Consider the following 65,037-nt stretch of genomic DNA (forward strand, 5'->3'; position numbering starts at 1 on the left):
CCGCGGCCAGGGAGGAGAGAAGGGATCGCCACCGGGAGAAAGTTAGTGATCGCTTGGCTAGCGCTGGCCGCCGAAGCCCGACCCCAATCCGGGCGGGTGCTGCCACCTGCCGGCCGGAACGGAGGGTGCCGCCAGGGTTGCGGGACCAGGGCTTGTGGGGGCGGGGGACATGTTCTCGCTTTATCCAAGGGGCTCCGGAGCGACCTAGACACGCAGTGATGCCCCAGAGGAAGCAGGACTCGTGTAAGGTAAGGCCGCCGTGGGCCACCAAGCCTGGGAAGAGGAGGCCGGGATGGCGTTTTCTCCACACCTTCCCGACTGGCCATCCTCTGACATTCTTGCATCCAATTCGGTATACGGGGGCAGGGAAGAAAATAACTCGAGCTTTACGGTTTACAAAGGGTTTCTGTGGTCCTCCATATATTAGATTCCTTGACATAAACATCATGAAGACAGGAGGTCACACAGATAGGAAACAGAGCATAATGGGCCACAGGGATCCCAAGTCTGCTCCCTCCCAGCAGGCCCTGGGACACAGCAGGCAGAGTTCTGAACCTTGGCTCTGACCCAAACCAGCTCATCCCACTGGGCCGAGAATCAGAATAATCACTATGTTACCTCCGGGTGTTACAATGCAGTGGTATCAGCATGTCACAGGTCTTCAAGAGGAGCCATCTTCTCCATGCCTGGGGTAATGGTGCTGGGAGGGGTCCATACGTTCCCTTCTTTTCCCCCTCTTGCCGGGTCTCAAACCGCAGAAGCAGCCACCCTCTGCCGTTCTCATCCAGCCCTGGACCCACTCTGCAGCTTCCTTGACGAGCCTCAGCCCCTTCTGGGTTTGCAGTGAGTTAATGAGCTGGTCTCTAAAGTATGAGCAGCTTGGGGAAAGGAGGCACTGAATGTGGCCACCACAGCAGTCGCATTTGTCACACTCATTTCTGGCTTTAATAGGCTGCTGGCCGCAGGATCAACACATCAGCAGGTCTGCCGGCTCTAGCAAAAGGAAGCTGATGTCCACACTGGTCTAATTGGGTTGGGGAAGGAAGATGGAGTACGTGGATGTGAGGCTGCCCCAGCACCTCCACTCCTCTCAGACAGGTACGTCTGGACCTGGCTGAATCCTCCTGGATGAAGTCAAGAGGGCAACTGTATCTTCTGGGGCTGGGGGAGTGAGGGGCCCAGGTCTTGGTGTGGGAGGAGGCCACGCTTAAGCCCAAATGGTCTGAGCGGAGTCTGGGAACCTCAGTTGGGTCAGTGATGCTGGGGGTACACTGGCAGCATGGGGCATTTCAGATCAACACACTTTATTCAGCACCAGTGGCAACTCAGGCTCTGCACCAGGAACAGAAATGAATAAGACACAGTTTCTGCCCGCAAAGGGCTTACAGTCTAGCAGGAGAGACCAACCAGCTTTTGGTTGATTATACTGTGGATTCAGGTAAAACATGATGGTGGTGGCAGGGTGGTAACCCAGAGCACCTAACCCCACCTGGAGCTTCAGGTGGTGCCTGAGTTGGAAGGTAACCAGTTGTGGGGTGGGGGGGCGGGGCAGAAGGGTTATTTTAGATTGGGGAGCAACAAGGCAAAGGCACAGAGGCAAGAAACATCCAGGTGCACGGGGACCACCAAGAGCTCAGGGAGGTAGAGTGGTGGGGGACAGGGAGCGGGCTGCAGGGAGTGCTGGGCAAATGCCACGGGGGGACGGTGGGTCATCTCAGAAGAGGCCTGGCCTCTGCCCGGATACAGCATCACCCACAAGGGAATCCTTCCTGTATCCTGGCTGAGGGCTTCAGTCTATGGGGGAATCCTGCTTGAAGGTGGCAGCCTTTGGTCCAAACTGATTCCCCGATGTCCACTAGAAGGACATTTTGGCCATGATGGGGCACGTGCTTGGAGATGGTTCAGGCCCAGGGACCCTCCCAGCTTTAAACACTGGTGACGGCCCCTGAGAGTGCTCCTCACCCCCACCCACAAGAAATTAACAATAGTCTCTCACTGTTACTGCCACACCCTCTCATGGACACTGTTCTGTGGGGGGTTCCAGAGGGAGGGGCTCTGGGGGAGGTGGAAAGGATCATCTGCTGACAGAGGGCTGTTTCCCTGCCTCGGACGGAATGTAGTATGTGCCCAGAGGAAAGGTAGGCCCAGGGCAGGGCTCCAGCCCAGATCCAGAGTGCGTGTGTCGAGGGGTTGGGAGGAAACCCGATGCATTTGTTACCTGGTTCCAGCCTCTGAGAAGATGGAGACCCAGCAGTTCCTGCCTTGGAGGGTCCAGCTAGGGGGCAGGCAGGAGGTAGTGGGTCAGCAGGTAGAGCAGACCGACGATGCCGGCCAGCCCCGTGAGGACCCCGAGCCGCAGTGGCAGGTACTCCAGGGAGTGCTCCAGCTCCGCGTGCAGCAGGACCACCTGGCGTTTGGTGACGCTCCACTCGCCCGAGTTGTCTAGAACGTGGCGGGCCATGCGGACCTTGTCCTTCAGGGGCAGCTGGGCCTTGATCCTGGCCTCTGCGTCCTCGCGGCTCAGATTGTTCCGCCGCATCAGCCGGGCCAGCTGTGTGTCGCGGTCACTAAGGACCAGGCAGAAGGGCTGCTCAGGCGCTGCAGGCTCCGGCCTCCCTCATCCCTCGTTATAGGGGTGAGCAGCCCTGGAAGCTCGGGCTCCCTCCACCTTACCCCACTCTTCGTGAGCACCCTACCACCGCTGTGGGCTACCTAAGCCCCTTAGTATAAATGGGGAGGGGAAAGGGGGGCAGCAGCTGTCTTCTGCCATTTGGGGTCTCTCTGCTTGGCTACCAGGCCCGAGATTCCTTGGTTTTTAAGATGGGAGGATTTGGTCACCTGGAGTCAGCGACATCCTGCATCCCTGAATGGATGACCTTTACTGAAAGGCCTGGGTCTGCAAGCTAAATACTTCCTGCAGTTCCCCTGGGGACCAGGGCCTGCGGCATAAAAATCAGCTTCCTGGGCTTCCACAAAGAGCCCTCTCCTGGTCTCCCCACACCCACCCCGGCACATTCAGGGCACAAGGGCTGTGCTGAGACGGTGGCCGCTGGGCTGGATGCCACGGAGGAAGCGAGATGCCCCAACGTGCTTCCAACAGGAGCAAGGACTTGAGAACCGGATCCCCTTGGCTTTGGGACAGGACTGAGCACTGCACAGGAGGCCGAGCAGCACCCAGTCTCCCAGCTCCAGAGGAAATACAAAGAATGCCTCTCTTGCCTGCTCTCATGTTACCGCCTGGGCCTGCCTCAGCAAGCTCCCTGGCCTGCTTTGGCTACACAGGCACTGTCTGGCTGTTCTCTGGAGCAGGAGCATCTCTAGCAGCCCCCTAGCTCTCTGACTGCCTAAGCCCCTAGATGGGAACAAGGTGGGAAAAGGCTGCAGCAGCTGTTTTCTGCCATCTGGGGGTCTCTCTGCTTTGCCACTAGGCCAGTTTTTTTCCAGTTATAAGATGGGAAGATCTGATGACTACAGTTTAGTCCCTTTAGTCTACTTGTGGCCTAGACCTGAGGACCTCCTGGGATGTGAAGACAGAAAGGACAGATATAACCTGAACAGTAGCCAGTTCCAAAGCCACTGAGGACCAAATGCGGCAGAAAGTCATTTCTGGCTGACCAATCAGGGAAGACCTTATATAAAGATGGTGTTTTTGTACTGGCCTTGAAAAGTTGGTAGGACTTCTGACCTCCTTTGTTAGGAGGATAGCATGCTGTCAAGGTCATGGGGCCAGTTCCCACCTGGCTGAGAACAAGGACTATATGCAATCCTTGTCAGGGACTCTGCAGATCTGTGGCTGGGAAAGTCTGGCTGAGAGAATGGAGATGGCTTGGGGCCACCAGTGAGCACTCATCCTTCAGAGGGTGAGGCTGAGACCAGTGGGCCTCCCGGGATGTGAACGCGGAACTTGCCAACGGCCCTTCCTGGAAGCTCAGCAAGAGTCCCATGTGATTAGTTTAAGGACTGATGTTGTTTGGGGTAAGGGAACTTTGGCCCATACATTTATCCCACAATTGGTAAGCTCCTCAAAAAAATGAATAATCACTTTTTGGTATAATCACACTTTGGTAAATCCCCCATATTAGCTCAAATGCCCAAGGGGTAGTTTGCCAGTTAAAGGAGTCCATGTGGGGATGGACTTATTTTTGTTGAGTGTAGATTCCTTTTATGAAAGACAAATAATCCTTATTTCCTGAGTATCTCTCAAGAGTCATACAACTACATGTGATAACAGTGGGGGATGTCTGGTACCCAGGACCCTGGGAAGGCTCTGGCCAGTGAGTGGGGCTGGAGGATCTCCTGGGAAGCTGGCAAATCCACAAAGCCCCATCTATCTGCCAGGAGCCACAGCTGTCTCTGTTCTTGGCAAAAGGAAAGCATGGGAGGAGGAAGGTGGGAAATGTAGGCCTGAGTCACCTGGTGACTGCAGATGCAACCGGGTCTTAATTTGTTTACTCAGGACAAAGAATCTGCCTGCAAAGCAGGAGACCTGGGTTCAATCCCTGAGTCAGGAAGATACCCTGGAGGAGGGAATGGCAACCCACTCCAGTATTCTTGCCTGTAAAACGGAGAGAGGAGCCTGGCAGGCTACAGTCCATGGAGTCACAAAGAGTCAGACACGACTGAGCGACTAACACTTTCACTTAAACATTATATACTCTGAGGTGTTTTTTTTTTTTTCTGATCCCTTGGTACAAAGTTTGGAATTATATTAAAACTCCAAGGCAAAGAGAACTCTGTCTTTATGGAGTCTGCTTGGCCTCAGTTGATAGTCTTTCCCAAACAGGGAACAAAGAACCCAGCGAGGATACAGGTTTACGTGGGTAGACACAGGCCAGCGGGGGAGAGAAGAGGATGCCCGAGTCCCTGCTCCAGGCTCAGCAGATTCAGGCTGCCTTTAAGTGACAGCCCAGGGCTGGGAGCTGGGAGGGCAGGGTGGTGCCGGGGGTGCTGAGCACTCCGGGCCCTGCCTCCGGTGTTCCAGGAGCCTCCCCTGCATCAGTCTCCTGAGAGCCACCCTGTGCCCGAAATGCCCGCAGAGCCAAGGGCCCACCTCTGCCTGCTGAATCTGTGGGTGGCCTCCTGGAAGTTTCTGGAAGGCAGAGACACCCTGAAGCCTCATCTACACTCACACCCCAGTGGGACTATGACTCATTTTCTCTGACAGTTTGATCCTCTTGTTTGCCAAACCTGGATACCGGTCTGCTCCATGTCCCGAGGGATTCTGAGAACAAAGCACCTTCTTTAGCTGAGTTCTGACAGCTCCCTCTCTGAAACTTTCAGTTCATACATATTGCCAGTGGGTGACCCTAGACAAATTCTGTAACTCCTGCCTTGAGTTTCCTATACCCCAGAAATATCAACTCCTGTCCTGACTACCTTATGTTGAGAGGTAAATTGATGTGGGAGCTGTTTGGAAAGTTGAGAAGCCTTACAGGAGGGAAAAGGAAACCACTGAATAAGAACATTGTCTCCCAGGGCAGGGCCCAGCATCTGGACTGAAATGCCTCCAAGAGCCAGCAGGGGGAGCCCTTCCCAAGCACTAAAGAGACACCTGGGGGCCATCACTTCCCACATCCATCCCCAGGCATGTCTGGGCCTGGCTCTATAGAGGTGTTTCTACAGGCTCTGGGCACTGCTACGCAAACCCCCTGGGCCTCCTGGTCATCATGTGGGCAAAGGGTAAAATGCGATGGGCCATCCAGGGGTGCTCCTTTCCAGCCTCAGTCGGGCCAGGCTGTGCCACACACTCACCAGTATACCACCACTGTGTGCTTCATGTACTTGAGCAGTTTCTTGGTCTCAAAAAGCAGGGGGATGTCCAGAATCACGTAGCGGTATCCTGGGGAGAGGCCAGGAAATGCACAAATTCAATTCTGTAAGCACACACAGGACTACGTGCTCAGCGTGGGAACGAGCCAAAAACAACGTCCCCCATCATCAGGAGCTCCCCCGCAGAGCCGGGAGACCTTCTAAGGAAAGGCATAACCTGAATGCTGCTGCTAAGTCGCTTCAGTCGTGTCCGATTCTGTGCGACCCCATAGACGGCAGGCCACACCAGGCTCCCCCGTCCCTGGGATTCTCCAGACAAGAATACTGGAATGGCTTGCCATTTCCTTCTCCAATAACCTGAATGTTAGCTGGTTCCAATGCCACTCAGGACAAAATGTTGCAGAAAGTCATTTTGGGGTGGATGATCCAGGAAGATCTCATAGAAGGGATGGCGTTTGTAGTGGCCTTGAAAAGCAGGTTGGACCTCTGAGACTTGAAAATGAGGTGGGCGGAGGTGAGGGTTCCAGGAATGGGAGCGGCTCTGGCTGAAGTGGGGCCTGGAGCAGAGTGAGGCAAAGCTGACAGAGCAGTCACAAAGGGTTGGGTTCCCCTGATCTGAAACCCAAAGAGTTGCCATTTCTGAACAGGGAGATGACACAGCTGAATTATAGGAGACTGGAGAGAGTTTCTGGGAGTAGCTGGGTCCTTTCTGCCCTATTTCACCCACCTTTCCTCAAAAAAAGAGGAAAAAGGGCTTCCATGGTGGCTCAGTGGTAAAGAACCCGCCTGCCAATGCAGGAGACATGGGTTTGATTCCTGGTCCCGGAAGATCCCACATGCCGAGGGGCAACTAAGCCAGTATGCCACGACTACTGACCGCATGCTCTGGAGCTTAAGAGTTACAACTACTGAGCCCATGTGCTGCAACCACTGAAGCCCGCGCACCCTAGAGGCTGTGCTCTGCAACAAGAGAAGCCACCACAATGGGAAGCCTGAACACCACAACTAGAGAGTAGCCCCCACTTGCCACAACTAGAGAAAGCCCAGCGCAAGCAACAACGAAGACCCAGCACAGCCAAAAATAAATTAAAAATAAAAAAAGAGGTTCTCCCCCCCCAGGAGCCAGGTCCAAGCCTGGCTCCCTGCTGAAGAGTCTGGCAAGGCTATCTATAGATTCTCCCCAAAAAACTCATATGTGGGCAGCGGGAGCTGCCCCAAAGGAAAGAGGCTGCTTCGTGGCATCAGAGGTAGAGCTCCAGCCAGGGAGAACACATACTGGTTTGGAGGTGGTGGGTGGTTATGACTGATACTACAGAACCAACTCCCTCGGGGTAAAAGATGCTGTCTAGCCTGCCTACCATTGTGTTGGCCAAAAGGTTCATTCGGGTTTTCCTGCAACATCCTATGAAAAAACCTGAATGAACTTTCTGGCCAACCCAATACAAGCCAAGGCCAGTCAAGGGGGCGGCGCCCTCACCCACTGTGAGCAGACACGTCCCTGAGCTACTCACCCAGAAACACTCTGGGCTCCTAGTTCTCGACACCAGTGACCACTGTGTAAGTGTCAACAAGCTGGCATGGGTCCAGGAGCAGTGAGAAAGGGCTGGGCGCTGGCTCTGGCCCAGAGACGCCTGCCTGGCTTGGAAGATGCCCCACTGCGAACACTTCCAACCATATGTGGTACCATCTTGGGGGGTCATAGTGAAGCTGCACCCCAGGTGGTATAGGGGACACAGTGACCCAAGCCTCTGGGTTTCCTGTTCCTCAGGGCTCGAGGCTCAGGAAACCCAAGAGACACCTTCAGGTGAAGCCACGCTTGAGGGAACGGGCTCTGGGATGCACCTTGGTGTGTGGCCCCCGCTGTTTCACTTCGGCCCCCTTACCATGTCGGCAGGTGAAAAGATGACCCGCCTCACAGGAAGATGGTAAGGACTACGAGAACGAAAGTTTGTACCACTCAGCTCCCCCTCACCGAGACCCTCGCTTGAGGCTCCACAGATGATAGTTGCTATTACTTCCATTACCAGTGTTCCTGGAGGAAGGAGGCTGGCAGTGCAAGGCTCCCCACTCCTCTCCAGCCCAGAGCAGGAGCCGAGTCCAGATCCTCCCTGGGCCTTTTATCTCCCTTTTCTGCTCCGCTCCTGTCCCTTTCTCTCCTGTCACTGTCCTTTCTCCTCGGCCCCTCTCGGGAGCTCGCGGCCAGCTCTTTGGTTCGCTGGCAAAGGGCTATTCAGCTGTCACATCGTTCCTGCTTGATAAGCTCTGCAAACCATCCTGACTCTATTAAGACATCCGTCTGCCTACGCGGAGACCTCCCAACAGCTGGTGATCTTATCTGATGTTTGATTATACCAACTCTGACAGTTGTATTTGTTATACTCATCAGGGGAAAACTGGGACTGAGGAAGCCACAGCTGTCGTCTCCATTTTTCACCTTATCGAGCTGAAAAGAGCTTTCTGGCTTTTATTTAAGTGGTGGTGGCTGGGGAGAGGGGAGGCTGGGTAGATGACACAGCAGGAGAACTTTGGAGCAGGTGACATTATCCGATGCGTAATTTCATGAGGGGAGAGTCGCTGCCTCCCTGAAGCCCTGCAGACGTATGTACTCATGCCTGGCCTGGGAGAGATCTCGAAAGGGCAGGAATGAAAGGCAGAAGGCCCCACTCCCGGTTGGGGGATGGGGTGGGGGAGGACAGGAGGGGTCCTGGCATAAACACAAGAGGCAGGACAAAGGCAGCAAGAGTCCGGAGACTCTCCTTGAGGGAGGCGGTGGGGAAGGAGGCCTGCGACAAGGAGATGGGGAGCAAAGGCTGGTCTGGCAGGGAGGACACCCAGATCCGCTCCTGCCTGGCCAGGGCTCAGGGTCAGGGAAGGGAGTGTCAATGTCAAGGCTGTCTGTCAATTCATTCCTTCCCTTCGGCAAGGAGGTACTGGCCGGGGCGGTGGGGTCTGGGGGGTAAGGTACCCACTCTGTACATGAGAACCTGATGCATGAGAGAATTTGGCCATGATCACAGTGCAAAAGTCTGGAAAAAAGCATGAAGGCTCCTCATAGCCTCCGGGAAGCAAAGTCTCAGCCTCGTGACTGGTGACTGACGGCAGACAAGCAGGCAGGCCTTCAACGCAGAGCCTGGGCTGGAGGCCCCACGTCCCAGAGGCTGGCAGGCAGCTCTGCAGGGCCCCGGGCCAGCCTATCGTCTGATCCCAAGCCACTGCTCTGGGCTCTCCCCCTTCTTCTGGGGGCTCACCCCATCCTGGACAGTAATGATCAGGCCACCCCTACCCCATGCCACTCTGAAGAACTGTGCCTGGACTGTGGCGTACGGCTTGGGAAAAAGGCTGCCAAATACGCTCCCCTCCTCCAGACTTGCCCCATCACTTGGCTGGCCCTGCACATGTCCGGCTTGCTCTCTCCACTGAGGCCCAGCCCTGAAGGATTATCCTCCACTGGAATCCACCCCTGCCAGCCCTGGCCATTCTGGAGCCTCCCTACCTCCCACCCTGCAAACTTACTCTCCCAGGCAGCTCAACCAGCACCAACTCTGACCACGGTTTACATTTGCTTGGTGACCCACAGTCACGGTGTGGACTCTTAGTCCCTAAGAACTTTCGAGATGGTATTATTAGCCTCACTTTGTGGAGGAAACAGGCAGAGGGGTGGGCTCACCCTGACAGTCATGCAGCTGGAAACCATGAGGGCTGGGACTTAAACTCTGGTCTTATGACTCCATTATTCGTCAGCTATTATTATTCCCTGAAGCTTCCCAGGTGGCTCAGCAGTAAGGAATCCGCGTGCAGTGTAGGAGATGCTGGTTTGATCCCTCTGTCGGGAAGATCCCCTGGAGAAGGGAATGGCAACCCACTCCAGTATTCTTGCCTGCAGAATTCCATGGACAGAGGAGCCTAGCGGGCTACAGTCCATGGGGTCACAAGAGTCATACAAGACTTAGTGACTAAACCACAACAACATCATTATTACTCCCACCCCTATGAGAAAAATCAGCTTCCTGGAGTTCAGTGCTCAAAAGCCTCAAGCGCCTCTTCTCGTTAAACTGTCCACTCCCTTAAGAGTTGAGGGACATCACTTCATCTTTCTGAGGCTGGTACCCGGCTGCACAGGGGATGCCAATGAGCAGAGTGAATTCAACAGCCTGCATGAAAACTGGTTCCTCCCTCCATGGACAATCTCTCTGCACAGAAGGGTTCGTGCCTGGAGGAACTGGCTCTGCCCTGCCTGGTCCCAGGTCCGGGACTTACCCCGGAGGAAGTACTTGAAGGTCTCTTTCATCATTTCCTTGCAGATCTCAGGGTGGGTGATGCTGTTGAGCAGGTGCCGCCGGTCGGGCTGGTTAAAGATCAAGTCGCCCAGGACCTTGCGATCGATGTCACCGTTCTCCAGCAGGACCTCGGTGCCGAAGGCCTCCACGATGCGCCGGTGGGCAGGGTATCCCGGCTGGACAACTGGGGCAGGAAGAGGAACCTGCGTCATTCTCTGGAGCCTCCAGGCCAACAAGGGGACTCCCAGGGGCTACAGGCAAAATGATGGGGCAACCCAGGGGTGCTTCTTTCAGCTGGAGCAAAAACAAAATCAGGGAGACTTCCTTGATGGTCCAGTGGTTAAGAATCCACCTGCCAATGCAGGAGTGCAGGGAGCCGGCCTGAATGTACAGGCCCCTTACGGCCCTAAGAGAGATCAAAAGGTCTCTCTTTGTCCTGCCACCCCTTCTTGTTAAAGTATAGACTGGCATTTGTCTCCTTCAGGGAAAAAACACACCGGTGACCTTTTTGCCTGTTTTTCTGGTGCTGATAAGCTCATCATGCCTGAAACCTGTTTTCATCTAATGTTCTATTGATGAAGCCTGTTTTCTATCTAATGTTCTAATGATCTTAATCATGTTGGGCGCTAGGGTAATTAATGCTTTACTGATCTTAAGTGTGGGAATTTAAAACATCTGTAGCTCTGCACGTATGCAAACCCTCAATCTATTCTTAGTAACTCCTGTTAGCGTATATATAGGCGTGGTATTCTTCAATAAAGTTGGCGGAGTCAGACTCCGTCCCTCTCAACCCCATCTTTCTCTTTCTGAGTCTTCTTTTTCCTAGGTACTCTGGTGATTGCGTTCTTGACCAGTTCGTTTGCCGGCAGGCTCCGGCACAGGAGACCTGGGTTCGATCCCTGGATCGGGAAGATCCCGTATGCTGAGGGGGCCACTAAGCCCACATGCCGAAACTACCGAGCCCGTGTGTCTAGAGCCCGTGCTCCACAACAAGAGAAGTGCCGCAATGAGAAGCCTGTGCACCACAACCAGAGAGCAACCTTCTCTCGCTGCAACTAGAGAAAAGCCTGTGCAGCAATGAAGACCGAGTGTAGCCAGAAATAAGCAAATAATGTTTTAAAAATCAGAGGAGGGAAAGCAGTTAGGGAGGGGACCAGAGCACCCAGAAGCCTTCGTGTTGGTCATGGGGTGAGGGGAGGGGGAAGGACGAGTGAGCAGAAGAGAGGGGGCCACAGGGGGTGGCAGCAGGAGACCAGGCTGATGGGAAAGGCCTGCAAAAAGGTGAGGCCTGACGGAAGGAAGGAAGCAGAGAGGAGCTGCAGGGTACAGCTGTGCCCACAACTCACCGTGCCGGGCAATGACGTCCACATCGATCACCGCACAACCCAGCTGCTGGAACACCTGGATCACTGAGCTCTTGCCCGAAGCGATGCCCCCTGTCAGGCCCACCAGGAACATCTTCCCAGGAAGGAGGGAGGTCGGTGAGACGGAGAACCAGGAGCCCGGAGTCACTAGGGGCCAAGCTCCGCAGTGGTAAGGGTCCTCCACAGGAGCGCTGGAAGGACCTTCCTATGGGACAGAGCAGCCCCAGTCAGTGTGGGGCCAAGAGGCTGGGGAAGGTGAGGCAAAGGCAGGCAAAGCCAGGGAGTGCCGCGGCCTGAGCCTCAGGGGCTCCAGATCCACCTGAGACAGAAAACTCTTTAACAGAGGCCTCTGGTATTCTTTTAAAAACAGTCACAGAGAAGGCAAATTCTAACACTATGCAAATTTAGCCATCAAAATGCTGAGCAGGCAGAGCAAGGTCAAGTGCTGTTAGGCAGAGAACTTTCTGGAGGCGGTGTACCCCACTAAGGGCAAACTTCCCACAGGAAAGGGACAGCTGTCCCTCTGGGATGAACCCAAGGCACTCTCCAGATGCCCCCAGCATGCCGCCAGCCCCCACTTCCTCGTCTGGACCAGAGGCTCACGGAGGAAACGGCCTGCCCCGTGTGCCCCAGCGCTAGCACTGGGACAGCCTGGGCAGCTGGTCGGGACTGAGAGGAATAATCCCTCCTCCTCATCGAAGAAGTGACCCAGGTGGGGAGCCCAGCGGCAGGCAGGCTGGGTGGCCACTTAGACCAAGGTTTGGAGAAGGATGGAGGATGCCAAGAATAATGAGGAAAGGATGACAGGCTTGATGGGTAGACAGCCTTAAACCTGGCATCGTGACTTGTGGCTCTCAGACGAAGCTGCAATACACCCAGAGGCTAGAAGCATGGATCCCTTCAAACTCAGCTCTTCCATTTACATGCCATGCAATCCAGGGGAAGTCACTTGCCTCTGGGAGCCTCAGTTTTCTCATCCGTAAAATGGGGATGACAGAACCTGCCTCCTAAAGCCGTGGTGCAAAAACTCTGCAGATTGAGAAAATGCATCTACAGCCCTTAGCACACTACCACTCCCATGGTAAATGCCCAGGAAAAGAGGTGAGGGTGCTGGTGCAGGGTGGACGCTGGGGGTTATGCTCATGTGGCAAGGCATGGAAAGGAAAAGACTTTCATGAAATTAGGTCTCCATTCCTGCAACTGAAGACTCTCGCCGTGGATTTTAAGCTATGTTGCTTTTTCAGTAAACATGGTTACCATGCCCTGGACTTTGTTCCCAAGCTGGGAGAAATTATATCCAAGGCCAGGTCGCTCTCATCCTTTCTTCAAAAGTGTCAAAGGAAGGGTTTCCAGGACCTTGAAATCTGTCACAGGACTTTTTTTTTTTTTTGGTTAAACAGCAGATTTACTGTCCTGATTACACTTAGCTTGAGCTTATATTTCAGTAGTCATGTACAGATGTGAGAGTTGGACCATAAAGAAGGCTGAGTGCGAAAGAATTGATGCTTTCAAATTGTGGTGCTAGAGAAGACTCTTGTGAGTCCCTTGGATAGCAAGGAGATCAAACCAGTCAATCCTAAAGGAAATCAACCCTAAATACTCATTGGAAGGACTGAAGCTGCTGAAGTTGAAGCTCTAATACTTAGGCCACCTGACACAAACAGCTAACTCACTGGAAAAGACCCTGATGTTGGGAAAGACTGAGGGCAAAAGGAGAAGAGGGAGGCAGAGGATGAGATGGTTGGGTGGCATCACTGATTCAATAGACTTGAACTTGGGCAAACTCCAGAATGGTGAGGGACAGGGAGGCCTGGTGTGCTGCAGTCCATGGGGTCACAAACAGTCAGACGTGACTTAGCGACTGAACAACAATACTGAAATGAGCCTGCCTCCCCTGAGGACACACCAATGATGGGGAGGCGGCCGCTCGGACGTGAGCTGGCTGGCTGGGTGCCTCGAGGTGACACCAACCTAGAAGTTGAAATCTGCCCAGGCTCATTCTCATTCAGGGGAGCCTGGGATGGAGAAAGGAAAATATCCACCAGTCACCACCCAAACAGAGTTCTGACTAAATTATTAAACCGTTTACAAAGTCTGCTCCTCAATCTCTGAGACTGGAGTTGCCCTCAGGTAGGTCTCCCCACAGCTTACAAAAGAGGAGTTAAGGATCGGATTCAGCTGATGCTTTGAAATGGAATGCCGAACAGCGGCATTCTTCATCCCAACTGTCTCCTGTTGTCCCTAAAGCCCTGGGTCTTCTCTTCTGCTGAAGACCTGCCTGGAGGCACGTAGTGGGGCCGGAGAACTGGCCGCAGCTGAGGGAAAGGACCGGGCCTGCTTCTCCACAGGGGCCTGACACCTCATCAATGAGAACAAGCTATTGCCACCTGGTCGCCCGAGTTTGCTGGGTTGGGTAAAGGGGCCGGGAAGACCACGTGGCCGAGCTGACCTCACCTCCTGCCTATATACAGGACGGGACCCTTCTGGAGACCTCCTGCACCAGACCTCAGGGGAGAGGGGTGGAGGCACCCAGGTGGTTCTATCGCGTCACAGGGCTTGGGACGGGCTCTTTGTTTATGATGGTATAGACTGAGGACCAGAGAAGACGGGACTTGCCCAGGACCACAGCTAAAAGCAGAGCCTGGATGGAAATCGGGGCTCCTAACTCTGTCCAGACCTCTGCCTTCATGTACTCAGGGAATGGGAAATTAATTTACATTTAGATTAAGACGAAATAAGGAGAGTGGGTCTGTCTGCAGGGGCCAAAGAAAAATGATTTCTTGACAATCACAGTGGTTTTCCCTCTGCAGAACAGGGGGCCGAGTCTAACAGATGACCACTAGGGCACAGGCTCAGGGTCTGCCCCTGGCTCCTGGGGTAACCTAGTGAGATTCTCCCTTTCTTGGGGCCCTGACTGACCGATTGTATAAACAGGCTCACAGCGGCTTGGCCTCCACTGGGAAGGGCGAAGGGATGGAGGCGTGCATGCCCCAGGAGGCTGTGAGCCCCTGGCTTGAAGGGGCCAAATACCAGCTGTTCCAGTCCCATAAGCCCCTCCATAGCTCGCGCCCTCACAAACTGCTGACTGAGCCCCTGTGGGCTTTGCAGCAACCAAAGCAAAACACAGGTCTTGCCCCTCAGGAAAGCTTGGCGAGACAGACAGTAACAAATGAAACCAGCCAAGAAGGGAACACTGACAGGTGACCGAGAGCTGTCACATGGTACTCACCCTGGGGCTGGGGAGCGCTGGTCTGCCCCTAGGAGCCGCCCTGACCCAAGGGCCCACTGGACCCTCAAGGCTCAGCAAGGGGGAAAGGTTTAGGTACCAAGCTGCCTGGAAGTCAGGCCCCTGGTCCCACCCAGACCTGCCCCATAGCTCCGCCCCAGGCACCTACTGGAGCGGCGACCACCTCCAACATCCTCTTCCTGGTGTGGCTCAAAAATCATCACTTCGTAGAATCCACCTCAGTTCCCCTCACTGCACTGCCATCCTAAAGCTGGCTGTGATCTGAATCCCCTGTGAAACTTTAGAAAAAGTGCAGAAGAAACCCAGCCTTCACCCTGGCCCCCTGCCTCTGAATCTAGGGAGGAAACTCGCGTCCCAGCCAATCAGACACCAGAACCCCGGTGAAAATGGAAGGCTGTGGACTGGAGTTGAGAGGTCTGGTCCCAGCCTCTGCACTCTGCCCGAAAACTAGTTGTGACTTTGGGAAGCCTCCTCAGCAGCCTGGCCCAAGGTGGGAAGCGCCTCGAAGAGAGAAACAGCGGAGCCCCAAATGCCTGATCTCCATTGATCCTCCGTCTGATCCTCCATCTCCACACCTGTAAATGTGGGGCTGGACTTCCAGCAGGAAGAACAGCAGCGGCCCCGGGGTAGGCTGTGAGCCACGCTGCACGTCCTTCCTCCCCTCCTGTGGTCCAGAGCTCTTCCCAGGGTGACCAGATGGCACGCCGACTGGTGGCCGGCCGTCGTCTTCCCTCCTCAGCACCCAAAGCTGTTCAGAGCGTTGGCTTAGCTGGAGAAGAAGGGACAACACCAGGGCCCACAGTGACAAAGAGAAGCCAGTGAGTGGGAGCTGGATTCCAGAGCTGATCCTGGGGGGGAGGAGCCACATCCAATCTTTCTCCTCCCTCTGTCTCCACATCGATAGGAGGCAGCAGGGAGTAAAGAAAGGGTAAGAACTGGGGTCAGAGAGGGGGGTCTTCAGCCCTGCGAGGTGACGATGGAATTCTGTTGTGCGCTACTACCTCTGGGCCCTTTGGTTTTGACTTCTGGGGCCCCCATGGTCCGGAGACAACAAAGAAAATACATTTGGGGAAGGTTGATCTCTCTTGGAATCTCCCCTGGCAGCGTTTCTTAGAGAAAAATGAGAATGGACTGCTTCACGGGCCTCCAGACAACCCCCTGCTGTTTGGGGAATTCTCAGTCCACCATGCCCACCCTGCATGTGGGCCCACTAAGCCACCCGCACCCAGAGCCTAGACCCCTGCAGGAGCCCGTGACCTGGCACCCCCTCCCCCCCAGTCCCTGCCTTGCTTCTCTCAAGGCGGCCAAGATCATGGCTTAATGTGAACATCTGCTCCTGTCATTCCCATCTAAAACCTTCGCTGTGTTTCTCCTTCTCCTCCTCGACTTCAGAGGCCTCTGGGTCCTGTGATACCGCACCGTCCACCCCGCTCCCATCCCCTCCGTCACCCCTCGTCCACGCCTGTGCTTGTCACATGTGCCTGCTGCCTGACCCCGAACACCAGGCTCTTTCCTACCTCGGAGCCTCCACGTCTGCGGTTCCCCTGTCCACCGCCCTCACCTGGCGGACTCCTCGAGTCATCCCTTTGCCAATCAGGCAGCAGGCACTGTTCAGAACAAGGGCGCCTGCCCCCACGGAGCTCACACTCACTGAAGGAGGCAGTAGGGGAGGTATAGAAAGAGAAGGCTCACGATATGTGAAGCAGTGCTAAGCAGGGGAGGGGATCAAGGATGGGGGTCCTCGCTTTGAGGGACCAGAGTGGTCACTCTGAGTCAGGACCTAACAGCGGGAGGGAGCAGGTCACCTCTCTCAGTGCAGCCTGTCCCCCGCAACCCAAATTGGGCTCCTCACACCTCTCACCACTTCATTTCCTCTCCTTCCCTTGTGCCCACCCGGCTGTGTGCTTCTGTCTGCATGAGGATGTGTTAGATAAAATAAGCTCCACAAGGCCACAAGCCGTGTCCAGCGCTTGGACCCTTTTGTCCCTAGCATCTAGCCCAGGGTCCAGGGTCTGTCACTCACCAGGTGAGTGATATTGGTCACCTTATTTAACCTTCCTTTGAGTTATTTAACCTTCATCTGTAAAATGGAGCTAAGGAGCCCTACTCTGGTTGCCATGAAAAGTAAATGAATTAATATATGTAAAGTACTTAGAACAGTACTTAGCACACATGGAGCTCTCAACCAAAGCTCCCTTTTCATGCTGATAGTGTTTGATGAGCATCGTAGAATGAATGACTGACCAACTCCATGAGCAGGGAAGGTGACCGGAAATACGTGGGGTCACATTCTCCCTTCATCGGCACAGAGGAGGCTCCCAGCGTGCTCCTCTATCCATGAGAACACACTGCTCACTGCTAGTAAATCCCCCCTAGAGAAAAGTGGAGACAAACAGAACACCCAGCGGCTTCAAGCAGAGGAAGAACTGATAAGTGAATGGACACTCTCTGCTCCCTCAGGAGAGCTCGGGGCTTGGTTGGGAGGGACTTCTATTGTTCTGCATCTCCCAACCAATAGCCCCACACCTGCCGGCTGGGGCCAGAAGTCTGCTCCCTCATTAACTTCCAGCCTCCTCCCTCCTCTGCAGCCTTTCATGATTTCACCCTGGGCCGGCCTGACCGGCCACGAGCCTTTCCTTTGAATTACTTTCCAAAGCGGGTGTATCCACTTCGCTCCAATGATCAATATAATCATTCATGAAAACGAGTTGTTCCCTACCTTGGGACCCAATTATTTTCTTGTGGAACCAGAGGTTGCAAAAATATACTGTTTTCCAGTTAACTAGTAAGTGCTATTTTTATCTACGCTTTCCCCATTCCTGATCTTTCATTATTGGTGAGAGGCTGCTCTTTAAACCTGAGTCCAAGTTCTCCTCGTCCGCTGGACCTATATTAAGTCAGCACCTCCTCCTCCAGGATGCCAGGAGCTGGAGGGAGTCCCCAGAGCAGGTGTGGCGCTCAGCCTGCCTCTCCCTCGGCCCTGCCAACAACAAGGGAAGGCAGGTCCCTCTCCTAGAGCCCTCTCCAGGCACACATCACTGCTCCAGGGAGGTTTTACGGGTGGACAGGGAGGTTGTTTGGACTGGACAACTATGCTAGTGTTCACAAAGAAAAATGATCACAGGGAAAGCCAAACCTCAGGCGCTGTGAAGTCACAGGGCCTGGGCTGGGCAGTCATGTGGCCTCGGGCAATATACTTCAGCACTGTGGGCTTCTGTTTCCTTACGTATAAAATGGGATTAATAATGACTACTTGGGACTTTCCTGGTGGTCCAGCGGTTAGGACTCCAAGCTCCCAATGCAGGGGACCTGGGTTCAATCCCTGAGGGGGAGCTAGGATTCTGAATGCTGCATGGCACAGTCAATAATAATAATAATAATAACTACGCACAGGGGTTTCATCAGGACTGAATGAGGTACCATATGCCACCATCACCTCATCTTTCCTAACTCAACGTGTGACATGTTGGTGACTGTGGTCTACTCCCTTTCCCTGAAGGGCACCTCCGTCCTTTCAGTTGCCCAACCCCAAACCCTCAGCATCCTTCTGGTTCTTCTCTCACAATCTTCATCCAACCCACCTGCCCCCTGTCAGCTCTACCTCCCAGACATGCCTGGTCCCCCCCACCCCGCCCCCGAGCCCCGCATCTGGCTCCCGGTCACTGCAGTGACTTCTGGGTGATTTGCTGCCACCTTTGCTCCCTGACAGTCTGCTGGTCACACAGCAGCTAGTGTGATCCTAAGTCAGATCACTCACCTCTCCGTCTCTGAGTTCCTATGTGTCTCTGGACAGACTCAGCTCCAGCCTCTCTGGGTCCCTCCTCCCACTCTCCCCATCAAATGAGACCCTCCAGTCACCCTGGCCCCTTGCTGCCCCTTGACTGTGTTGGGCACCTCCCACCTCAGGCCTGTGGACATGCTGGCTGTTCCCGCCACATGCAGGACCCTTTTCCCAAAGGTCACAAGGCCCCTTTCCCCTTCTCTGTCCCACTGCTACCCAATCAGACTGTCCTGAATATATAAAGTAGCACCCCTCCGTTTCCCTCATGTTCCACTTTTCTTCACTGTGCTTATTATCACCCCTCAAATATATCTACGTGATTATTTGATGTAATCTGCCTCTCCCCCTAGAATCTGAGCACTATTGTATTTAAGGTGCTTAAAACAGGGCCCAATAAGTAGAAGGGCCTCAAAAAACATCTATTGAATACACAAAATATAAGTGTTAGTCGTTCAGTTTGCGACCGTATAGACTGTAGCCCTCCAGGCTCCTCTGGCCACGGAATTCTCCAGGCAAGAATATTGAAGTGGGTAGCCATTCCCTTCTCCAGAGGATTTTCTCGACCCAGGGATCGAACTTGGGTCTCCCGCATTTTGGGCATTCTTTACCATCTGAGCCACCAGGGAAGCCTCTGAATACACGAAGCACACAGCTAAATGTCCAGCTCATGGGTAAGCAGGGTTAGGGTTAGTTGCTCATTCTGAGGCAGGAGGCAGATGCCCCCACCCCCACCCCCCAGGGTAAAAAAATTGGAGATTCATTCTCTATTGACCAAAAAACTCCAAGATGTTATTAGCGGGACAATTAAGGGAGGAGGCCGGACCCTGCAGAAACCACATATTTCTCATTCCTGAAGTCAGGAGATCTCCCTGAACACACATGGGCAGAAAAGGCTCCTAGGAGGCCAAAGAGGAATCATGTCAAGGGATGATCTACCCAGATGCCTTTTCGGTAGGATCCATCTTGGCTAAAAGATGCATATGCCCACATGGAAGGATCCTAAGATATAACGAATATGGCCTGTGAACCAGGCAAATCATAATGACTGGCCAAAGGAAACGGGGAAGAAATACCCCATAAAAGTAACTCAAACTACCACGAGGGCAAGACTCAGCAACTCTGGGACTCTCCCTTTGAGTCTGCCCGTGTGTCTAGCCACATGTACTGTACTCTTTTTCCTCCTAATAAATACTTCACTTGCTTCACTACTTTTGGTCTTTGCGGAAATTCTTTTCTGCAGAGCCCAAGGGCCAGGGCCCTTGTCACTGACCACTGGTCTAGTGGCTAGGATCCAGTGCTTTCACTGCCGTGACCCAGCCTCAACCTCTGGCTGGGAACCCAAGCCCCACTCCAAGCCATTGCAAGCTGAGGTCACATGAGATCAACTCTAGCAAATATACAGGGATACATATATGAATTAAAAGAAAATGTTCCACTCAGCTTATTAAGAGAAGCATTTCAAATAAGACTTAGGGTTAACAATGATCAAAACTAGTTGTTTTGGTCAGTTGTGTATTTTCAATTTTGGAACTCAATCTAAAAGAAAATATTTAATAGTATGACAATACAATTTTCAAAAATGTTTTAGTTTTTATACGTATTTTGGTAGCAGAGCAGAACAACAAACCAAAGACTTTCGAGTATAAAACTGATTTGACTAGAAAAAGAAATTCTGTGAAGGAAATTAAGTGGAAATAGGAGTTCAAGGAGGAAAAAGAAACATGTAAAATTTCAATTGTTCAATAAAAGCTGGTTCATGTAATCTCTTCCAAGGATGAGGGAAAATCAAATCTTTATGGTATTTAGATTCCTTTGCAGACTTAAGTGTCTTGACAGTTTCATTTTTAAGATGTCAGTATTTACAGTTAACCAGAAATCACAGCCTTTGCAACTATTGAAACTTTCAGAGAAAAATTTTAGCAACCTAAAAATGTGAAGAGTGGGTAGTTTCCAAAAGGAAGCTGAGCTCAATCAATGGCTACTGTTGGCCTGCCTTCAGTCGTAAAGGCACAGGCACCGAGGTTCTGAACCCTTTGAACAGGCTTCCCATGAGAACAGATTCAGACCTTGCTCAAGAGACAGAAGAGGATTTGGTGGGAATTTAAGGCCCTCATAAGGAAAAACTACCCCAGCCGGCCTGTCCACTTCCTATAGCCGGATCTCTATTATGTCACCGTGTCCCCAGGCTTGTCTGCACCGTCAAATCCATTTGACTTATTCAGGCAAACCTGCACCCCCGGCCGCAAAGAAAACACATTTCAAAGCCTTCCATTTCCTCAACTTTAAAACTAGGACTTAATGTCAAGGTTCATTCGGGTGAAAATTTCCCCATAACTAAGAGAGGGAAAAATTTTTGCAAACTTCGTAAACAAACTCAGCGCCAGAGGCGCCAACGCCTCTATTTGGGAAGCGGGGAATGGGGAGAGAAGTAGGCTGCCCTTTTCATAAACGCCAAGAGTTGGGAACTCCACGCCACCAATGTTTCATGTGAGCAAACAAGAGCCGGAGCGGTACCCACGGTCACACAACTGGAAATGGCAGAGGCTGAATTCAAAAATCAAACTTCGATCTGACCACAAAGGTCTGAAGTGCAGCGGGTGGTGGTTTAGTCGCTAAGTCGGGTCGACTCTTGCGGCTCCATTGACTGTAGCTGCCAAGCTCCTCTGTCCACGGAATTCTTCAAGCAAGAACCCTGGAGTGGGTTGCCATTTCCTTATTCAGGGGATCTTCCCGACCCAGGGATCGAACCCGGGTCTCCTGCACTCTGCAGGCAGATTCTTTACCGAGTGAGCTACCAGAGAAGCGGCTTTAGCCTGAACCTTGGTTTAAATTCACTATTTCCACTGCTTTCAGAAAGTTGTAAACCTTTCTCAATTTCCACAGCTCTAAAATTGGTAAAACATCACCTTACTTAGTAGGGTTGTTGTCAAGGCAATGAGCCACGGAGGTAAAAGCGTTTGACCAATAGCTGCTACATAGTATGTGCTCAATAAACTGTAATCGAGACTCAAAAGAAAGGCGCGTATTCTACGCCAGCCCAACACGACTACTGCGCCGAGAATACGGTGCCTGGACACAATGCCTTCAGGCTGGACGAAGCCCTACAGGCGCGGTGGCCTGAATGCCAGAGTAGACAAAGCGGCCCCAGGGACCGCAACCCGGCCAGCCCCCTCCCCCGGGTCCGGCCGCTCCCACTTGCCCATGCGGCGCGCTACGTACCCTGGGAGCCGGCTTGGGCCGCCGCCGCTCGCCCAATCTCAGAGGCGCTTACTGGGTGGCTCTCTGAAGACAGGCGGGGCCTCGGGAGCGCGCGCACGTGGACCGGACGTCCGGCCTGCTGAAGGGGGCGGGGCCGGCGACTGGGGGCGGGACCCGGAAGGCGCGCCTCCCTAGAGTGCTGGATTACTCCGCCCTGGGCGCTAAAACATTTCCAAGCTGGAAGAAACCCGGGGCGGGGGAGCCTAACTTCCAGTTCAGGACTGGCCACCACTAGCTGTGCAGCCTCTGGCAATGGCAACAATTGCCATGGTAGTGGCTACGGCCAAGTCTTTAACAGCACTCTGTAGGCAGTCTCATTGAATCTTCACAGTCCTTGAGGTAGATACCATTACCATCCCCTTTTTTTTTTTTTAATTCTTCTACACCATGTTTTATTTAATTTATTTATTTATTTTTTGGCCACGCTGTGCAGCATGTGGGATCTTAGCTCCCTGATCGAGGATCGAACCTGGGCCCCCTGCATTGGAAGCTCAGAGTCTTAACCACTGGACCACCAGGGAAGTCCCTACCATCCCCTTTTTATATTTATTTTAGCCTGGCTGGGCAGCTTGTGGGATCTTAGTTCCCTGACCAGCCGCCCTCATCAGTGAAAGTGCAGAATCCTAACCACTGGACTTGTTGCAGGAAGGGAAACCCCTTCCAGGGCCTGAAATTGGGCTCTTGTCTAACACTTGGAAATGAATTGTCCAAGGAGACACATGTGCTGACAAAACAAGAGATTGTACTGGGAAAGGGCTCCCAGCCGGAGAGTAGCAGGGTAAAGGAACCCAGGAGAACTGCTCTGCCACGTGGTTCGCAGTCTCTGGTTTCATGGTGATGGGATTGTGTTGTCTTTAGCCAATCATTCTGACTCAGGAGTCCTTCCTGGTGGTGGACGCCTTGTTCAGCCAAGATGGATGCCAGTGAGAAGGCTTCTGGGAGGTGGTCAGACATGTGGTGTCTCCTTTGGACCTTTCCTGAACTTTTCTGGTTGATGATGGCTTATTATTTCCGTGTTCCTTACCTGGACCTCCTATCATAAAACAACTCAGGCAAATGGTTACTATGGTGCGTGGCCAGGGTGGGCCATTTATGTCAGTGTGCTTCCCCTAACAGACTGCCAGGGAATTCCCAGAAACTGACATTTTAAAATATATATATTTATTTATTTGGCTGTGTAGGGTCTTAGTTGTGGCACGTATTATCCTTTGTTGTGGCACATGGCATAGATTCTCTAGTTGTGGTATGCAGGCTCAGTAGTTGTGGAAGCTGACATATAAAGGTTAATCCATTTACCATGTACATTGGCTGTGGAGCTCATTCTATGCTTAAAACCCTAGCCAAGTCACTTAGCCCCTCTGCTCTTTCAAAGTGCAAATATTGGCTACCGTGCTGCTTATTGAAAGAATTGAAAAAACATAAAAACACCTAAGGGTGCTTCACATATAGTTCAGTTCAGTCGCTCAGTTGTGTCCGACTCTTTGTGACCCCATGGGTTGCAGCACACCAGGCTTCCCTGTCCATCACCAACTCCCAAAGCCTACTCAAACTCATGTCCATTGAGTTGGTGATGCCATCCAACCATCTCATTCTTTGTCATCCCCTTCTCCTCCCGCCTTCAATTTCCCCCAGCATCAGGGTCTTTTCAAATGAGTAGGTGGTCCTTGACTCCTACCCTGCCTCCTTCTCCCTCTTTCTAAACTGTATCTCTGCTTTCAGCTTCAAGGCAGGAATCTTGTCTGTCTTCACCACTAGTGTCCTCAGTGCCTGGCCCAGTGTCCAGCTTACTCAGGATCCAATACATTGAAGGATGAAGTAAGCCAACATCTTTCTCTGATCACTCCAGTCCCTGAAACCTTTCTTCTTGAGGTCAGAAGCACAGACTGACATCACCCAAGCAGGATTGCATCTCATGATCAAAGGGGCCATTTGGTCCAAACACCTCTTCAGTGTCTGAATCTCCTCCACATCATCTCTGCTTACTTTACTTGGACAAGTCCAGTGTCAGTGAATGTACTGTCTTTCCAGACAGCTTCATGATATCTCTGAAATTCAATCTTGGCCATTTTTCCTTAGGTAACATCTCTTCTAATTCACAGGGTCATAGTAAAACAAGTCTAATTCCTATTCTGTAGAGCTAATGGTCCAGTCCTCTTCCTGGACTAAACAACTTTCAGATAACCTCACTTTGTGGTTCTCAACCTCTGGCCTACTTCTGTCCCATCAGAAGGATAGCCAGAGCACACCGCCCCTACCCCATCCCCATCAGTAACAATGACTGACCACGGCAGTGATAGAAATAAGATGCCTTCGCCTCCCCCAGGGTATCAAGCTCTTCCTAGGGGCATATTGTTAGGCAATCCCTTCAGGATAATCCTTCCCCCGCCCCCCCCCCCCCATTCTGCCTTACAGTATTGTGAGCTAGATGTACAAGTGGGGGCTCTAATTAGGCATTTTGTGGTCCAATCTGCCAACAGCAGCTGCATCTCTGCTCTGGGATGAACCTGGAGGAAGGGCTGAAGGGCAGCTTCAGGGGCTTCAACCCAGGAACTTCCTCTGAACTGAAGCTCTGTCTTTGCAGTTTTGAGGTGATGTCATCAAGGACTTTTTCAGCTCAAACACATATGCTCTGTAATTTTGGATGGTGGTAATAAACTTTGAGCAGGCTTGGACTGCTTACACAATCTCACTTCATCCTGATAATGACCTGTATCTCAGTACCCCCATGTCCTTAGCATCTAGCATGACGCCCGGACCACAGAGCTACTTCAAGTTGTTTGGTGCCCTCCGAGTCCAGTAGAGATGACTCCTTTGACTCCTGGGCCTTTGACTCAGTTCTTAAAATTAAACTTACTTTCTGTATATTTATTTTAAATAAATATTAATATGCAATTAACTTCATACCATCCCTCACAAATATCATTAATATTTATTCTTTATTAAATAGCTTAAAAGAAAAAAAAAAAAAAAAAAGACTTCCCAGCTGGGAGATAAAGTCCAAACTCTGAAGATGAGCCTGAAACTCAAGGCTTTCTGTGACCTGGCCCCTAATCATTCCTTCAAACATATGTTCTACCATATGTCTTACCGTATGTTCCCCCTTGGGAAAGGCAAAGGAAGAAGGCAATTTAGTTACTGCACTAGACTTTGCATGAAAACAACAGGTTCAAGTCCAAGCTCATCCTAAGTAGCAGTGAAACTTTGGACAAATCATTGAACTTCTGTTTTTCTCATCATAAAACAGGAATTATAGCAGCCCGGTTTACTGCACAGGGTCAAACAAAACAACTGATGGTAAGGATCAAACGAGACAGTACTGTGTGAGCTCATTTTGTGAGTAATAAAGTGCTTTAGGCATGCGTGGTCACCATACCATGTGTTTCTGCCTCTGCCCCTTGTTTGCAACATTTCCACATCCTGAAGCCCTTGTCCCTTCTTTCTCCTATTCACTCATTTACCCAGTCATACATTAATTAATCCAACAAATATTAATTGAGGGCTTGGACTTCCCTGTGGGTCGATAGTAAAGAATCCCCCTGTAATGCAGGGGACATGGGTTGGATCCCTGGGTTGGGAAAGATCCCCTGGAGTAGGAAATGGCAACCCACTCCAGTATTCTTGCCTGGGAAATCCCACGGACAGAGGAGTCTGGGGGACGACAGTCCATGGAGTTACAAAAGAATCGGACATGACTTGTTAAACAACAACAAAAAACAACAACAAAAAACATTTGTGTGCTGGCCCAAATGATAAAGTGAGGAAAATCCAACCTGTTCTGCCTTCATAGAACACAGGGTCTTGCGGGGGAAAAATGGTTGCAAATTCAACAACCACACAAACAAAAGTAAAACTGCAGGGAGACTTCTCTGGTGATTCAGGGGCTAAGACTCGGTGCTTTCAATGCAGGGGGCCTGGTTCAATCCCTGGTCAGGGAACTAGATCCCTTGTGCCACAACTAAGAGTTTGCATGCAGCACTAAAACTTGGTGCAGCCAAATAAGTAATTTTAAAAATTAATAAACTTAAAAAAGTAAAACTACAGCTGTGGCTCCAGCTCAGGAATGGGTCCACAGGGCCCCCCAAAATGATCATGATGGGGGAATCCAGGGCTTAAGTTGCCTCCAAGGCCCAGTTTGAGTCCTGCTTTCTCCAGGAAGCCTTTTCTAACCACCCTGGCCCAGAGGTCTGCAGTGCCTGCCCCATCCCCATCTTCAGTTAACTTATCTATCCAGTTCATTTAATCACACCCAGTCAGGCCTTGTTATTTTGGTTTCAAGTGTGCCTGGTTTTCCGGATTTCACTGGAAGTGCCTTCTGGGCAGGGAATGCTTGGCACTCTCTTAAATCCCAAAGCACCAAGCAGAAGGCTGGGCCCACTGTGGTCCAGGGACCTGGTATTTCAGGGACTGTCACAAGGAGAAAGGATGCCCTTTCTGAGCGTGAGCTCTAGGGGGGACAGGGGGCTGCCAAAGACCATCTCTCCAGTCCCTATTTCACAATCGAGCCCACTAGCCCTGTTTTTCAGAGGAGAAAAGCTCTCTTCCCTAGGAGAGCCAGGATGTTGCCCAGTATGATATTTCTCCAACAAAAATTGCATCATCTTTCTCCCCAGTCAAAATCCTTCTGTGGTTCCCAGTCTTCAGGGTAAAGTCCAAACTGCTCAGCATGGCAGCTGCATCCTTTCCCGGTCTGACTTCTGGCTGCCTCTCTGGTCTCAACTTCCAAAATGCTCCTCACACTCCAAGCTGGCCACATCATTCTCCTTTGTGACACCTCCAAACTTTCTCTTTTGTTATACCTCCACTTTCATACCTTCTGCCTAGGATGTCCACCCAGGCTGTCTGCTTCTGCTACCAAAACTCAGCTCAGCCGTCTTCTCCAGAACCCCTTTCCCCAGGTTAAGGATTCCACCTCTAGGCTCCTGCTACATCCTGTGGCCACCCCTCACCTCTTCTGCACTGTGTTCTACCAGACCAGACACCTACCAACTGATGGAGGGGACCCAAGGAGGGGACTGTGGTGGTCCATCCCTAATTGTCTACCTTCTGCCACAGAGACCGACATGTCAGGACATGAGTGCTCCAAACCACTGGCTAAATGAATCATGAAGGTGACCTGGCTCATGCCTTCCCAGGCCCATCTGAAGAAAGGGATCTCTGATCTGCTGGGAGCACAGCAACGGCCTTGATCTGTGATGGACATCACCAGAAAGTTTTTTTTTTGATCACCAGGAGTGATGCTGACTTTCTGGGAGGGGAAAACACTTTACTGCTATGTGTGCACTGTCTCAGATTAGGACACTGAGGCTCAGAAAGGGTAAGTGACTTGCCTAAGTGACTTGGTGGGTCACAGGCAGAGCCAGGACTTAGAAGCCAGGGAGTTAGAGTCTGGAACCTACTCTTAATGACTATATTCTATTGTCTCCAGTAATAACCCAGAAGGATTAATGGAGGTGTGCACCCTAGGAGTAAATTCCAGAATCTGCAGAGGTTTACAGGGATATCCTTCAGCCATTCTTTGGGGCCTGCTATACCTCACTTACTTGTATGAGGCTCTTGCCAGAATGGGTGGATAGGAAGAGCCAGAAGTGCTAGATGGGAAAATTGTGCCATTTTAGTGTGTTGAGGAGCTCAGAAAGCTGGGGATGTTTACCTCAGAGAAACAGGACCAAGATTTAATTGAAAAATATGTAAAAACTATCTAGAGGATCTCAAGTGCATTCCAGCTTGCATTCTATGTAAGACGCAGATCTGAGCAACCGAAGCCACAAGCAAGATGCTGGTGGCCATGGGTCCCTATGGACAGTCCCAGCCAAGCTGCTTCAACTGCATGAAGATGGGCTTCGTGATGGGCTGCTCTGTGGGCATGGCGGCAGGGGCACTCTTCGGGACCTTTTCCTGTCTCAGGATGGGAATGTGGGGTCGGGAGCTGATGGGCAGCATCAGAAAAACCATGATGCAGAGTGACAGCACCTTTGGCACATTCATGGCCATCGGGATGGGCATCTGATGCTAATCAGGGCAGTGGTTGCCCACAACATCCACCCCCTCCCATCAGTTCCATCCCATGTGTACTATAATAAAGCAAGTCTTTGAGTATTCGGAAAAAAAAAAAACTATCCAGAATTACACAGGATTATATGCTTTTTTTTTTTCATTTTTATTTTTTTTCTTTTTTTTTTTCATTTTTAAAATTAATTATTTCTTTTTGGCTGTCCTAGGTCTTTGTTGCAGAGCTCAGGCTTCTCACTGCAGTGGCTTCTCTTGTTGCAGAGCACAGGTTCTAGACTGCTCAGGCTTCAGTAGTTGTGGCACGCAGGCTTAGTTGCTTAGACATTCAAGTAAGCTCAGGCATTGAAGTCACATGTGGCAAAATTCAGTCATTAAATGGACATTAAAAAAAAAGGTGATGGGGACTTCTCTGGTGGTCCAGTGGCTAAGACTCAGCACTCCCAATGCAGGGGGACTGGGTTTGATCCCTGGTCAGGGAACTAGATCCCACATGCTGCAACTAAGAGCCAGTACAACCAAATAAATATAAATTTTTAAAACAAAAGATATTTCTTAAAAAAAATAAAGTTTTTAAAAAGGTGTTGGGAATTCCCTGGTGGTCCAGAGGTTAGGACCTGGTGCTTTCACTGCCAGGGTCAGGTTCAGTCCCTGGTTGGGGAACTAAGAATCTATAAGCCATGTGGTATGGCCAAAAAAAGAAAAAACAAACCAAGTGTCACATATACTCAATTTCTATGTTTTTAAATTTCTTTTTAAAAACATAAAAATTAAAATTTTTACTACAGAGAAGTCATGAATCCTACAAAATCTAAGAATTTAGAAGATTCTAACTTGGATTCCAGAAACTTGGACTCATACTTGCATTCTGAGCTTGGCCACCTCAGTCACATTGCTTGCCTATCTCCCAGAAAAGCTCTCCACTGAGCCAAAATTGCTTGGTTTGCAGTAAAATACCATGCAGAGTGTCTTACTTAAGCTTCAGATTGCAAGAATGACAAGAGGCCACAAACACCAGCACCATCATCCTCCATAATCACTCTTCATGAGTCCCATTTCATTAGCCTTAATTCAGCCTCTGAAAATCTGTAGGAAAAGAAAATATAGGGCTGGGAATCAGAATACCAGAAATGAGTTCTGGTTCAAGGTCTGCAACTAGGTATTGCTATTTTTTTAAATTTTTCCAAGCACAGTTTTCTTCAAGCCTCCTTCACAAAGTCACATGAGCTATTATAACTGAAATACTTAGAAAATTTAAATCCATCTAACACATATAAGGCTTTATTATTATCTCTGACCGCCTCCTTTTGCCTGCATTGCATATAAGGCATCATGCTGACCACAGTCTTGGCCCCAGAGAGACAAGAAAGGGTAACAGTTCTCAGCCTGAGCAAGAGTCTGCGTTCCAAAGTCAAATATAAATGATTGCGGGTTACCTGCTGCTTTGGATCATATTAGTAACACTTCTGCTCTTGCCACTGGTATAAGATCAAGCATTGACTATATTTAGCTCTCTTTTGTTTTGCTTTCCTGAATCAGAAGGGAAATACTTCTTCCCGCTCTATTCCTCTTCCCACGCTGAGAGTATCCCAAAGGCAAGATCATTTCCCTTCTTGGCTAGATCATTTCATGCAGCTCTCTGATGATAAGAACTTGTCCTTCCCTCAACATCCACATAACCCAAGCTGAACGGAAAATCTCTAGGAATGGTAACCATGTCTTTGGGCTCTGCCTCAACACTCCGGTGAGATTACTCAACCACAGGGGTGAGACCCAAAGGACTGGAGCATTCAGTCAAGGCTAAAAATAGCTTAAGATGTCAAAATTACCTTCTAATAACTGATTTCCTTGGGTAGATGTATGAGACAATGGGACTTTAGTGGTAAAGAACTTAAGAGAGTTTAAGTCATATCCATATATGTATACTTCTCGCCTCCCCCCGCCCGCCACTCATTAGCTATTAGACTGTCGAATTTACCCACCAACTTTGGGGCCAAGTTTCTTGTCTGTGAAAAAAGGGAACAGTGCCCACCTTCTAGACTTGTTGAGAAGATGGCAGTGAGTAATTGTGGAGGGCTGCTGCGGAGAATGAAAGGGACTCTGTGTGGGTAAGAGCTTCAGGCCAAGAAGGGCTAAGGCCTGACAGAGCAGTCAGATGTCACTGGTCAGGATCAGTGCTCTGCACATCACAATCCACCGCCTTTCATGAGGCCTCGAGCTACCAACGACCAAGGGCCGCCCAGAATCCCGAGCGAGGAAAGGCGGCCAGGAGCAGACCTGGCTTCTTGCAGAAAGGCTCTCCAAGAAACTCCTATGCATTTGGGCTTCCAGTGGGTCGCAGCCGCAGTCCTCAAGGCCTCTTACTTACCTGAGAATGGTAACGGTCCTTAACGGCAGCCAATAACGGCTCAGGGCCGGCTGAGGTCAAACCTAGGATTTTGGAGCCCACGCCCAAAACCCTAAACTGCATCGAACTACAACTCCCAGCATGCGATGCGACCGCCCGGGTGGCGAAGCGTGGGCCTCGCCAACCTCGGGCCCTTCTTTCCTCCCGCGCGACAGAACTCCCAGAACTTCCGGGTAGGGCTGGCTCCCCACCCACGACCGCCTCCTCTCTTGATTTCTGGGTATTGTAGTCCATCTTGTTCCGGTTTCCCGGGAATAACCTGCTCCTAGCTACAGCTACTTTCGCCACGAAAACTACAAAACCCAGAATATCGCGCAAGTTCCCCTTGTCCAATAGGAACCCCCCATGTAGCGAGGCGCGGAGGCCGGCTCTCGCAACTCAAGATGGCGGACGAGAGTGATACAGCAGTGAAGCCGCCGGCACCTCCGCTGCCGCAGATGATGGAAGGGAATGGAAACGGCCATGAGCACTGCAGCGATTGCGAGAACGAGGAGGACAACAGCTACAACCGGGGGTAACGAGATCCTCGGAGTCCAATTCCCATCCAGTCCGCCACAACCTGGGTCTCTGGGGTGCGGGGAAGTCACCAGGAGCTTAGTGTAGCCCTACCCCCACATTCCTATTGGCTGAGACATTGGAATCCTGTCTGGCGATTGGTTGCTCTCTTTGTCATTTATCAGGGGTGGGTGCTCAGTATGTTAAGGCCCAGAGACATTCAATACTTTTATTATATAAAAGTTCTTCTGTGTAATGTTCCCGTCATGTGGCTCATGCGCGTCCGGGGAAAAGAGCATGTTGGACGATGGCCTTCGATGGCACAACACAGGTCCATCTAACAGTACAGTTCAAAAGGAATGTTACTTACAGTGGTGGTGTGTGAACAACGTGTTTAGCAGTAAACGAATAATAAAACGTTTCACTGCAGTTCAGTTCACCTTCAAGGAGGAAATTCATCAGGCTATACCAACCATAATTATGTTGTAAAAATATCACTACTAGAGAATCCCAAGATATAAACTCACCTTATAAACCCTATGTAATTACTGTATGATATTTTGATGTATATGGTGCCCGCTGCTCCAAATGATCCATAAGTTTCCCGAGCAATATACAATTAGTTCTTTCAGTATCTTTGCTCTATTAACTTTGCGAAGTAGCTTCGAGCTTCAAGAAATTGGGTGATGGTGCTTCCTTGGACAGTTTGGAAGTGGTTTAATACTGCGTCTCCTGTACTTTAGGGTCTTGCTTCCGGGTATTCCTCGGGTAGAAGGAACGCATCAAACGTTTGAGTGTTGAGCTTCCAAATTTCAGCCACACCCGATCATTTCTCTTTCCTCACATTGTTACAGTGGCTGGCGCAGAGGCTCACTCTCCTTATCTATATATGTTTCCTAACGGAAAGTCATGAGAGACTCTTGGATGTATAACTTTGGCTGAGTCTTTGATGGTCTGATTTTCGTAGCCATCTTGTCCTTTGCTGAATCAATCGGTTGGTGGTAGCCCTGGAGGTAAAAGGGTAAGGTTAAGGTCTTTGGATAAACTTTAAAGAGAGATTCTGTTACCTTGAGGTGATGGGAGAACAAAGGATTATTTAAATGGCTTATAAGTGGCTTGTGATGAATGCTTAGGTCAAAAGATCTAGCTTTCTGTTCTTCAGTCGGGTTTAAAACCACAAGAAGGTGCAGGGGAAAAGGAAGCTTGTTAGATTTGGTTTTTATAGGACTGTGTCCTTTTGCACACAGATCTAATGTAATAAAAAACCTCTAGATTCCTGAGAAAGGAAGAGCTGAAAAAGAGGAACTAGGAACAGGAAGGAGGGAAAGTGGCCCTTCTGAGTAGAGACCCCAGTCACATGTGAGAGTTGTTGAATTCGAGATTCGTTTCAGAAGTGAAAGTACCACATCATCTTTGCTGTGTGTGTAGTTGCTTTTGTTTTCAATGCCAAACTGTTGCCCTGACCAGTGTCTGTAGCTTGTTAGTTGGTTTTATTGCCTATAATCTATGAATCACTTTGCAGGACTGTTTGGCAAAAAGTTCTGTGTTTTATTTAGAGTACAACAAAGTGGTAGCCTTAAAAAACTCTTTGGAAGTGCATGCTTATGGGCTGGATGGACAAATTAAGTTTATTGGTATCCCAAATCTAGAGATCTGTATGAGTAAGCTTGGAGGTCGCAGGTGAAAAACAGAGGACCCAGCCTGAAGGGCAGAGTCTAGTTCTGGCACTTGGAATCTGGAATAGACTTGACATTTTTTCCATTAATTGTCAGAGGAAATGGTTTTGGGAAAAAGCTGTGTAGTACAATGGGAAAAGCATAGACTTCGGAATCATTCAAACATGTGTTCAAAGCCTGGTTTGACACTTAATAGTCCTGTGTCCTTGGGAAAGTTACTTAACCTCCACTTGTCCAGATTACATGAGATAACCTCTGAAGCAGCCTTCCCCCTTCTATTTCTTCAGATCTTTCCTGTCCTCCCCCCAACCCCCTCCCCCTTACACTATCACATACTATATTTTTTTGTAGCTTTTCTCCTGAGAGGAGTTAAGTAACATTTGTATCCAATACTTGTCTTACCTGACCATGAGGAGTTTCAGAACAGGATCCTGTCTTTGAGATGGCTGGCAGTTAGTGGGTATTCATGAGTATTTGCTGGATGAATGAATGACATGTTAAGTCTGTAGCCCAGTGTTAGTGCAGGTTCCTTTCTCCTCACTGAGGAGAAGGATATCAGATTTTTCTCACATGTACACTTAATTTTCCCCAAATAAGTCTCATAAGCCTTACTATAGTTACTGCGAAATACCCACAGAAATCAAGAATCCTTCAGTTTTGTCATGGAAGTTTTCCACTGTTTTTTGGCTTTTTGAAATGTTGCTTGTCTTTACTTAATATTATTTTAAATGTGTTCAAAGTGATAGAAGAATCAAAATATCTCCTTTTGATGCTAACAGTTCTAACAGACAATATGCAATAAAAGTTAATGATAGTTCAAACCAACCCTTGTTCTCTTGGACCTTTCAGGATAGGCTCAGTGCTTTACACTGATGAAATGAACTGCGTTCATGCACTGGAATAATAGGGAGTGCATTGGTGCTGGGTCTTATGTCCCTTCTTTATGTATGTTAGTTCTTGATTTTTCTAGTCGTGAGTTTTTTTCTTCCATAATTAAACATTTGGCGGGTATAAATTTCATGTATACATAAAAGCACACACATGTTCACAAGCATACATCTTTAGTATAGATGTGTGCATGTGAGTGTGTGTGTATCTCTTTATAGTTTTTCTATTTTTTAAAAAATCCACTCAACTGAGGAAAGAAAGGAGGGTAGCATTACCCCCAGCCCAACCCCACCCCCCCCACCCCCAGTTACCTGGCATAAGTTTCCTTGAGCAGTTAATTGAGCGGAGAGTCAGGCTAAAATAATCTTTATACTACATCCCCTGCGGGTCATGATTCATCTATAGGATTTAATTTGCTTGCTTGTTTTTAGTAAGAGATTTATCACTGAAGAATAAACCTTATCAGCTGGCAGTAGATTTTAGTTGTGAGATAAAGTTTATTTGGATGCTTTGGAATGGGAAAGAATTTTTACACTGTTTTGCTGTTAGGATTCTGTTGGAATTTATTTTGCAATGTTGTTAATACCACTGAGATGCTGGGAAGTCATTGGTCAAGAACACTTTGATCAGGGATGTCTGTTTCCCATTCTGTTTTCTTACTCCATGGGGACAGGTTAAAATGGGTTCTTATGAGTTTTTCTTAACTTCCTGATGATGCGATATTATTCCTTATGAAGAAACTTAAGAGAAAAGAAAGGTCGTTTTGAATGGAATTCCATAAAGCTATCGTTACTTGCTTCTGTTTTATTCTTCAGCTTCTCCAAGAGTGGCTCTTTCCATGTTTATTTGATGGCTTATAGCTGTATCTGGTCCTTAGAAGGAAGAAATCTTTTTAGTTCCTTTTTCTTAATTTCTCCCTTCAGCTTTTGGTTCTTCAAAACTAGATCAAAGCAGAAATGAAAAGAGAAGCCTCATCACTGATATCAAATAAGTGTTCTAATTTTATTTCCCAATTAAGTGGCAATTAAAAAGAAACTAATCAAGAGCTGCTTCAAAGAGAAAAGACTGGAAAGCAGAAGAAATGAAAAGTAAATGAGAGCCTATTTCTGGGAGACTGCTGCTCATGGCAAAGCAGTTTTGCTGATTTTTCACATTGTTTGACTAATGTGCTCACTCTAAAATGTCCCAGCTTTACTAAGTCTGCCCTTAACCCTTTCCCTGCAGAATCCGTAAGTTTGGGGACCACAGATTCAGTAACTTTAGGAGGTGGCTGCTTCAGCTCTTCCTCTTTAACCTTTTGTCTGAAATCTCTGCCCTACAAGCCTCTCTTCCAGCTCCCCAAGGACGAGGCACTCTTGTGACCGTTGCATGTAACGCCCACAAAATACGGTGTTGTCTGTTAAAAGCACCAAAGCAAAAACAAAACTAATATTCTTCAACAGGGTCAGTACTTGCTGCAGACATTTTTCCTCTGCTGCTGTCTTTGAGAGAGCGCTAAGGAGGCTTCACTATTGTTAAGTGGTCAGTAAATGTTATATATTGCTGACGTGACTGTGCGCTGAACCCTGTGCTAGAGCCCTTTACGTGGATTATCTCGTGTGGACTTCACTAATGAAGACTGATTTAGCTTTTGTAATGAGGCTTGGGATTTGCCAATCCACCTCTCCCTTTGACACCCAGGAGGATCCATTCTGAACTTGCTGGATTTCTTGTCCTTACTTGCATTGACTCCTTCCTCCGGACTCTGCAGCAGTGTGCGTTCTGTCTTTGAATGTGTTCAGTAACCCATGGACTTCCCCAAACTAGGGAATCAGTGAGTGATGGAGGTGGCTGGCTCCTTTAAATTGTCCTTGATAGACTGGTATCTTTTTCGGAGTTCATTCCGATGTGTGAAATTGCTGCCAGCATTGAGTCCCTACCCAGAAAATTACTGAAATGGTCTCTGAACTGCATCTTATTTGACCTTGGAGTTGCCAGGTTACAGTCTAGCTCACCAAACCAACCCACAGAGTATGTAGAATTTACATTTCCATCTCATTCCCATTTCGAACTATTTAGTGTATCAGAACTCTTGTGACCCCTGAAAATACCAGCTTTCCTTCACGGCAGGATTGGCTGGTTCACCCTCAAAACTCTGGCTAACCCAGGGAGGGCAGAGGATGTCAGTAAAAACAATCTTTGATAATCCTTTCCCATCCTGCTGTTCTTTTCACAGGCCTCCTGGGCACCTTGATGGCAGTAGTAAAGAGTTTTTATTTTTACGATCATTTAGGACTCAAAGGCAGTTTTTTGTGAGTGACTGACGGTGGGAGCTTGCAAAGTCTGGGGGATGGCATTAGGTGATTCTGCAGCCTCAGCAGTTCAGAGGATCGGCAGCAGTACTGATCCACACCATGTGATTTCCACCTGTGCCCCTTGTAAATGCCACCACGTTCACCTGGGTTTGGGTCTTCTGAATACGCTACCAATCGGCTTGCTGGTGAATCACACCTCAGGAGTAAATGGATTTGCAGAAGGGGAGTTTACTGGGAGTCCAGTAGTTAGGACTCAGCGCTTTCACTGCTGTGGCCCTGGATACAACCCCTGGTTGGGGTACTCAGGTCCTGCAAGCTGCTCTGTGGCCAAAAAATAGAAAAAAATTGATTTGCAGAAGAATTTCCTACAAGTGGCATCAAAAGGATGTTAGAGGCTAGTTATTTATTTAGTAAGTTTCTCTGGAAATTTTTAATTTGAGCCTAAAAAATTAACTTCTAGCTTAATTCTACTTCTAGGAGGTAGAAAACAGGTAACTGAAAGTTGTGAATTTCCTTTTCTGAACTCTTTTTTTTGTTCTTTAGATCTCATAATCAAACCTAAACCCATGGTCTGTGTTTCAGACATTGGAACCACTGGAAATGGTTAAAATGGAGCTTTTTTGTTTTAACTCTTGTAGGAATAGAACAGGTCCTAAGGAGGGAGGAGACAATAAGAGAGTTGAAAATTGAATGAGAAATTTGATCATTTAAAATCTCAAACAGTGGCTCAAAAGAGCCCCGCATCGCTACCACTCTCTTGCAACATTAGCGCAGCTGTCCTCTGAAAATATTGCTGAAGATGTTTTGTTGCCCCTCTTTTGGGCTCTAGCTTCTCAGGGTTTTATTTTAGTCTATTACGCCTGGAAAGCATCAGTCAAGCATGTATTTGGTGAACTCTCAGTTGTGTGCTCAGCATAACTAGGGAGGCTGTGAGAAACAGCTGTGTAACATGGGGTCCCTAGATTCAGGAAAAATTTTTTTATCTCATTGGGAAGCCAGGCAACAACCCATTATTATATGTGAAACATTAAATTGTACGGGAGATCGTAACCTTAAAAGAGACAGACCTCAAGGAGCATTGGAGCTGGAGTAGTCGGAGGAGGCTTCCTGGATAAAACGTGGCTCACTCTCCTTCTTGCCTTTAGTATCTGCTCATCTGTCACACAGAAATTTATTTTAGGGCTTTTGAAGATTCTCAGATAAATTCTCACAGGGAACGAGACTTTAGTGTTTGGGAGTAGAGTGGGCCAGGTGCTTAGATTGGTGATTTGTCCCTGGGTTCCAGTCAGTTCATTGATGCATCACGTCCCTGGGCCTTGGTTTCCTCTTCTGTAAACAACAGATTAAGCCCGATGGCCCTGAGAGCTCCTTCCAGCCCCAGTGGTTTAGCTTCCATGATAACAGCTTTCTGTCCCACAGCCCCGCACCTTTGCGTGGACTTTGGCATCAGCAGGATTAAGAGGAGGCCCAAGTCGTGGACCCACCCTGCTCCTGTTGTTTAGAGCTTCACTGCTGTTCTTCTTGTCAGCTTGCCCTTCCCTCCCACCTCGCTCACACTCTGATGCTGTGTTCTGCTTCTAGAAATAAGTACTGAGGTTCCTTTTCCATCTCCTCCCCCGCCCTGACTTTCTTCCAGAGCATCCATAGGATTTCTTACTTGTTTGAACTTAGAATATTTTGACCTTCCTTTAAAAATGACATTTCATGATTGCTTTTCTTCCTTGTTCCTGGTTTTGTCATTCTGTTCATTCATCCTATACTTGCTAGCTTGGTCGTTAATGACTTGAGTTGATCAGCTTTACTTTCGAATGTACATTCCAAAATTTTTATGTGAACTGCTGTCTCCTTTTCCATTGCAGGCAAACAGCCCCTTCTCCAAAAAAAAAAAAAAAAAAAAAAAGAGCTGGCAAGTTTCACTAATTCTCTGCTCATTCTTTTGGAACCAAATGAACCAAAGGTAGACTTTGATTTGCCGTATTCCAAGGTGCTAGCCCATCCCTTTGAAGTATGTTCGGATGACTGACAGGTTTAGTAAGATCTTTGAGAGATTTTTTGTTTTCATTTGCAGAGTGCCAGCATGCCCAGGGATACCCACCCAGTGGGGATGGACTCCAGGTCCCTTTAAAAATGAAGCCAAATTCTTTTGCGGAGGACCAGCCTTGCTTCCATGGGGTCCTTTGGTTTCGTTCTTCCTAAATCCGACTTGAACCCATCCTTCTGTGAAATGGTGTTGGCTTCCTAAGATGCTTCCTAAGAAGCTACCCCTAATACTTCCTAAGACCTACTCTCAAAACCTCTGAGCTTGTTTGGTTTCTTATGGATAATTAAAGTTACTGTAATCACCTAGAAAGCTCACCCTCCTGGGCTCCTTGGAAGTCTCTTCTCTGAGTCACTTGTCTTCCTGTTTGGCTTGTTAACTGAGAGACGGTGATGAGCTCATGATATTCTTATGAAGGTGGCTCAGTACCTGGTCGCTCAGTGACTGACTTTTCTTTTAAACTTCCCTTTGTTCTTCAAGTGTCTCCTCTCTGTGTTCTTCATGTACAGGTTGAGACAGGATTGTTGCTCAGTAACTGCATGTGCAGATTCAAGCCAATACAAGGAAAATGAAATTAGCTCTCTGGTTTTAGTTTAGGTCTTGGAGTTTGCCAGGCACTTGTATTAGTAATGCGTAAAACAGAACAAGAGTTCAGCCCAAGGTCCTTCCCCAGAAATGGGGTCTGTGAAGAGATGGCTGCTTCCACTGGACAGCAAGAACAAAAGCAGGAAGGGAACTTTTTAGGGGTTTCGCCCACGTGAAAAGATGTCTACAGTTGGAGGAAGTAATTTCTTCTATTTTCCTTATGTGAAATTGTGTTTAGTAAGTGTCCAGCTGGTTAATATGCAGCAGTTCTTCACTTTAACCTTTTTGATGCTTTTTTTTCCATAAAAAACAATTCTTACGGTAATTCACTTACAGGGACCAGAGAATTCATTCCATAAGCTGAAATGAGTAAGGACTTATATCAGCAATGTATATTGGTATCAGCAATGGAACCCTGCTTTGTCTCCTACCATCAACCAGCTTTTAAACCTTAGAATCCTGAGACTGAAGTGAGAATGTCTCTGGAATCAGAAAACCACAGTAGAGTTGTCACAGACTGCAAACAGGCCTGTGCAAGATATCAAAATTGAGATAATAAGAGGAAAACTTTTATCTTCAGTTTGTAAATGGCTTCAGAGTTCCTGTTCTTTGCCATGGCCTTGGGCGTTTGGTTGAGCTGCTAGTTTTAAGGAGCTCGGCTTATCCCCCCCTCAGTGGTATCAGCTTTTCTTCTGTGGTGTGCCTTCTGGGTCCCATGATACGATACCTGGGAAGTGCATTTGCCTCTGCACCTCATGACCTTACGCTGGGAGTACGGTGACCTCCAGCCTTGATGTGATCTCTCTGACTTCAGTCCTTCTGCACCAGGGGCCTGATGAGAGGCCTGGCCCCACGGTGCAGGCACACTCATTCCAGAGCAGGGGTGGTGAGGGTGGAAGAGCTAGATGGGAACTGAATGTGAGGGGCCACAGGGAAAGCTGGGTCGGATACCTTCTAGAGTAAGAAGCCACTGTTACCGTAGACTTTCAAGCATGGGAGGGACTGGTGGAAAGCCATTTTCACAGAGACGAGTCCCTCTGCTGAGTTTAGGATAAGGCAGAGCAGATGTGAGGTCAGGGAGATCCAGGAAAGGCTGGGGATTACTTTAGTCCAAGTGTAAGGTTGTGAAGTGTGGATGCGAGTGCTTCCAGCCAGGACTAGGAAGACAGAAATCTGAAGACCTTCTACAACAGGAAATGGCAGCACGTTGCCTGCTCCCTGCACCACATACTAGGAGATGAGAGTTAATATTCGTAATAACCCCCAGGCACTTTAAGACCATGAAGCCTTTCTGAATTATAAAATAAAGCTTAAATAGTACTTACCACAGTGGTATATAAAATGTATTTTGTACTATTTTAATTCTTTGAAAATTGGTTATCTAGCCTACACAGCTAAAACAATACCTGCACTTAGCTGATCTGCAGAGTAGGGTTTACGGTACCTTTTGATTGGACTCCTAATTTTGACTTTCTTAAAAAAAATTTTTTTTGGCTGTGCTGGGTCCTCGTTGCCGTTCAGACTTTTCTCTGGCAAGCAGGGCTTGCTCTGTAGTGGCGGTGTGCCGGCTTCCCATTGCAGTGACCTCTCGTTGCAGAGCACGGGCTCTAGAGTCCCGGGGCTTCGTTGTTTGCAGCGGGCGGGCTCAATAGTTGCGGCCCCTGGGGCTCCAGAGCACAGGCTGAATAGTGGTGGTGCACGGTCTTAGCTACTCCGAGGCGTGTGGGATCTTCCTGGACCAGGGATTGAATCTGTCTGTCTTGCATTGGCAGGTGGACTCATTACCACTGAGCCACCAGAGAAGCCGTTTATTTTAACTTATTTAATGGAAAATTTCCAGAGAGAATGGCTGCGTGATAGCCCGGCATTACTCCTAGTCTGACAGTGCCAAAATCACTGAAAACATGGCAGGAACTTAATTTTGACAGTGATTAGGAAAGCAGGCTTCAAAGTGAACCTTAAAATTCATCAATAAAATGAAGGAAACCCAGTATCAAAGCTAATATCCAAAACTCAACAAGAATTGGGAGAAAGCATTTGGGAGCAAATAAATGAAAAAAGATGTTAGCAAAACACAGTGTAATATGTGATTTGTGTCTCAGTAGAAATGTTGAAAGATGATACAGAGAACAATTTTTTAAAAGCCTGTAGAAAACGGTTAAATGTGGCTAAGAAATTGTTTTTGCTTCCTTCGTTGGGTGAGTCATGCAGAAGGAAAGCAGCAGGAGGAAATCCCCGTTGCTGTGGTTCACACGCACACACATGTTGCATGTGTAAATCTCTTCTGAGCAGGGCTGGCTGGGTGTTCATTGTTGTTGTTTTCCCAGGATTCCTAGTGCTGGGTTTTGCCGGTGGGGGTCACCCAGTCAAGCCAGCTGACAGTTGTCCTCTATCCTACAGGCCTGATTTAGGCATTTCTCATGATGGCTTGACTGTTTTGGACACAGATCACAGCAACATTAAGCTGCCCTTTTCCTTGCTCCTTCCTCCCTTCCAGAGCTGCCTTGTGTCTTAGGTTCAGCTGGTGCAGCTCAGAGAACCCAATGCAGCAGGATGGGGGAAGTGGAAGTGAGGAAGAGTTTCCAAAAGATCGCTTTGGGCTGCCATCCCTTTAAATTCTGGACTCTAAGGAAGAGTTGGTAACATGAATGCCCTGTTAACAATTACATTTACCTTTGATGCGAGCAACCTGGCAATCTAAAGGAAATGAACCAGTGGAATTCCCTGGTGGTCCAGGGTTAGGACTCCAACAGTTTCGCTGCTGAGGGCCCAGGTTCCATTCTTGGTCATGGAGATAGGATCCTTCAAGTCAACAGCGCAGCCAAAAAAATAAAGAAAATAAACCACATAAAATAAAAGCAAGAACAGAAGAGGTCCTTTCAAACAAATAGGCTGTTCTTTGCACATGGCTCCCTCCCTGGTGGGAGTGGAGAGGAGAGCTGTGTCCGCTGGCATTCTCCAAATGCCCCTTCTGGGGCCTGGATTCTCTGGTCTGCTTCTGAAGCCCACAGGCTTGATTAAGAAAGGTCTGGTTCCACAGAAAGCTTCTTTGTCAGTGCAGCTCAAAACAGATGATTTTTTTAAAAGCCTGCATCAGTATTTACTTTGTCTTACAGTGGTTTGAGTCCAGCCAATGACACTGGAGCCAAAAAGAAGAAAAAGAAACAAAAAAAGAAGAAAGAGAAAGGCAGCGAGACAGATTCAGCCCAGGATCAGCCTGTGAAGGTAACAAGGAGGCTCTGTTTTCTTGGGCCTGAGAGTTGCTTTTTCAGAAGAGAGCACTTTGGGATAGATGCATGGGAACAATGTAATAGATTGCCAGTCTCCACTGGTATTACTTCAAGATGGAGGGGTAGGCTCCCCCTGCTGCCCTAGACCTAGGTGATGAAACTGCTTGGTCTACCTTGAAAGGCACAGCAGGTTAGACGTTGACCCCCAAGCACAGTGCCCCCTCAGAATTTAGGTGTGTAACTGCATGTGGTACTGTGCTAGTGCTGGAGAGGATTCCCTCACGACAGCCCCGTGTGGCCCAGAGTAGTGGCTCTTGGCCTTGCCTTTCTCCGGTCCCCACCACTATGAAAATGAAGGTCTGTTCCTTTTAAGGCAGACCTTTATGTTTCTCAAGCATTCTCTTGATGCCATCGTCACAGTACTGAGACCCCCACAGAGCCCATTTCTGAGTTCCATAGGTGAGAACCACGGGCCTAAAGCTTACGTCTAAGACTGACACACAGACACGAAACACAGAAGTGTGGGTAAGGATTGTTTTGTTTCGTAAATAAAACAAAATTAAGAAAAGAAAACCTTTTAGGTTTTCCCTGGTGGTCCAGTGGGTAAGACTCTGAGCTCCTAATGCAGGAGGCATGGGTTTGATCCCTGGTCAGGAACTAAGATCCCATATGCCACACACGGTCTGGTCTTAAGACATTAAATAAAGAAATAAAGATTAACGTTTCTTTAAAAAAAAAAGAAAACCTTTTATTTCAGATAAGTGCTATCCTCTTCAAAGCAGGTCCTGGAGGAAGCTCAAAACAGATCCATAGTTCCTCTTTTAGAATTACTTAAGTTTACAAGCCTCACAAAAAATCTAGTCTCATCAGTATACCCACACTTTGCTTTATGTCTCAAAAGTTATACTCTACCTCATATCTCCCACCTTATTGAGATGTGACTTCAAGCAGTTTTTTTTAATATTTTCAATACCAAACCCACTATGAAAAAAAAAAAGTCACCATTGTTGACCACCATGTTGGCTAGCTCGGTTCTTGCCAGGCACATCGTTTAAATTAACGAGGTGCCTTCAACTTCTCTACATGGTAGGTGGGAGTCTTCTCATGTTAAAGATGAGAGGAAGTGGTTTACCCAGGTCTTTCAGTCAGGAATCCAAGCCCAAGCCCTACTTCCGCTTCAGGGATTCTTGTTTGTTTCTTTCTCTGGGGGTGGGTGTTTGGATGACTCTGGTGGGGGTTTGAACTCAAACCTTTATCAAAATGGTTCACTTCGAAATTAGAAAATAGCAGCAAAACACCATTTGCATAGCCCTTCTGTTTTTCTCTTTATGAGAATGATGCCATACATTATAGGGAATGTAGGAAAAAACCTAGCAACAAGAACAAAATGAAAATCACTTAAGACTTCTGCCTTCCAGGAATGAGCAATATAAATATGTTGGTTTGTAGTCTCCCATTCCTTTACAATTTAAATGAAAAAAAGAAGTAGTAAAGTATTAGAGGAACCTAAAGGTATTTATTTGTAGAATCTGAAACCAGACATAAGATCCAGAAGCCATAAAAGAAAAAGTGACAACTATCAAACTTCTCTGAAAAAGTCAAAAGATAACAAAGTGGGCAGTTATTTACACTACATAAGTCAGTCAGTTTAAAATAAATAAGCAGGCCATTCACAAAGAAATAGGTTTTTATATGAAAAGATGGTTCAACTTACAATGAAAATTAAAGCAACTATTTCCCCCGCCAGATTGGCAGAATTTAAGATTTGGTAAATCTAATGATACGAGTCTTGAGAAACATACTCTCATACACTGTTCGTTGTTTTATTAATTGATATTCTCTTCTTAAAGAGTAAGTTGATAATACATGTAATCTCAAACATACATCCCCTTTGACCCAGCAGTCTTCCTTTCTTAAACTTTATCCTGCAGAAGGACCTATTCGGTGAGCAAAAATAGATGCAGAAGAAAGTTCATTACAACACTGTCTGTAAAACTGAAGACCAAAATCACCAAATGCCCAGTGGTAGGAGGTTGGCCAGATACATTGAGGTCTGTGCTCATAGGGGAATCAGTTGTTGAATGGGCAGGTCCACGTGACCCCCTGGAATGGTCTGTAAGATACAGTGTTTAAAGAAGGTCAGTCAGTAAAATAATACTGTGCCATTCAGTTTGAGTTTTTGAAAATAGTGTGTGTGTTTGGAACTTGCATGCAGAAAAGTCTGAGATTATATTTACCTTTTCCCACCCTACGTCCCAAATTTAAGACTGTTGATGACAAGGGTTATATTTGAGGGACAGGACTGTTGGGTTTTTTACCTTCTGTGTATATTTACATCGCCACATTGTTTGAAATTTTACACTAAGCCAGGTTTTGCCGTCAAACATCATAAGACTAAGAAGAGGAGAAACCCTGTGGGAAGCACCCACCCACCACACGGCTCATCATCAACCACTCTCTCCAGTTGTCCTACAGCAGTTGACCTCTGAGACGCCACACCCCTTCTTTGAATTGTACCCCCTTAACTCCTGAACTTGAATGAATCAAAAATGCTTATTAACATAATGGGCCTTTTCTCTCCCCAACTTTGTCTTGTTCAGATGAACTCTTTGCCAGCAGAGAGGATCCAGGAAATACAGAAGGCTATTGAACTTTTTTCAGTGGGTCAGGGACCTGCAAAAACCATGGAGGAGGCTAGCAAACGAAGCTACCAGTTCTGGGACACGCAACCCGTCCCCAAACTGGGTATGTATGTGCCTTCTTCCCGAGGAGAGGGCATGGGATGCGCCTGAACCATGCTGAGAGTTCCACGCGGGATTTGGGAGGGAGGACGAGAGAGTCCTGTTGTTCCTTGGTGGCCATTTTTAGAGCGTAATCTTGCAATGCCGTTCAGAAAAGACTGTTGTTCAGGGACTTTATCATTTCACAGTAGCCCATATGGAGAACAAACAATGGTCCTTTTAGCCCGTCATCATCCAGAATAAATCTGCAAAGAAAGACAGTGTCTAGGCACATGATGAGTGGGGACGTGTGCCCATGTATGTATTGTTTCACACTGAGTTTATAGAGAAACTGTCTTGTACATCTGGACAAGTGTTTAATCCGGAATGGGCCAGTCCCCCACCTCTTCCCTTTGTCCCTCAGACAGTGTGTGCTGTGCTGACTGCAAAGTGACTTGACATTTTGATTAACGGTTATGGTTTAACACCTGGACTACCGTATACAGGTTTGGTTGGCACCTCTTCAAAAAGCTATGATGAACTCTCAGAGGGGTGGGACGGGCAGAAAATGAGAGCATTCCAGAAGGGACTGGTCGTAGCAGGTTAGAGATGCCTGCTGACACCCAGCCACAGCTCGCCTCCATGGTGACTGCAGAGGGCCTTATTGCCAGGAAGTTTCTGTAGTGGTTGCGTCATGATTTTGGACCCATCGGTAGCCCAATTTCTGTTTTCTGTGTGACTGGGAAAGTACGTGTGTTTAAAAAAAAAAGAAAAGTAAGTATGAACCACAAACGTAGGTGACCTTCAGGCGGTCCGTGTTACCACTCCCCTCCAGAGACACGGTGAAAGCTGACTGTGTGTGGTGGGGAGGGGCCGAGGGCAGAGCGGAAGGCTGGTGAGGGGAGGGGGCATCTGTGCCCTAGGAGAGTCGTCTACTCCAGAGCGTGCCCCTCGGAACAGCAGGGTGGGCGGGCATTGCTGAAGAGCCGGTAGACACGCAGACACTCAGGCCCTAGGCCTGCAGAATCAGAACCTGCAGGGGGTTTGCATCCACTTTGAGAGTTTGGGAAGTTCCGCTCTGGAGCACATGGTTCGTGGGCAGCTTAGTCACAGTCCAGAAACAGGCTGAAATGTGCCCCTACGGGGTGGAGAGCAAAGCCGTGCCCGGGTGGTTATGGGTGGTGAACGGGCAGCAGGCACTGTTGTATTGAAGTCTATCAACTAGAACGCTGCCCTGACCCATCCCCTGGGTCTGTCGGGCTGCCCAGGCCATCCAGGTTCCAGGCCACTGGCTAAGCCCTCCAGCAAGGCGTCGGGTCACATGGACATGAATCTGAGCAAACTCTGGGAGATAGTGAAGAGCAGGGAAGCCTGGCATGTTACAGTCTATGAGGTCACAAAGAGTCAGACACAACTGAGTGACTGAACAACAAATGCTGTTACTCCGGCATTACTAGTAACGGGTCCCAGTGACCACTCCCCCAGGAAGAATCAAGAGCTACATGCTCTGCCTCTGAGTGGATTACACAGAGAGACATTCAGAGGGAGCTGACATGTGTCTTTACTGTTTTTTTTTTTTTTTTTTTAATATTTATCATTTATCTGTTTGACTGGTCTGGGTCTTAATTGCGGCATGTGGAATCTTTAGTTGCAGCGTTTGAACTCTCTTGAGTTGCCTCATGTGGGATCTTAATTCCCCAACCAAGGATCAAACCGGGGACCCCTGCATTGGGAGCGTGGAGTCTTAGCCACTGGACTAACAGGGAAACCTCCATCTTTGCTGTTTTCAGATGGAGTTTTGGTTTGATTTTATTTTTCGTTAAGAATTTGCAAATGGGTGACTTCACTCCATTCTTCATAGACATGGCACCTGGTCAAGAGGCAGGTTAGGATAATGGAGTTCACTTCTCTTCTGCTTCAGCTCATTTGCTCTTTGTTGTTTGCCAAAGATTCTCCACCCGTAAATTAGAGGGTGCTCCAGTTTTATTCTCAGAAAGCTTATGAAAAAGGCACAGTACTCCTCACTGGGACCTGGATGATCTCAGAAAGGGGGAATGAGGCTCAGTTTTTTGGGGTTTTTTTTACTATTTATTTGGCTGCATTGGGTCTTGGCTGAGGCATGCATGATTGCTGACCTTCGTGGTCGGATATGGGATCCAGCTCCCTAACCAGGGACTGAAGGCCGGCCCCCTACACGGGGAGTGTGAGTCCTAGCCATTGGACCGCCAGGGAGGTCCTGGCTCAGTTTTGTTTCCTCACCCCTGCCTGTGGCAGCGTGCAGTGTGGGACTCGTTGGAAGAGGGATCACTGCGAGTGTCTGGCCAGTCTGCCTTTCAGGTCAGTCAAGTCCAAATAAAGGATTCCTCCTCTGTGTCTGAGTTAGCTGATAGAAAGTACCACATCACAGGCATTAGTCGGTCCTCATGGCTGAGGTGTCAGCCTAGTTCTGCTTCTGGGTGTCCTTTGGGTGATGTCGTTTATAGCTTCTTGCTTTCGTTTTTTCCACTTAAATGAGGGCTAGTAATTGTGAATCTCAAGCATATCAAGTGTCCTGTGTTTGCTGCACTCCCCGACTTGTGGGGAGAGTTAGAATTAGATTGTATTCCACTCAAGAGACCTAGGGGCTTCCCTGATGGCTCAGATGGTAATGAATCTGGCTGTAATGCAGGAGACCCGGGTTTGATCCCTGGGTTGGAAAGATCCCCTGGAGAAGGGTATGGCTATGCACTCCTGTCTTCTTTCCTGGAGAATTCCATGGACAGAGAAGCTTGGCAGGCCCCAGCCCATGGGGTCACAGAGGACTCGGACACGACTGAGCAACTAACACTTTCAAGAGACCCAGAATTCTTTAAAATCATCCTCCTAATTTCAAGTTTACAATCATCCTAAGTTCACCATTGAAAGGCTTCTAAACAGCCAGTGTTTTCAGCTGTATAACAGTTCTCTTGTGTGCCCAAATCAACTTCTCATCCCCTTTTTCAGACCGTGTCATTCTCCTTTTTAAAAGTCACCCCTTTTCCCACACTAATGGAAGGATGAGGAATCCTTTTTCTTGGCCTGACTTTAGTGGGTTGGAATCTGGCCACAGTTAGATTAGTTTAGAAAGTAACTCTACCAAAGAAAGGGAGAACGAGGACTTGGATTTGGTTGCCCTGGGCCCTGAAAGAGAGGTTTCCTCACTCAGTCCTTCCCTTGTCCTGCTTGTTTGGCTTAAGGTCTCCCAGATCTCGCATTCTTTTCTCCCAAGTCCTTCAGAGTTGCCCTGTGGTGCTTACTTTTGGATCTTGAGTACTAGAGGGCAGAGAGAGAGTTTAGGGGTAGAGTGTACAGAAAGGAAACGTTGAATGCCCAGGTTTGTCTTCCAAAGTTCCCAGTGTCCTCCACAGCCGGTTCATGGGGGCCCAGAGATAATTGGCTGCATTTCTGCCCCCTGAGAAGCAGCCCCCCACCTTCTTGGCCAGAGGTGCTCGTGAGCCAGTAGAAGGTGGCGGGTAGGACCCCTGGGCCGCTCTCAGCATTGCCGGCACCCCAGACTGTGAGTCTGTTCTGAGTGGCTTCTGCTTTCTCAGTGTTTCCTCTCACTCTGCTTTGTCAGCTGTGTCTTGCAGATGGTAAATAGCCTTGAGATAACCTATGAGAACCAGTTTGTCAACACACAGATCAAGACTCACCAGCTGAATATTTTGTATACAAGTTTACTCAGAGGACAAGCACTTATTGAGTGGTCTTTGCACAGTTCAGACCTCAGGATGTCACTGCTCCCTCCCATCCCCCTTAAAGACCCATTCAGGATGTCCCACAGCCCTCAGGATAAAGTCCAGCCTCTCGCAGCTTGCAGGGCCCTCCCCGATTGGCCCCTGCTCTTTTCAGCCTTGTCTCCTAGTTTCTCTCCCCTCCTTTCATCTCCAGGTCTTGACTCTGTTCTTCCCGCAGTGTACCCACCACCCTCCCTGCCCCACCCAGTCTACCCCTGCCTAATTCCTAATTATCCTTGAAGTCACATCTTTTTTTTCTTTTTATGCAGGATCTTAGTTCCCTGACCAGGGATCGAACCTGTGCCCACTGCAGTGGAAGCACGGAATCTTAACCACTGGACCACCAGGAACATCCCTGAGGTCACATCTTTAGATGTTTCTTCCGAGAGGTCTTTCCTCCATCTCCTCCTCATCCCCCCATACTTCACTATTGCAGACTTTCATGATGCTGAGTGGCAAATGCCGGCTTGCTTTGTTTCTTTGGACCCCATGATGACAAGGACCTGCATCCATGTCATTCACCAACTCCCCCCGAGCAGGCACTGTCTAGGATTCCGAGAACAGATGGTGAAGGCGCACATGGCGGCACCTGGTGCAGGCAGGACCTGGTAGCCAGCCTGAACGAAATGATCTGGCCTTGAGACTATTGTCAGCTGGTGGGGAGGACCACCTGTATCTTCTCAGTGAGATCATCTTGGGGAAAAATGATAAAAGGGTTCTGAAGTTAAAAAAAAGGGGCGGTATAAACTCAAAACAAGATAGGGAAAATTGATTAGCACCTACTCAAGACTAGAGTAGGGATCTGTGGTATTTCCCAGGGGTCTGGCCCTTGGCTTGTTAGCCTCAAAAAATTATTCATGGCAAGGAAGTGAAAGTGGATTGACTTCTAGTTAATTAATTCACAAGGGCTACTTTATGGATTAACCAAAAAGCCAGTTTCTAAACTAGGGGGAAAAAATACAGCCTTTCTCCCAAGGAAACCTTCTCTTGAGAGCAGCTTATAAATAGGAGTCAACCAGATTCTTCCCTGCTGTGACCCCATTGTTGCCTGTTGTTTGCAGTCTTTGACCCTTAGCACATTGGTTACAGCTTGTTTCTTGACTATTTCCCCAGAAGATGGTATGTCTTGTGAGGCCAGGGACCTTTTCCCAGCCCTGTCCTAGAGCATGATGTCCAACCGGTGTTCAGTGAATGTGCCAGGCGAGAGGTAGATGGTCAGTTGTAATGGTGGTGTCCTTGGCTCACAGCCAGATGCAGCCGTTTCCACCACACCTGCCCCACGGATCCATCCCTGGAAGGGTCCACAATTGCCTGTTACATGTTAGAGTGGTGTGTTTGGGTCAGGAGTCTGACCATCAGTAAAAGCTTGAGCTGAATGACAAGAATGTTCAGAGCCCTGTGCTGGGAGCCATGGACTCAGTGGGTCCTCTGTAAAGGCTCCTTTTTTTTTTTTTAATTTTTGTTTTCTCTTTTTTTGTTGTTTTTAATTGGAGAATAATCGCTTTACAATGTTGTGTTGGTTTCTGCCATACAACAGCACGAACCAGCCATTAGAGCTGTATATATCCCCTCCCTCTTAAGCCTCCCTCCCCCACCCCCATGCCACCTCTGCAGGTTGTTACAGAGCTCCGAGCAGGGCTCCCCGTGTTACACAGCGGCCTCCCGCTAGCTAGCTGTCTGTTTTACACGTGGTAGTGTACATACGTCAGTGCTGCTCGCTCTCTTCAAAGACCCCATTTTTTTTCAAAATTTTATTTGTTTATTGCTGTGCTGAGTCTTCATCGCTGCACGAGGGCTTTCTCTAGCTGCAGCGAGCCAGGGCTAGTCTCTAGGTGTGGTGCGCAGGTTCTCATCGCAGCGGCTTCTCTTGTTGCAGAGCACGGGCTCTAGAGTGTGGGCTCAGTAGTTGTGGCGCACAGGCTTAATTGCTCCACAGCGTGTGACATCTTCCCGGACCAGCGATGGGACACATGTTCCCTGCGTTGGCAGGTGAACTCTTAACCACTGGACCACCAGGGACGTCCTGAAGACTCCATTTTTAAAGTGTATTAAACATTGCCTTCTTCTGAGTTGTGAACATGAATGAATACGCTCTGAACTGTAGAAACTACCAGGGCCAAGTAATTCCAGGCTGAAATGATGTGGCTGATGTGTCCGAGTTCTGTCAGATAGGCTTGGTTTGGCTGGGGTTAGGAATTGGGGCTCTGTCTTCTCAGCATCCCCTGCACCCCATGTCTATCCTGGGTGGGGAATGTCGTGTCAGGGGGTGACTTCCCAGCAGTGTGGTGTAGACTCAGTGATTCAGCCCAGAGGCGCTCACAGGGCTCTGTAAACACCATGGGCCCGAGTTGGCAGCTGCAGTTAACTGGCCTCTGTCGGTGAAGGCCCAGGCTGGCAGGGCCCAGAGAGAGCCCAGCGCCTGGACACCCTTGTCCAGCTCAGGAATGGGCCGGGTACATTGTCACTACTGTTGATACAAAAGCTGCCTTGTTGCAACTCCTTATAAATCCATCCAGGTCTATGGGCCTGGGCCAGAGCCATGACAACACTCTATACCAGCTGGGAGGCAGGAAGCCAAGTTAGTCAAGATACATGTTTGTCATTTAGTAACCGAAGGGAGATTTAAAAGAAGGTCCAAGACACCCACCACCTTGGCTCCCAGGATTATTCTGAAGTTTGGCCACGAATTGGCCCTCAGTTAGGGGCCAAGGGTAGCCAGAGAGACAGTCTGCCATTGCCAAGAAGAGAGTGTTCTCCGGATGGAGGGCTCCTGGGGACAGTAGGAATTTGCTGAGGTCAGTTTTTGAGCTGAGTCCCTTCCCTCCCCAAGAAAGCCAAGGGTGAAGCTCATGGCTGTGCTCTACTTGCAGGAGAAGTTGTGAACACGCACGGACCCGTGGAGCCTGACAAAGACAACATCCGCCAGGAGCCCTACACGCTACCCCAGGGCTTCACCTGGGACGCCTTGGACCTGGGGGACCGTGGTGTGGTGAGTAGGCCTGGGCTGACCACCAGCGTGGACAGGGCGCCACGTTCACTGAGAGCCCAGCTAAGATGGCTTCTCCTCGGGCCTTCCTCGAGGCCTCTTCTAAGAAGAGCCGAGCCAAGCAGGGCTAGCAGATCCCTCCCATCTGTTGTCTCTGGGATCTGCCCACGACTCTGCCTGAATAGCACACAGAGTCTCTGGCGCACTGAGAGTTAACCCCTGCAGCTAGCTCCCCAAGACGGATACCTTTTCTTCATGCTTTCATTTTCCTTGATCATCCGCTCATTCAGTCCCTTGTCTTACCAATGGAGTGGTCTCTTACTTGGATGACATTCTTGGCCTGCCACACTTCCTGTGTTTAAGTCTGCCCCTCTACTCCTGGTGACTCAGTTTCCTCTTAAGCACTAAATTGCTTGTTCCAGGAGTCCCTGCTGTGCCCGGATGAAAAGGATTTGTGGGATTAAATAGAGTTTTCGGTAGTTTGCCTTGTCCCAAACAGCTTGGAGCCCCAGGGTATTGGCGTTGGTCCCCCCCTCTGGCAGAATACTTCTAAGGCGGCCCCTCTTCTCTCTGCAGCTGAAAGAACTCTACACTCTCTTGAATGAGAACTATGTGGAAGATGATGACAACATGTTCCGATTTGATTATTCTCCAGAATTTCTTTTGTGGTGAGTTGTAAGGACTTTCCTACGGTTCTGAGGCCACAGAGCAGAAAAACAAGGCACCAGATTGCTCATCCCTCCTAAGTGCCAACCTTTTAATGGCAAATCGGTGTGTGATTTTTGAGACTTGTTTCCAGTGGAGCTCAGAATTGAAACCTTATTTAAGGCACAGTGACTGGGTGAGAAATTCCTTTATGGAATTGGTACCCAGAAGAAAAAATCATCTGTTGTATGATGACTTTAGGTAAGAAGGGAGGGAGGGATGAGACCTGCTAAGATTTAAAAGAATAGAGGGTCATTTTCATCCTATTTCCTGAGCATGCTCGGTTGTATGAAAATGGCCTTGCCTGGCTGAGCAAGGTCCCCTTCCCGGCCTCATTTAATATCCAGGGAGGTAGGGCATGAGGCTGGCAAAGAGGGGACCTGCCTGAAGGGGGAGGGAAAGGAAGACCGCCCGAGTGCAAGGCGGGGAGGAGATGGAGCCCAGAGCTCCAGAGGCTCCACAGCCGGCTCCTGACCACGGGACCCACTGGATTTGGAGCCAAGGAGGCCGGGGCTCCGGCTCAGGCTGTCAGAGTGAGTGAGCACCAAGAAACTGGATCAGCATGAAGTCTTCAGTGTGACAGCCCTGGCTTGGGTAAATAGGCCAAATGGCCTGAGCAGCGAAAAAGGGCTGTGACTTGGTCCCACTGGTGTTCAGGAGGGTCTGGCCTGAAAGCGGATTTCAGAGAATTGAGCCATTCCCTCCCCAGGGAGGTGGTAGCATGAGGTTAGAGCCAGACTCGGTAGTGGGGCCAGACAGTCTGCCCAGCCCGCTGGCAGGCAGCCCCGTGCCCACAGCCCCTGTCTCTCTTCCAGGGCTCTCCGGCCGCCTGGCTGGCTCCCCCAGTGGCACTGTGGGGTTCGAGTGGTCTCGAGTCGGAAACTGGTTGGGTTCATCAGCGCCATCCCGGCAAACATCCACATCTACGACGCGTAAGCACCAGCGCCACCCCCACCCCGTGTCCCCACTGTCTGCTCGGCCTCGGAAGGTGGGGGAAAAACATACACATACCTTCCATAGAAGCAGGAGGGCAGTTCCCCTGAAGGGAGGGAACTTGGGTCCTGGGAATAGAAATTCATAATAGGAACTGCCTGTCTTGCTCTGAATTGTTGCTGGGGCTCTCGTCTGTGACCTGGGCTGGAAGGGGTCCACCCTGAGGGCCGACCCACTCCCTGACCAGCTCCGTGTTGGCTCTTGTGCCAGTCATGCATTGCCATGCTCGAGCCACTGAGAAGTGGGCTGGTGTGACTCACATCCACATCGCGGGGCCTTCCGGCTCTGCTCTTCGTGTCTTTGGAAATGTCAAAACCATCTGTCTACCACAGCCTTCTGGGCTTGGGGGAGTCAAAACCCCTGAAATCATAGAATAGCCCTTGACTTCTGTGGGGTTCCTAATGGCTGAAGATGGGGCTCCCTCAGCCTGCTCTGCAGGCTTCACCAGGAAGATGCTGGTGGTGCCTTAAATAAAGGCGTTTGCTTGAGTCCCACTTACCTTTGGAAGTGGAGTCTATGATGAGGAGAGAGCGGGCTCCTTGCCTGGTGCAGCAGAGCAGGGCGGCGGGAGGGCGTTCCAGTCCTGGCTGCTGAGCACAGGTGGGGCCAGAACACGAACCTGTGCTGAGGGCCCCGCTCCCTACATGGGGCTCCTGTGCTTGAAGGCATGGCCTCGCCTGTTAAAAGCCTCAGCCCTGGGTTTTCTCCTGACTCTGCAGAGAGAAGAAGATGGTAGAGATCAACTTCCTGTGTGTCCACAAGAAGCTGCGCTCCAAGAGAGTGGCTCCAGTCCTGATCCGTGAGATAACCCGGCGGGTTCACCTGGAGGGCATCTTCCAAGCTGTTTACACTGCCGGGGTGGTGTTACCAAAGCCTGTCGGCACCTGCAGGTAAAAACCTCTTCTTGGAAAGGTTCTCGAAATGGTGGCGTGCCCACTTTAGTTGGGGAGCTTGTGTCACCGTGAGTCACAGCTCAGCCTCTCAGCTCAGTGCATGGCCGAGAGCACCCGCTGCTCTGGTGTCTGAAAAGGTGGGTGGTGGTGCCCACAGGAGCCAGGTGGGGCACACGGGGAGTGAAGGGGAGCCTAGGAATGACGGCCTGCACAGTGCATGCCCTGTCCAAAGGGGTCAGGCTTTCTTAGCTCCTTCTGATTCCTGCCACGTGGAAATGGCAGGGGGTCAGTCTGCTGGGGTTTTGTTTTAAAGGATGAGCCCAAATCTGGTTCTTTATGGTAAATGGCCTATAGTTTTAAATGATTGGCTCAGTTCTGAATATTATGTGGGCCAAAGAGAGCATGTCTCATCTCTGTGTGAACCAAGCAAAACCTCTGCCTTCGAAAGTTCTTTGGAACAATTGAGTACGCTCTGCCTTAAGAACTTCTAAAGTGAAAACATCAGTTAGGTGCCAAAGAAGAGGGAGGCAGAGGCTGGATGTTCAGAGAACCTCAGGTCTTTTCCACTGACTTGATTCCCCGAGTGAAGACTACTGTCTCAAGACAACTGCTGGTACGGAGGAGGGACTTGTGAACTTGAGAAAGAAATTATGGGAAGAGCTGCGACCGCTCTGCACTCACTGTGGCGGGGTGGTAGAGCTCCGGGGTGAGGCCGGCTCAAGTGGGGCCTGGCGGCTCTCTCACGCCACCTGCCGGCCGTCTGGAGAGGTCCTCTTAGTGTGACTTGCCACGGCCCTCTGAGGACAGGAGGTCTGTGTCCCCGCAGGTACTGGCATCGGTCCCTTAATCCCCGGAAGCTGATTGAAGTCAAGTTCTCCCACTTGAGCAGAAATATGACCATGCAGCGCACCATGAAGCTCTACCGACTGCCAGAGGCCAGTGGGGCCCCGGGTTCTGGGCAGGAGCCGGAGGGAGGGAGGGAGGCTGGGAGAGCCTGGCAGGGCCTGGGGCAGGAGCAGGGGGCTCTCTTACCAGAAAAGCAGCCCAGCTCACAGTTTCCGGATTCCTAGCCTTTCCCTTTCTGTCCTTCTCTTATCTGTAGTGAGGGTTTTATTTTAGTTGGACTTCCTGTTTTCCTGAGCCTGCACCTGGACTCGCTTCTCTGCCGTCTGTTGGCAGACTCAGAGAACACCTAGTCTGTGATCTCAGCCTAAGGGAAGCACAGTGGAGAGAGGAATCCACTTGCTGTACTGCAGCGCATCCCAGGACCAGTGTGAACGAGCCACAGGGTGTCTGTTGCTCCCTCAGCCGAGTCAGGTGGAGGGTGGGTGACTGAGCCTGCAAGGGGAGCTGAGATTTCCAGGCTCCGTCCTCCTGCCCAGATGTTGCTGCTGAAGGACTGGGCAGGTTCAGTGAGCTGGTTTTCAACTCTGGGCCTTGGTTTGCCAGTGAGATGGATGCTCCTGGGTCTAAAGTCCTTTCTGTTCCCTCAGAGCCCCTCCAGGCAGGGTCAGTACAGTCAGTGGGTGCCTGCTGACCTGAGGGCTGACCCACCCCTGGCCAGGGGTCATCAGTGTCTAGTTGGGAGGGCCCGCTGCAGCACAGTTAGGCACTGCCCAAGAAAGCAGACTAGGGAGCCACGATGAGTGTCCCCTCCTTTCCATTCTCATGATAGACTGGTCCTGCCTGCTAGGCAGACAGAGAGGGTTCTTTTCAGTGGTGTTGCAGCCAGGAGAATGTCTCTGGATCTCTGCCTGTGGGGAAGAACCCCAGCAGGGCTGCTTTTTCAGTCCAGGATTTGAGGTGTCACTGTGAGCGGTGTCATATAGAAATAAGGTCAGTGAGTGTTCCCCAGCGGCATCAGGTTTAGCAAGGAATTTTAACAGCTGGAGTTTCTGAAGGTGCAGTTTTAAAAGCAATTCCTGTTCCCCTGAAACTACTGTACTCCAACTGTACTCCAGTATAAGCTTAAAAATAAAGCAGGTCTTACACTGGGAAGCGGTTGTGTCAGGCAGGGGCTGAGGTATATAAACCTGTTGTTATTTAGTCACGAAGTTGTGTCCCAACTCTTTTCTGACTCCATAGATTATAGCGTGCCAGGCTCCTCTGTCCATGAGATTTCCCAGGCGAGAATATTGGAGTGGGTTGCCATTTTCTTCTCCAGGGGTCGGCATTGAACCCTGTCCTCCTGCATTGGCAGGCGGATTCTTTACCACTGAGCCACCAGGGAAGCCCCATATAAAGCTACTCCACCCCATTTTTAGATTTGGCTGACCTCACCTCAGACGGTAAAGAATATACCTGCAATGCAGGAGACCCAGTTTCCATCCCTGGGTCGGGAAGATCCCCTGGAGAAAGGAATGGCTACCCACTCAGTATTCTTGCTTGGAGAATGGGCAGAAGAGCCTGGCAGGCTACAGTACATGGGATTGCAGAGTTGGACACTATTGAGTGACTAACACTTTCATTTTTTTCACCTTTGTGTATTAAGCCCTTGGGGATGTTCCCTCAGCCACAGTATTTATTCCCGAGCATCACGTGGCTTCTTTTCCACTGAAGCATTTTCTAAGGAGAAGCAGCTATGGAGTGGGATTCTGGCAGGAGATTAAGTCCTGGGAATTTAATGCTTTTCTTCTGAATTTAACTGGCATCCTTGTCCTGTGAGAGGTGCTACTGGTACAACGGTGTCCTAGTAGACATCCCTAAGTGGGCATCCAGTGAAGACTCTGCTGGGCCCCCAGGGTTCCATGGTGCCTGTGGCTGGGTGCCTGTCTGTGAAGTGCTCTAAGTCAGTAGGAGATGAAGCAGTGCAGAAAGAGATGAGCTGCAGTTGAGTGGGAGAAGGTTATGAGGCTCAAAGGTGGGGAGCTAAGAAAGCCTTTGGGAGGCCTAGGAGCAGCTCTGGGCTGGACCCACCTCGGCACATCCATGCGTTGGCCAGGGCTTCTCCATCACGGCACCATTGACACTTTGGGTCGGGTAATTGTTGGTCAAGGAGACCGCCCTGTATGTTGCAGAATGTTTACCAGCATCCCTGGTTTCTCCATGCCAGTAGCCACCCTCCCCCTAGTGTGACAACCAAAAACATCTCCAAATATGGTCAGAGGTCCCCAGGGAGGCAAAATCGCTCCTGTTGAGCGCTCCTGGGCTAGAGAGACAGCCGATCACAGCTACTGCAGCCACTGGTTCTGAGGGCGGCTGGACTTGGGCTCTGCTGGGGCGTTTGGAGCAGGCAGGGCTGTGATGGGCTGTGTTTTCTTAGGAAGCCGGCCTGGGCCATGTGGATAAGAGATTGATGCAACAGCCTTAGCCAAGGATGGCAGGCTTAACCAGCAGGGAGAGGGCCAGATTCACTGTGAGGGCGGGACTTGTGCTTGCGGACGTGGATGGGGTGAGAGGGAGCTGCCTAAGATGATCGAGGAGGCTCTCTTGAGGGCCTGCGGGGATAGACTCAGGGTCAGGGTAGGAAGGGAGACAGCATGAGATTTTCGGTTCGTGTAGGACTTGAAAGGGAGCCAGGGCGCTCATGGTCAGCACATCTCATGCTCTCTGGTTTCTTTCTTCCAGACTCCCAAGACAGCTGGGCTGCGACCAATGGAAAAAAAGGACATTCCAGTAGTGCACCAGCTCCTCAGCCGGTACCTGAAGCAGTTCCACCTCACGCCTGTCATGAGCCAGGAGGAGGTGGAACACTGGTTCTACCCCCAGGAGAATATCATCGACACTTTTGTGGTGGAGGTGAGTGGGGACACGTGTTCTGGGCCTTTGCCCCACGGACAGGGAGGCGTTCTCCCTCAGTGATGGGTACCCCCAGGCTCGGTAACCGAAGAGCAGTTGACCAGAGAGTTGGCACCCTAGACTTCCCGGACCACCTCTGCTTGGTCTGCACTAAAGGCAGGAAGTTGTAGCTTGCATTTGCTAAAAAGAGCTCTTCTGGACCTGGCGTGAGCCCTTCATCTCTCCTTCCCCGCTGGTGACCCTGAGCAGAGAGAGCTGAGCCCCGCTTGGTCGGGTGAGCTCTGCTTGGTCTGGAGCTGTGGACGTTGGAGGGGCCATGAGCTGTGAGCAGGCCCTGGAGCTGCAGGCAGGGAAGGAGTGCGGCAGAGTCAGCCCCCGGCCCAGCCTGGGTTTTCCTCCCAGCTCTGTCCTCAGGTTCCCTCTTGATGTGCTTTCTCTCTGCGTATCCTGTTTCAGTTTCCACCCATTCATCTGGAGGGGCAGAGCTGCCTGAGGGTGGCGAAGGGCAATGGGAACACTGTGTTCCCAGGCTGCACGGTCCCTGTGCTGGTGTGACCCTGCCTTCTTCATTGTCTTCCCATCAGAATGCAAACGGGGAGGTGACCGATTTCCTGAGCTTTTATACACTTCCGTCCACCATCATGAACCACCCGACCCACAAGAGTCTGAAGGCTGCTTACTCTTTCTACAATGTTCACACTCAGACCCCTCTCCTAGACCTCATGAGCGACGCCCTTGTTCTCGCCAAAATGGTGAGGAGCCGACCAGAGGGGTGGGGCGGTGCTGAGCACGGCTCGCAGTAGCTGCTTCTGGGCAGGGAGCTTCAAGGCCTCCTTGCCCTCCTGCTTCACTCTGGGAGCAGCCCAGCAGTTTCCAGCCAGCAGCTCAAAAACTAGGAGGGAGCAAGGAGTGTCCACACCAGGTGAAGGCATTGAACTCCTGATTTATTTCAATGAGTTTTATTCTCACGGGAGGTGCTGCCAAGGATCATGAATAGCCAGGCCTGCACGGGGAGGTGAGGGATTCTCCTTACTACCTCCCCAGCGTGGGAATGGGGAGATTGGTGGTGTCTGTTGTGGTGAGTCATCAGAGCCGCTGGCTGGAGAGCATGGCGGGGAGGGGCCCAGGTTTCTGTTTCACCTGAGAGGTCACCCGGCAGCCCTGCCCCATGGGGTCTACCTGCGCTTGGCCTGACCCACTGTGCGCCGGCCGCCAGTGACCATCCAGTCCCTGATCGGGTCTGTCACAGCCTCAGAGAAGCATGTCACATGTCATAAAGTCCCTCGGTGCACCAAGGCCTGGGACTTGGGGCATCAGGCGGTGAGGGAGCAGTGAGGCTTGTGGGAGTCACCTTCTCTCAGGAAAAGGTTCAGGGCTTGGTCTCCAGAGAGGACTGTGGAAGTTACAAGCATGTGTCAGGGAAGCGTAGCAAGAAGCAATGGGAGCGGCAGCCTGGACCCCGGGTGCACACACGTGTCCTCTGGGGGACGCTGCGGAGAGGCCAGGTAGGGTGACACTGGTGTGTCACGAGAACTGCCACTGGAGAGCAGGGCACTGCCTGGAGTCTGGGTGTCCACAGAAGCAGCAGGCGCCTCTGAAGGCGGATCGCTGCCCTGGCCGCCTGCCCGCGGGGCAGTTCTGATACGACAGAAGAAAGAGGGCAGGAAGGTGAGGCGGTGTCCACCCGTCCTCACCTGTCCTTGTTTCTCCCTGCTGTCCCGCAGAAAGGGTTTGATGTGTTCAATGCACTGGATCTCATGGAGAACAAAACCTTCCTGGAGAAGCTCAAGTTCGGCATTGGGGATGGCAACCTACAGTATTACCTGTACAATTGGAAGTGCCCCAGCATGGGGGCGGAGAAGGTATGTACGTCTGGGCAGCGCCCCCACGGCGCTCCCTGGCAGCTGGGCCCACGGCGGGCTGGCCTGGGTCAGGTGTTGGCATCTGTAATAGAAGCAGGGCCTCGGGTCTGGGATCCAGCATCAGTCTGGGCCCTGGAAGAGTCCCCTCCCTCTGGTGGCCACGCGAGCAGGGGCAGTGTTCCCCTTTGAGCAGCAGGTGTGAGGGTGGCAGAGGGCACAGGCCCTTGAGCCACACGGAAGTGGGAAGGTTGTTTCCAGCCCCTCCTCCCAGCAGGTGAGCGGCCCCATCCAGTGGGACAGGGCTTTGGGACTGTCCCAGGACACTGGCCAGTCACATGCCCGTGGTCTGCCAGGAAGGGAGAGTCTGACTCGAGGGGCTGCCGCCCTCGCCCCATCATGGCCCTTCCTCCACCAGCTCCAGAGGGCAGCTCAGGGCCAGGGGAATCCGACACTTAGAGGGTACCTGAGGGATGAACTGGAGTGCGGCCTAGTGCCCACCCAGTGTTCCTCAGGGTGCCGCAGATAAAGGCTCTGATGTCTGAAGCATCAGGTAGAGGTCGAGTGAGCCCAGGGCTCACTGGAGTCTGCTCAGTCAGCACAGTGGTGCCCTGCAGACTCTTTCACTGGACCTTCAGGACTGGATGGGGAGTGGGGGAGTCCAGACAGCTGTTCCCTCAACTCTGCCTCTCCGCTCTTGGCTCTCCTAGGTTGGGCTGGTGTTACAGTAACCAATTGCCAGTGAGATTCTGGATAAAGCCACTGAGAATTACCAGGAAATGGAGCCCCACCACTTGTTGGTCCAATTTTCACAAACGTGAGAATCCCTGGCAAGGGGAGAGGAACTGAACCGGCTTTACAGACCGCCACTGAACTTGATGATTGCGTTGCAATGGCGTAGGCTGCGAGGTGTCATCTCTGGCCGTGTCTGGTCTCCCTGTTTTCCAATTAATCGCATCGTTATGCAGCCACGATCAAGGGAATGTAACTGCTGAAAACTAGCTCGTGATTGGCATATTATGGAGTTAACGGGTGAATAATAAAAGTATATATATATATATTATATATATATATATAAATATTTTAAATATCTTTCATGTTCCAAATGTACAAGGATGTTTGGTCTCTAATGAAAAACTGAATCCAGATCATTCCTCAAAATTCGACTCTTTAAGGCCAGTGCCCGACAAACACATATCGGTACAATTGAATTGTTTCCTTCTGAAAGCAGGCATGGACTTTTCTCAGGGGAGCAGGAGAAAGAGGATGTGGGAGGCTTACCCAGTCCCCCTTCTGAATCAGCTGGGTTGATTGGCTTGGTGATGGCAGCGTCGGGTGGAGGGCTGTGCAGGGCTTTGGGGAGGGCTTGGCACTCTCTGGGAAGAGAAGGTGGAGTCCTGGCTGGGGCAGACCCAACTCCGAGGTGCTCCTGCAGGGACCGAACCTTTTCTGCGTCCTGAACCTGCACAGCAGGGGAGACCTGTGAAAGCACGTTTCATGAATCCAGTTCCCTCTTCCTGTCCTCTTGGCCTGCTCCCTGTAGGAAGTCATCCTGCCAACAACTGACTTTTACATCCAGGCTCTCTAGCCAACTGTTGCCAATCTTATATGACAGGGATAAGTCCTGTGAGATTGTTTTTCCACTGCCTGGGGTGACTGGCAGTATGAAGGGGACCTTTGACCTCCTTGTATAGCATCTGGAACCTTGTGGAGACTATGTCAGTGCAGGCCCTGCCTAGCTCATCTTAGAGCAAAGAACCAGGACCCTGATGCCCCCAGGATTGGTTGGGCAAGGATGGTGTGGGGCTGATACCCAGACCTCGGCCTCCAGCCCTGGGTCCAGCCCATTAGCCATCTCTGCTCCTTTCCAAGACACACAGCCTGCAGGTCATGGCAGGGAGTGGTGGTGAGATGCCAGTCTGCATTTGGCAACAGACATGATTTCCTGTTGCTATTGTTGGAGTCTGATTTCCACTGATGATGTGTTGTGGATTTTTGCGGTGGTGATGGTGACTGATGCTGCCCGTGGCCCTCCAAATAATGGAGGCTCCAGTCACGTGACTGTCACGTAGACATTCCTCCGTTGTGCTCAGCCAAGTGGTCTGGGGAGGGTTGGGCTATGAATTGTCAGCAGCAGCAACTCGCATCCAGACTTGTATGTAACTTTTGCTCTAGGAGGAGGTCAATGGGTGGATGGTGTGATGTGCAGGGTTGGGGGTTTCCTCGCTGCTTTTACCTCTACTTGTAGAGGGAAGGAAGCCTTAGCCAGCAGGCCAGGCTCAGCCCAGCTGTGGGAACTGAAACCGTGTTCTGCAGGCCAGGAGGGCTATGTTACAGGCTGTGGGCTCTGGTGAGGTTTGCCAGAGACTGATTCTGCAGAGTGCCCAGAGCTGGAGGGGATTGCGTGCTAAGCTGGGATGGGGCAATGCTGCCCCTGCCCAAGCAGGGCTGCTGGCCAGGCTTTCTGCAGACGGAGCCCCCAGCTCCACTGATCACACTTTCATCAGAGGCCTCTAGGGGGCCTCCTTTTTCCCCATTGTCCCTGTGCTGCAAACTGTAGGCCCCATCGTGGCTGACCTTTGACTCCAAGATACCCAGACCAAAGAAGCTGCTGTTCTCAGCAAGATGTGCACTGCATTCCACAGACAGCGGGAGTCGGAGAGGCAGGGGCTTGCCCACACAGCCTCACAGACATCAGACACATGGCATCTCACAGCCCAGAGCAGCCCACCCTGTGCGTGCTTCTAAAGATGTCAGAGAACAAAGTTCCCAACTCTCCCACTTCAGGCAGGACTGGAACTTGGACAGGCTCCCTGTCACAGGCTTGCTTAGCTCTGGGCCAGGTCCCGGCCTGAGCCGCCTCTGAAATTTGGGGTGCCTGATGGCCCCAGGAGTGAGCTTTACCTTGGTGACTGAAGTCATGGGATGGAAACTGTGAGGCCCGTGCCCGCTGTGGAAGAAACCGATCGCCTGGGGAGGTCCCAGTGTCTCCCTTCGAAACCCTGCAGTCTCTCCTTGGACTCTGCTGTGCCCTCTGTAGGGACCCTGCCCGCCTTCAGCACCACCCACAGGTCTGCAGGAGTCGGCTCGGTGGCTGCTCTTAGTCTCCTTTTTGCCCAAGCACTCCCTGGGTTCTTCACTCCACCCATTCCAGGACTTCTGGTCAGAGAGCTCAGAGAGAACCATTGCTTGGGGTTTGGGGCCTTGGAGGATGGTGGAGCTGTGACTGGCTTAAGCCAAACAAAGGGAAGACCCCAGGGCCTCCAAGCTCATCAGCTGGGACTTGCCTCTGCCGCCACTCATAGTGGGCCTCGGGGGTGTGGCCTCGCCCTCTGCCTCCAGTGCTGGGCTTTCAGACTGTGTTCCTGATGTTTACCTCCGGCCTTTGGAATGACCCCACAGCACGGCCTCCTGTCTCCATATGAAGAGAGCTGGGGAGAAAGGAGGCCTCAGCTCTGGACTGAGGTCTGCACAGTGCTCATGTCCCCCACGCACGCCTACTTCCGAAGATGCTGCTGTCTTGTTTGAAGGCCGGCCCACGTCAAGCCACTGCAACACCTAGGTTTATGGAAAATTTCCGGGCTTGCCTGCAACTCCATTCTAACTGCTGTCACCCACTTGCTGGCTCACTTGAAGCCCAGGGTGGGTGTCCCAGTGCTCTTGAATTCTTTGCCCAAAGATGACCAGCATTTAACCAACTGAAGGGACGGCCCAAAGGCCTGGATAGCTTCACAGCTGCAGCCTGGGAGAGGGTGGCTGCTGGGCGGGGATGGGGCAGGGCGTATCTCTGGCCAGGGCCTTTCCACCCTGGGCTGCCTTCTTCAGGCCTGGCCGTCTGCCCTGGAACCAGAGGAGACCCAGGGCTTTGGGTTATTACTGTCAGAGGAAGGCAGGCCTGCAAACAGACTGTCCCTAGGGAGGCTGTGGGGGAAGATTTCGTTTACTTCAGTTCAGTTCAAAAATACTGATTGACTGCCAACCGGGCACCCGCATCCAGGAACAGGGAACGGGGAAAGGGGAGGCTTCTTCACCTTTGTGTCTTGGCTTTGCTCCGGGCTGTGGGAGGGGCATCCATTTCCAGGGTGGGGGAAGAAATACCAAATGCATTGTTGTTCTGCTTGGTACATCTCACTTGTTTCTAATAAAGGAAGCAGCTGAACACACCCTCCTGCCCTCTTGGTATTCCTCTGGTCAGCAGGTGGCAGTGGAACCCCAGAGTCCCCAGTCTGGGCCAGAGCCCTCTCGCCCTGCAACGAAGGCACTTGTGACCAGAGACGCTTCTGAATACTTTCCTTTGGCAAAACTACCCTTTGAGGGCCAGCTTGGTTCTTTTTTCCCCTAACCTCTCCCACCCGCCAGCAAGGAGCCGGTACTGACTCGGGTTTACTCTGTGTAAGAGGAGCAGCTAGGCTCTGGGCCAGCACCCAGGGCCTTGGCAGAGCCGCCCCCTCGGTCCGGGTCAGCGTGGCTCCTCTGACAGAGGGCGCGGGCACCACCCCTCCCACTGTCCAGATGTCACACCTCCCTTTGCGGGGCAGGAGCCAGGTGGTTCTTTTGAGCTACCTGGGGTGTTTTAATTATTATTTTCCTGACACACAGCATGTGGGATCTTAGTTCCCAGACTAGGGATCTAACCCGAATCCCCTGCATTGGAAACGCAGAGTCCTAACCACTGGACCGCCACAGAAGTCCCCTCCAGGGGTGCGTAACACTGCAAGCTGTCAGGTCCCACTGAACCCAGAAAATTTCCCAGAAAGGGCCTGAGGAACCATGTCTAAACTCCTCCCCACCCCGACCCCTGTTCTCTTCCTGTGGACCTTTTCATTCATTTCCCCCCGCCCATGGCTGGTGCCTCCAAGCCCCTTTCCAGGGAACCTGGGCCCTGAGCAGCAGCCTGAGAGGTCCTGCCCCTGGGATCATCCCTGAAGCCTTTCCCTGACCCTCCCAGACCTGCAGTTTATGTCTCTCCCCCAGCCGGGACCGGCTCACTCCAGGCCTTCAGGGCTGGGGAAAAAAAAACAGCCCTGCGGGTGCTGTCCACCCAGCAGTCTTCAAAATTACCAGCTGTGTTTCTTCTTTGCCTTCACCTCCCATAATCAGTTCCTGTCAACTTTGTTGCCTTAAAGACTCTTCCCAGCTTTGGCACTTTACTAGCCATAAACCCTTCCTCTTGCTGCATCAAACCAGAGATGAGAGGCAGGATGGGGAACTCAGTCTGGTGGCCAGGGTTCACCTAACACAGGAACCCCGGCCCAGATCCCAACCAGACCTGGCCCTGTGGGGGTAGGACACCTTTATTAGTTGCTCTTGACAGCCTCACACTGGACCTGGGGCCTCGCCCTGCCCCCACCGTGGGGCTGCAGCTTGGCTGCCTGGCTCTTCCGACAGCCCTAAGACTGTGCACCCAGACTACTGGCCCATTCCTTCATGGTTCCTGGATGGCAGGGGCGGTGGGGGGGGGGGGGGGGGGGCGGGGCGCACATCTGGGCCGCTTCAGGGTCTAGTGTCTTCTTTCAGATGCACAGATTCATCAGAACCAAAGGCCCTCCTCAGTGTAAACAGAGTAGGGTGAGGCCATCACTCTGCATCAGGTCCTGGGGTGGCAGGAAGGTGGAGACGGCCCAGCCCTGGGTTCTGCGGAGCAGCTTCCAGCCCAGCCCAGCCCAGCCCCAGGCCGCCCTCCGGGACACGGACACCAAGCTCTGTGCTTGTTCAGTGTTGGTCCTGCTGCTTCAAGGAACCCCAGACGCCAGGGCTCCACGCTTCATCCCAGAAAGTCACTTTCTGATGGATTTCCTCCAGATTCTGTCATCTGCGGTGTGGGCATGCTCTCCCAGCATCTCTAGGGGCGCCTGAGCCTAACCCTGCTTCTCAGGCTTTTGTCCAAAAAAGGCTGCTTGGCTGGTGGAAGGAGACTCCCAGGTCTCTGGGATTCGTCTACTGAAGAGACAGGGGCCTCGAACCCAGCTGAGCCTGGAAAGGGGGGACTCTGAAGTCCCTGAGTCCTGTCCCCACCCCCTTTAGGGCTACCACACTTGCACCCTGGCAGAAGCCCTCCTTGCCCGCCCCCTCA

General features: G+C 50.4%; 3 protein-coding genes and 1 long non-coding RNA gene across 5 annotated transcripts; 2 read left to right on the forward strand and 2 right to left on the reverse strand.

Annotated features, from left to right (window-relative positions):
* Positions 1-1,287: 1,287 nt before the first annotated feature.
* On the reverse strand, positions 1,288-21,788 carry DCAKD (dephospho-CoA kinase domain containing). 2 transcript variants are annotated; one of them, XM_043904875.1, is made up of 5 exons: positions 21,658-21,788; positions 11,393-11,615; positions 10,027-10,230; positions 5,752-5,839; positions 1,288-2,567 (listed from the first exon to the last, which is right to left on the reverse strand). In XM_043904875.1, exons 2-5 carry the CDS (start codon positions 11,502-11,504, stop codon positions 2,276-2,278), a joined length of 696 nt encoding a protein of 231 aa, XP_043760810.1. In that variant the 5' UTR covers positions 11,505-11,615; positions 21,658-21,788; the 3' UTR covers positions 1,288-2,275. The 2 variants fall into 2 exon arrangements, with proteins under 2 accessions (XP_043760810.1, XP_043760809.1); XM_043904874.1 differs by lacking the exon at positions 21,658-21,788 and adding an exon at positions 15,233-15,379.
* A 5,508-nt stretch (positions 21,789-27,296) lies between these two features.
* On the forward strand, positions 27,297-27,809 carry LOC122695236 (reactive oxygen species modulator 1-like). The gene has a single exon (XM_043904876.1). It carries the CDS (start codon positions 27,470-27,472, stop codon positions 27,701-27,703), a length of 234 nt encoding a protein of 77 aa, XP_043760811.1. The 5' UTR covers positions 27,297-27,469; the 3' UTR covers positions 27,704-27,809.
* Positions 27,810-28,425: 616 nt separating this feature from the next.
* LOC122695237 lies at positions 28,426-30,209 on the reverse strand. The gene is made up of 2 exons (XR_006341325.1): positions 30,071-30,209; positions 28,426-28,788 (listed from the first exon to the last, which is right to left on the reverse strand). It is a non-coding gene; the product is annotated as an uncharacterized LOC122695237 (long non-coding RNA).
* A 42-nt stretch (positions 30,210-30,251) lies between these two features.
* NMT1 (N-myristoyltransferase 1) lies at positions 30,252-60,023 on the forward strand. Its single transcript, XM_043904867.1, has 12 exons — positions 30,252-30,623; positions 41,202-41,310; positions 43,916-44,060; positions 50,661-50,779; positions 51,353-51,444; positions 52,297-52,413; positions 53,194-53,364; positions 54,194-54,302; positions 56,935-57,105; positions 57,690-57,857; positions 58,830-58,967; positions 59,675-60,023. The coding sequence occupies exons 1-12, from the start codon at positions 30,493-30,495 to the stop codon at positions 59,693-59,695; spliced, it is 1,491 nt and encodes a 496-aa protein (XP_043760802.1). The 5' UTR covers positions 30,252-30,492; the 3' UTR covers positions 59,696-60,023.
* The last annotated feature ends 5,014 nt before the right edge of the window (positions 60,024-65,037 follow it).

The sequence above is a fragment of the Cervus elaphus genome, chromosome 5, assembly GCF_910594005.1.
Source record: "Cervus elaphus chromosome 5, mCerEla1.1, whole genome shotgun sequence".
Classification (NCBI taxonomy): Eukaryota; Metazoa; Chordata; class Mammalia; order Artiodactyla; family Cervidae; genus Cervus; species Cervus elaphus.

Coding starts and splice junctions, on each gene's coding strand:
- NMT1 (XM_043904867.1), top strand. CDS start 30,493: ATGGCGGACGAGAGTGATACAGCAGTGAAGCCGCCGGCACCTCCGCTG. Junction 41,311..43,915: donor CCCAGGATCAGCCTGTGAAG/GTAACAAGGAGG, acceptor TGTCTTGTTCAG/ATGAACTCTTTGCCAGCAGA. Junction 44,061..50,660: donor GCAACCCGTCCCCAAACTGG/GTATGTATGTGC, acceptor CTCTACTTGCAG/GAGAAGTTGTGAACACGCAC.
- LOC122695236 (XM_043904876.1), top strand. CDS start 27,470: ATGCTGGTGGCCATGGGTCCCTATGGACAGTCCCAGCCAAGCTGCTTC.
- DCAKD (XM_043904875.1), bottom strand. CDS start 11,504: ATGTTCCTGGTGGGCCTGACAGGGGGCATCGCTTCGGGCAAGAGCTCA. Junction 5,840..10,026: donor CTTCAAGTACTTCCTCCGGG/GTAAGTCCCGGA, acceptor GCCTCTCCCCAG/GATACCGCTACGTGATTCTG. Junction 2,568..5,751: donor CACACAGTGGTGGTATACTG/GTGAGTGTGTGG, acceptor CCTGGTCCTTAG/TGACCGCGACACACAGCTGG.